The sequence below is a fragment of the Manis pentadactyla genome, chromosome 2 (assembly GCF_030020395.1).
Source record: "Manis pentadactyla isolate mManPen7 chromosome 2, mManPen7.hap1, whole genome shotgun sequence".
NCBI classification, from domain to species: domain Eukaryota; kingdom Metazoa; phylum Chordata; class Mammalia; order Pholidota; family Manidae; genus Manis; species Manis pentadactyla.
The window spans coordinates 231,966,433-232,038,521 of NC_080020.1; the positions used below are offsets into that span (position 1 = coordinate 231,966,433).

The window sequence follows — 72,089 nt, forward strand, 5'->3', positions numbered from 1 at the left end:
TCTTTCAGGTAATGTGTGTACTGGATTAAGATTTCTGATAAAATATGATCAAAGCACGTATAAAGCAGAGGTCCGCCGTGCTGCATTGCTATGACTGTGTCACAACCACCCCAAAACTTGGTGGCTTGCAGGAAGTCGTTTCTTTCTCGCCCTCGCTCACTGCCCTCTGGGCTGGGTCTGCTGCAGGGCCGCACACCTGCTCCCTGCACTCAGCGCGGGCTCCAGGCCGGAGCTGCCCTCAGCTCCCTGGGCTTCCCTGCCCCAAGGGAGTGTCTCCAGCCTGGGGGCCTCGGGCAAACGGTCCACGGCTCCCTGGTCTCGTGCCCCGAGGTACAGAAGGGCCCATAGTTAAAATCAGGAAAGAGATAACTATGCTGGCCTTTCTTCAGTACCTGCCTCTCATGGTCCTCTTCCACCATCTCCCTAAGCTCTCTCTTCACATATCCTGCTTTTTTATTATCTAAACACATTAATAATATATAATCTAAGGGGAATTTGATGAGAGCCAATAAAGAACCGAGGCAGGTAAAAACACATCCCAGAAGGACATGTATTCGCCTCTTGCCATCCACCAGGTAGGGGGCCTTGGGCAGTCCACGGAACTGCGTGGAGTTTCAGACTCATCCAAGGGAAGTCAAAGGGCCTCATCACGGCAACAGTGCTGAGGATCAGATAACACTCCCAAAGCTCTTGCAGAACGCCTCGCACCACCGGGGAGCACGCTATGAACACCACACAGGTTGGAAGCCCTCCTGCAGCACACCCAGGCCAAAGAGGGTTTTGCATCCCTGTAGGGGACGGGTCAGTACGACGGCTCAGGGCAGTTCAACGTGACACAACTGTCTGCCCTTGGCATTCATAAGAAAACATACACACTCAAAGTAAGGCAATGTCACAGTGATTGTGGACCGGAATTTCCAATTTCAGAGCAAAATGGTCTTCTTCCATCTGCCTAGAGAACACACTTCTCCCAGCCCTAATCTCAAAGGGTGAAAATTAATGTGCAGCTTGCAAAACACTTGAAGAGAGAAAAAGAACCAGTCCACCAGTGCACATGGTGCCCCAGGTAGCGCTTGCCAGAAGCCCCGGGAGCAGGGTGTGCGAGCCCTGAGCCACAGCCCGTGGGCTGGTTCTCTCCAGGGACAGGGGGCCACAGGGAGTCAGCGAATAACACAAATTAGCAAGTAAGAAAAAAAACCATAATTTAGAGAATTAGGGACACTGAATCGTGGCATGTGCAGTGTTCATTTATTTTGACAAGTATAATTTAATTTTACTTATTTGGGGTAATATTTCATAGTATCCTAATGAATGTACGCTTGTCTCCTTTGCAAAAGTAATGAAATGCCAGGGACAGGAGGCCTCAGCACTGCGCTCTCTCCTTCCATTGCTCCTGACGGGCGCGGTGGGACCCCGAGGGGTGTGCATTCCAAGGCTGGGGTACGCATGGCGACCCTGAGGAGGATTCACAGAGGGGGCGGCAGGGGGACCGCGGGGGGTCGCGGTGAGCATATGCACACTCAGAGAGAGGCGAGAGGCGGCGGGCCTTCTGGTGCCAATGGGTTCTTCCCTTCCACTTTTTACAAAGAGGCATCTTATATGCCAAGGAGCAGTGCTTCATCCAGATTCTCCCATTTCTGCCAATGACTCCCTTCCTCAAGACAAGAAGACGTGGGCACTTACCAGCCTCATCTCCACTCCCTGGCCCCTCCCCAGCGCCCTGTCCAGTCTCTCCCTCCTGACTCCTCACCTGCCTGCACCACCGGGGTGTGACCCCTCGCCCTCTCTGCCCAGCTCCGCTCCCTGCATCTCCTTCCACCCCCTGCCAACGCTCTGGTGGCCACGCTAGTGCACGGCTCAGGGTGCCCCCTGGTCCCTCGCCGCTGCTGGCGTCAGCCACAGCAGGAGGCCTCAGGTCCTGGGCCCAACTCACAGCCCTCCACAAGGCCCTTCCTGCTTCTTTCTAAGCATGTTTTCTCAAATATAAACCGGATTTCCAGCCTAGAGGGGCCACTGGGAAAAATCCACTGAACCGTAGTCTCCCCATGTACAGATCAAAGCAAATGAGCCAGATTAGCCCTCGACTCCCGGTACCTCCAGGCTATACCCCCTTCACTCTGCTTAGTCTCCAGCCCCCGCCATTACCCACCTGAAGCTCCCCTGCGGCCTCAGAACTGCCCAGCCCGGGGCTGGGGCTCCTCCCCATCTGACCGACCCGTCCCCCCGTCTTCCCACCGCAGTCCCTCCTGCTCACTAGCCGGCCTCGTCTCTTTCCTGGATCCCCTTACCTCCCAAACAACTCACTCCCAATCTACCTCCCTGGTTTCCTTCTTCCTATTTTCTTCAAATGTTATCATTCCCCAGGATTTTCAGTCATTACATTTTATTTTTTTTTTGCTACTTTTATACTCACGGTTTATACACCTGGCTTACAACTGCTCTGGAAAGTTTCTGACTTATGAACCTGCATCCCAGCCTCGATCTTGTTCTGGAGCTCTAGGGGCTCACAGTCCTCTGCAAGGCCCACGTTTCCTCTTGGAGGTCTCATGACGGCTGACTGAATGGACCACATTTTCTACCTCAAAGTAAACTTGACCCACACTGAGATCGCGACGGCACCCTGCAACAGCATCTTCCATCTACACTCCCTGACTCAGCGAACAGCATCGTCTTCACTCCACGGAGGCAAACCAGACCCCAGACCTCCACTCCAGCTACTGACGGGCGCCTTTAGTAACCCGAGCATCGGCCAGCACTGTTACCCCAGACCTTCATTGTGTCTTCTCTGGAACAGTTCATTAATTTGTCCCACCCACTCTTCTCCCCCATCAAATCCGTCCTTGAATGCAGTCATCAAGGCATGATTTCAAGCTCAGGTCCCCCGGGGGCTTCCCGGCTGACACCCTCTCAGTGTCTGCTCAAGCCCTGTAGCAGGAGAATGGGGGGCCTTTCATGATGGGCTAGACTCTGCTCCCCCTCCTATGTCAGTTCCCCTCATTCTTGGAACTGATCTTCACACAGTTTAAAAGCCGCCTTCCCTAACTGGGCCCCTCCATCCACAGCAAGAGTCTCCCATCCTCGGAGCCCATGGGCCTCCATGCAGGCCTCTCTCCCAGTCCTCAACATACCGGCCTCTACCTGTCCACTTGCCTTTCCCACCAGACTGTGTATTTTGCAGGCAAAAATCTTTACTTTGGATCATGGCAGCCCCAGCATTTGCCCCAGTGTGTGGCACATAGTAGGTACTCAGTGTTTGCTGCATGAATAAACAAGTGGATTAAGCATTTTGCACCCCGCTGCTAGAATACCAAGCTAAAGGAATTTGCTCTTTCATCATGTATGATCTAGTTCCTGGTCTCAGGCTCTAGGCTGAGGCCTCTAGTGTCTCTAACCAGGCAGCACCTGGCATGATGAGGGAAAATGCAGAAGCAGAAGAATAAGAATGAAAACCCCAGCCAGTTCCTGAGTGGTCTTGTCTGCCCCCCTTTGGGATTCGCTGTCCCACCATTTAACACTTGAACTTTCAGCTGCTGAGATTTGGAGCAAGGGAGCTTCATTAGTCAACAAGACATGACAACATTCTGTTACAGTGAGATTACATACACCTACGGGGTGTTAGGAGACACAGAGTAAGACCCAGCAACTTCAAAGGCTGCAAATGGTGTTATCTTCCAACAGCACATGGGAGAATGTTCTAAGAGATAAAATTCGCAAGACAAATGGTGTCCTAATTGAAATGCAATGCAAGAAAGGAGCCCACAGAATGCTAAATACATTTCTGTCCCAATGTTCCTGTGTGAGTATGTGGTGAACTGGATCAACAAAGAATTGTGAGTATTTCTAAATAGCAGAAAGAAAGTACATTTCTGGAGCAGCAGACTCCAGGGACCACAGAAATCTATAGACATTACACCACTGTGTCATAATTTCTATTCTAACTTATTATTTATTCCTTACCGTTAATGCAAAATGCATATGTCTTTATTTGTTAAAGGAAGAAAAGGAAGTGGATTTCTTTCCATATAATTGTATTTCTAATTATGATGGCACTCACAATGTAACTGAAAAACTGAAACTCCGTGGATTCTGGATCAGGTTCCCATGGCCTTGAGAGCTCACAGCTCATCCTTGTTAGACCCACGCACGCAGATCCATTCTGTCTTTCATGTAGGTTGATTTTCACATCACTGCGTTCCTTCAGGTAGGTCCCTGTGGGCAGCCTCCCCTCTGACCGGCTGTGCTAACTGGATGTGACATGGTTTCCTTATGCTGGTGCACGGAGCACTCTGAGGTCTTTCCTGCCATGGTCCTGGAGACCAGGCCAAGCTAAGCCCCTTCAGATTGCAGCTTTCCCCTTGTCCATTGTCTCGTCCACTGCCATGGGCTCGTATGCCATGGGCTCGTATGCCACGTCCAGGCTCTGGGGAGAGAGCAAGGGATAAGGCATTCCAGAAAGAGGGCTGACAGTGACCCCACCCAGACGTAGATGTCCAGTGTAAGAGGGGCGGGTATTTACAGACAAAGCAAGCTTAGCAGAAAAAGGGAAGGAGACAGAGGAGGGGGCTTGTGTTATTTTATTCAAGATGACCAGGGAAGATTTCCCGGAGGAAGTGATATTAAAGAAAAGGCGCAATAAATCAAGCCCTACAGATAGCTGAGCAATGAGCTGTTATAGCCCACCTACCTTGGTTCACCTGCACCCCTCACCCTCCTGGCCCTGCCCATGCTTCCCCTCCCTCACCCCCTCCCTGGACGACGGGAGAGCCTCAGCACATCTCCCTCTCAGGCTCCTTCTTTTTCTCTCTGCCTGCCTCTCTCCACCCTCATGGACCTACCTGCAGAAAATTCTGTGATCAAATCTAAGCCTTGATATACAGAAGGGGGGATTTAAAATATGACAATCTCTTCTCTCTCTATGAGTCTTGACTTTCAAAGCCAAGTCTGATGAGATCAAGAAAATCAACATTAAAAATTTAGAATCCCTAAAACACCTTGCCACCTGCTCTCTCCTGCTCTGGGGCTATAATCTGTATGGCTCAGCCTTTGGAGTAACTGCTGGAAAGAAGCATAATTTCAGGGGAGAAATAAAAACACCTCAGTTCTACATAGCGCTCTACAGAGACTCAGCCGGGCATGTTACACTTATCTTTGTCCTTAAAAGGTGTTTCTCGTCTGACAGCACTCAGGGTCCCTCTTCTCTTGGCTCGCGTGGACTCCCCGAGCCACCAGTCGGCATTGCCATCTGCCCCATGAGGACACTGCGGCCGGGGGCGCCGGAATTACCTCTCCTGGCGCTGAATGAATAGGCCAATGTAACTAGCTTCTGTGCTCTGCCAACAGGCAGGGGCGGCTCCCTTGGCCGTTTGACATGTCTCCCTGTCTCGGGTAGTCAAGGCTTCCTGCATGGGTCTCTCTGCCTCCCTGGGCATTGCTGAGGAGGCTCCTATCAGACAACGGTTTGTTGTAGATGCTCTGTCTTTTCTCTGTTTTTTTCTAAGATCACATCCTCCATTTTGGTAGCATTCAATTTCACTGTGATCAAAGTTCAGGAATGGATTTATTTGCATCTCTCCTTCTTCTGACTCACTGAGACTCCTGACTCTGCAGACACAGGGCTTCCGTGAGCCATAAAGCAGCTGTGCTCATCATGTCCACATTTACTGTCTGTCCTTCGCTTTTTTCTCTCCTCTTGCATTCTCTTGCTGGAGGCAGGGTATCTCTAACAAGAAGGCAGGTGGTACCTCAGGGTCTCTAGAGCTCAGGCCCGCTATGCTTCTCAGGGTCTCCGAGGTGATCCTTTCCCACTAAAGTTTGATAAACTTTATGCAATATCATGTGAGATGTGCACTTATGACTTACATCTTAATTAGTGATTGTAAGTAAGAATGGCCAAAACCTCTCGGGACATCATCTATGACTATTACACCTTATTTTGGTCAGGATGCAGAAAACAAATGTGAAACCAGTATTATGTAAGTGACACAGCATGTCAGAGTGAAGCCTGTCCTCTGTGTAGGCGTTCAAGTGGACTGTCCCCAGGGCAGGTCATGGGAGCCAGCTCTCTTCCGGTGCGCCGCCCACCTCCTGCACTATCTGGGTTTTTACATTATCAGGGAGCCTGGAGCACTTCATGGGAAAGCCGAGATGTGGAAGTGTGTCGGTGAAGCAAAGGGCCAGAGAAGAACAGGAGTAAGGTGAGTACGTGGTCTCCCTGGCAGGCCATTTGGCTCAGCGCACAGAGGAAAAGTCTGAGCTGGGCTCCATCCCAGTGCCTGAGGCATCAGTCACACAGAGGCTCCCAGACCCTCCCGATTTCAGCGCCACCTAGTTTACCTGGAACTTGCTGCAGTGGCGCCTGGCAAAGGGCAGGACGCCCGGAGTGGGAGGCAGAAGTGAGAATGTGATGAGCCTTTTACTTTGATTCACCAGATCTGATTGCACATTCTATTCAGTACATGCCACATGGCATTTACCACAGAGCACACATCACATAGCATATACCATGTGGCATGTAGTGCTGATAACATTTACAGAGGTCTTGAAAATGTATTTTGCAACCAAAGTAAAAGAAAGTTATTCCAAGTTGCAAATCCAGAGCACAGCCTCTGGGACTGGCACGGGTTTTGAAGGGGGTCGGGTGACCAGGGGCGTGCACAGGTGTGCAGGGAGGCTAAAAGCACAGGTGTAATGAGCTAAGAAGCTCATTCTTCAACTGCTGGGAAACAAAGCTGGATGTGTGAAAAGTAATTCTGGAGGCAGGTGGGAGACAGGTTGGAGGGTGAAGAGCGACCCAAATACGGAAAGCAGGTTAGGTGCTTTTGCTTTGTGGGCAAGAATGATGGGGGTCTGAAGCCGGGCAGTGACAGCCGTCAGAGGGAAGAGAAGACACCAGAACCCTTGCAGCAGCAGAAGAAACAGAGTTTAGTAAATAAATTAAGGGGGGGGGTGTGTGTGTATGTGGGTGAAGGGACTAGATTTCTAGTTTGGGCTGATTATGGGAACGCCACTGATTAGGGACAGACAACATGGAGAAGCATCAAGTGGTGAAGGCAAGGCCAGGAGAGAGGAGCATAGACACATCCCCTGCTGGGTGGAGGGGAGGTCAAGGGGCCTTGGTTATTCTCAGGCAGAACTGACCTGCAGACTTTGAAACCGTGTGTCTGGGATTCCACAGAGAGATGTGAGTGGGATATAAAGGTGTCAAAATAATGAGCATTAAATTGGAAATTAAAGTCTTGGGTGTCAGTGGGAATACTGAGAAAAATGGTAGAGCCCTCGGGGAAGGCCGGCAAAGGGACTGTGGGAATGGGTGAGTCTTAGGAAATGGAGAAATCGTGAGCACAACTGAGAAGCTTCACTGGGATGGAGGAAACTGGAGACACTGAGGCGTAAACCTCGGGGTGTGCTGTGGGCGCACCAGCCCCACTGGGCCTTTGGAAAGGGGGGGCATGGGTCCAGGGTCCGGCATGCTCAAGCTCCTGCGTGGTGGCCTAGTCCAGCCCCATGGGGCCCCCAGAACACAGGGCCGCAAGTCAGCAGATGTTGCCCTTTTCTTGATGTGCAGGGACATTTTGCTTGGACCCTCGTAGAGCCTGTGTGTGTGTGTGTGTCTGTGTGTGTGTGTGTGTCTGTGTGTGTGTGTGTGTGTGTCTGTGTGTGTGTGTCTCTGTGTGTGTGTGTGTGTCTGTGTCTGTGTGTGTGTGTGTCTGTGTGTGTGTGTGTGTCTGTGTGTGTGTGTCTCTGTGTGTGTGTGTGTCTGTGTGTGTGTGTGTGTCTGTGTCTGTGTCTGTGTGTCTGTGTGTGTGTGTGTGTCTGTGTGTGTGTGTCTCTGTGTGTGTGTGTGTCTGTGTGTGTGTGTGTCTGTGTGTGTGTGTGTCTGTGTGTGTGTGTGTGTCTGTGTGTGTGTGTGTGTGTCTGTGTGTGTGTGTGTCTGTGTGTGTGTGTGTATGTGTCTGTGTGTGTGTGTCTGTGTGCATGTGTCTGTGTCTGTGTAAGGCATGAGACTGAATCCTTGATGTCAAACTACTTCCCCATGGAACTGAGCCACTTCTCGCAGGACATAAACGTTGAGACCGTTTCAGGCCTCTACTCTTCTCCATGATTTCACAAGATGTTTGTTAAGTGTAATTTAGAAACCAGATCTTTCTTGTAGGATCTTTCTCCTTTTTTCTTCGCCACCAAATTAGATCCCACTCTAGGAGATTGTGAGCACCCTTTGTTATCTGAAAAGGTGAACTAATAATATCCAGTTCCTAGTCTCTAACATGGTTAATAAATGATGGTAATGGCAATGTACTTGAAATGATAAAAATCATCAAGCTTATTCAATGGGCACATTTCCCCGGACACCTTCAGTTGAGCCATAATTTTGTTTTTAAGGCTGTAATTTTCAAAGTGGAATTGCATTTAACTCTCCATTTTTCTTTAGGCAGCAGAGATAAATCAGGGTCTAGGAACCTTTTATCTGAATAATTAAAAGGATATAATAAAAATGCTTTCTCAGCCCCATAGACTGAGTGAGCTTTGAGCTGATAATGGAGGAACCAAACAATTGCAGGATAAGGGCATCCACGGAGGTCCTAAGCCTGCAGGGGGAACGCACAGTAAGGGTGATGTCAAGGGCGATGCAAGGAGACAGACAGTGTGGGGGGTGTCCAGGGGGCTGGGCCGTGGGGGGCCTGCACACAGACAGGAGCAGGTGTCTAATGGGCCAGCCCAGCAGGGAGCCAACTCCCAGGTACAGGAAAACCACTTCCCACCATTCCATTTATAGCTTCTCAGATCAGTCATTTTTCAAGAGAGGCCGCAGGACAAGGATCTCTGACTTGTACTTCCTTTGTATCCAGCACAAATCAGCAATGACCTTAGCTTCCCTATTCATAACACAGGGCAGTGGTCCTCCCACAGGCCACCACGGTGTAGTGGCTTGGGCCACTGCAGCCTGTCGCTGTCTCTGGGGTGGGTTGAGCTGCCTCTGGGTTGGGCTGGGTGTGCACCAACCTCTTTTGGTTCGGGAGACAGCAGACACAGTGGAGGCGGGCCCAGCACATCAGGGCCCCTCCCTGGGCATGCAGCCGTGTCTTGGGGTTGGGAGGTAGGCGGAGCCTTGAGCTAACACAATTCTGGCAATGGCAAGATTTCCAGGAGGGCAGACAGGCAGCATTCCGGGCAGGCCAGGGGCTTGTGCCATGTGAACAGGACCAATCTGCAGAATGGGCCCAGCACCAAACGGCCTACAATCACCACCAGTGACACCAAACAGAACCTGGCCGTTCAGAGAATGTCTCGGGCCCTGAGTGTTTGCTACATGCCATTGCAGCAAATCAAATTCTTCTGATAGAGGAAAGATTTTGTGTCCCAGATTTCAGGCAGATGCTGTTTGGGAGTGAAATGGAGATTAGGTCCATTAAGAGGATGCTGGTCTTCATGCTTTGTGTGGAAAGCTGGGAGCACACACTGTATCCTTGGAGTGGACCCTGCTGATGACCTTCCTTTGATAGATGGAGTTGTCCAGCTCACACGCTTTTTAATGTGGTTTTCATAGAATCTTTCAGAGCAAGGAAGAAAGAGAAGGAGTGAGTGAGTCTGTGTCTGCCTCCCTTGAAAAATCACCATGGGCCACAGCAAGCCTGGCAATGACAGTGTGAAGTCCCTCTGCTGCTCGCCGTGTCGGATGGCAGATGGGAGGCATGTGCATTTCTGCAGGATGACCTGAAGAAGAGGGCCTTAATTAAAGGACGTGCTCACAGCCTCCAAAAGGTGGTGAATTGGCCCCATGTAGGCCAGCTTTTCCCTTCCCAGAATCTTTTTAAATCTTTTCACAGCGGGTCATTGTCCTCCCTGCAGCCCGGAGCAATGGGGCTCGGGTTATTATTTGCCTGGCAATCAAACAGCCAGGCAGACAGCACCGTCGGGCCAACAGGCCCTTCTGTGGCCTACTCTGCAACTGAAATGGCTCCCGGGGATGGGGCCTCAGCTGCTGCCTGCCGGGCTGTCTCTAATTGTCACTGGGACTCAGCCTTCTGGACAGCTCAGTCCGAGAATGGCACCTCCTGCTTTTCCTCCCTGGCTCGCTGTGACCACACGTCCTCTGTTCCCCCCGGGATCCCGGTCTGTGTCCCTGGAGGCGGAGGAGCTGTCTCCTCTGCTCTGGGGTCTCTCGGGCTTTGACCAGGAAAAGCGCAGCCCTCGCTTCTCCGCCCCAGTCTGGGCATCCTCATTGGCTCTGATGCAACGTGGTGCTGGAGCGACCCCAGGGCCTGTCCTCTCATGTTAGGGGTGTGGAACTTGAGGGGCCAGAGGGGGAGTGAGTCTAAGGCAAAAACAGACCTTGAGTGGAGGATTACTGATTTCCAAGCACAAAATGAGAATCTCCTGCCGCTTCTGGGAGGAGGGTCCTCCTGACCTCCTTACGCCTGACCAGGAGGGCATAGACCTGGGAGCCCGAGGGACAGTGGCAGGTCTGCCCGCAAGGGCCACGTGCTGAAGAGTGGCCACCCTGCACCTGAGAACCAGGCCAGTGCCTGCTCTCAATGGCCTCCAGACAGTGAGTGAGGGGAGGGAGGCTCTTCTCCAGCAGAGAAGAGGAGAGGCGAGCAGCGGGCGGGCAGGACCTGGTTGGAAGGGAGGCGGGTGTGCGGATGTCCCGGGGATCCCTCCTTAATGTCGACTCCACACCCCACTGCCTGTTTAGGGTGATCCAGGACACAACCGCCTGTTTACAGCTGAAATCCAGGGAGGTGGCATAATTTGTCTGACATAGTATGTAACTAATTAGTGGCAAAGCTAAGACCCTGTTATATGATCTCCGTATTCAGAGCTTTGCAAATGTTTCAAATAAACACAGATCTGGCATTTTATGACCTTTTTATCTTTAATCCCAGGACTGTACTTGCTTTAAATCAATGTACGTCACTATACACATACAAGACCAGTAATGATTCCTATTTATTTACTGAGCTCCTATGGGGTACCACGTGTCATTCCTCCATACACACATTCTCTGCTGAGACCCAGCAGGGTGGGCATTATCACCTCCATCCTGCAGATAAAGAAATTCTCACCAATAAGCTGGAGTAGCAGAGGAGATGGCAGAGACCATGCCTCAGCAGGCAGGGAGAGTGGGACGGGCACCCCGAGCTGCCTGGCTTCAAAGCCTGTGGTGATCACTTCCCTAGTATCAAAGAGCTCAGGGAATGATGAGGTTTATTTTAACAGGAGAAGCCCCACAGAATCATCTCAATAGATTTTCCTTCCTTAATCTAAGGAAGGAAAGAAGGGGTGGAAATGTATAACATGCGAAAACAAAAACCACACTGCTGGACGTTAGTAAGCCAAGCCCCCTCCTGAAAATGGCCCAGCCCTTCTGTCCCCTGACCAGGGCCCTGGGGCTGGAGCCCCACTGCGGTCGGTGCTGTATTCCAGGGGTCAGGGAAGGGGGCTCTGTCCTGGGCTCCGTCCCACACTGTCACGGGTCAGACTCATGCAACGTACACAGCACAGACACACACGCATCACACTGACACTCATGCGTGCACAGACGTACACCATGGACTTCACTGAGTTTAACCATCTGCTGAGTCTGACACAGACGAGCTAGAGGGCGGGCAACTGTAATCTGATTCGCAGTGAAAATAAATCATCTTTGTGTCCTGCCTCTCTTAACTGTCTCTCTCTTCACTATTCTATTCTACTCAGCACTTCCTATTTACACATGTTAACAGAGTAGAGGAAAACGTTTGTTACCCAGGGTTGTATTATCTGAAACATCCAATATCATTGCATGGGAGCATTTTGACTCATGACTACCCTTGAATACACACAATGTGATCAGTCCTTTGCAGACCCAGGCTGCCGGGCACATTTTGTATGTGCACAACACACAGGACGGCCAGTCTGCTGCTTTGTCCCCAGGAATAAATATCAAACATTCCCGTGGTAATGTGATAGGAGATAAGGCCTTTAGTGTTGTAATTGTACAAGGGAGTGTAACTTTGCATCTCTTAATAATCAGTACTTCTTTGAGAAGCAGTGACAATGTTGTATATTTTTCGCTGGTATTTGGACATATACTGGACACCAGCTGTAAGCTTGCTTTTTCACCATATGGTCCTGCCATTGCACGTATAGGTATGGTTTGGGCTTTAAGTTCTTTTTTGAGGATTTTGACACTCAGGAGAATGTGAAAATATTCCATGTCATCCAGAGTCAACCCCTTTGGAAATAGAAAAGTTTCCACAGATTCAGTTTTCTTCCTTTCTATCGAATGTCCTTTGGGAGGTAAAGCTGCAGGGATGGAGGTCGGCTGCTTCTGTCCAGGAATCTTTCAAACCCTGTTCTTCCAAGGGATTGTCCGGAACACCCTGGGGCCCCCGCAGTACAGACATGCATGGCTGGCTGATGGCCGCACTTCAGTAGAGGGGCTTACAGAACACTCCTGGGTCCTGCAGGACAGCCAATCCGAATGCTGGGCCTGGCGCAGCTCAGAGCAGCCCAGGGACTGTGCTTGTCCAGGCATAAGAAGACCCACTGCTTGTGCACGACAGCTTGGGGGAAAAGAAGGTGAGAGAAAAAGGAGGCCCAGAAGGTATTATAATAGCAGGATTTCCTACTAATGTCCCTCCTCCAGACATGAGTGTGGTACCCATTGCCAGTAACCCTTGATTCCAGGAAAATAAAAACCTAGCAGTCAGCAAACATTGAGAAGAAAAAGAAAATCAGGTGCACAAGCAACAGCCGGGATGTGCTGCCCGAAGGGCGTCTGCCAGAGGAGCCCCAGGTGCACACACTGCTTGGAGGACTGCAGGGCAGCCTTGCTCTGCTGGGAAAACCCCAGCCATCTCTGGGGGAGCTGGATCGATTGGAGGCCACCTTTTGTGAAAGTGATGCTATCACTGAGGTTGTAATTTATGCAAAGAAATTCTGCAGGCAGGACGACTGAATTACAGCATACAACGCCGGGCGTCTACAGCCAGCTCCCCCTCTGGGTTTCTCACTTTTATCTACACTGAGATCAGGTCTGTGAAAATTTGGTGCACATGGCTTTCGATCAGAAAAACAGAACATTTCCACATGTTTCCGTATATTTTTGAAGCAGAGACAGAAACCGCTTCACATCTGAGTCTAGGAGGCAAAGGCAACATGATTGCTTTAAAGAAGCAGCCAGAAAGGGTTTTTCCTGAGCCATTCAACCAACTTTGCTTAAAATAAAAGCCCTGGGAATCTGCCCCACAGACATGAGAGACATCTCCCTGCAGAGTGACATGTGCTGAGAGGAGACACAGAGGTCAGCATGTGATCCTCCTGGACAACACCTGGTCTGTGACCATCACAGGACGTAGCCCCCTGGGACCCTTGCACGCAGGCCCCCATTTCAGTGCATCTCTGTGCTGCCCGAGATGGAGGTAGGTGGAGGGACCCAGGGCTCCCAACTTACCAGAGGCGGTGCCCACAGCCCTGCCCTGTTGACAGGTTAGTCCCCAGCCCCCCAGCTGGGGGCGTGGAACAAACATGCTAATGCCATCTGCTTGACAAACAGGCTGGAGCTCCTGGGTGCAGCCTGACTGTGCGGGGTGGCAACCAGCATGGGCAACTGAAAGTTGTTTAAATGGACACACTACCCATGTGGGCTGATTCCCAGGCTAGGTGCCTTTGTCTCCCTCTCTCCCCAAATAGCTGGCATTCAGGACCACACTGATGCCAGCATCTGGGCACAGTGCAGGCTGGGTTGGGCATGCTGCCCAGTGTGAGCAGGGCCTCCAGTCCCGCCCAGCACAGCCCCTGTCTGCACACCTGCCCCTGCCTCCCTAACAAAGGGGCTTGCTTCCATCCAGTGCTGGCTGCACGGGGAGGCTGCAAACTGGAAGGACTCTGAAAATGGTGAGCAAGGGTTCAGGCCGGTTCTGGCCTTCCTGGGGAACCTGGCGAGGAACAGCCCGAGACTGATTCTGCAAATCTCACTCACCATCTGAGCATTGGGTGGAGCCTGCTATCCATCATGTCAGGGAGGAGGCGGCAGGGCACGGGGCTGTGTGTGTGTGTGTGTGTGTGTGTGTGTGTGTGTGTGTGTTTAAAGAATATTAATTCACACTCAAATCCTAGGGAGCATTTACCAGCAATAAAGCTTTTATCCCCAACTAAGACAGACTGGGAAGCAATAAAAAGCTTATGTGGCTGGGTCTGCTCTTGTCTCACACACACAGGAGCACACACACACACAGGTATACACACATACACCCCTCGGTACTAAAACTAACCTATGGCCCAAGGAAAAGCTAAACTCAAGAAATGTAATTTCTGATTCAAATTAAAGTTCAAACCAGGACTGTGCCTTTTCCTTGGAAAGCGCCCCTCAGAACGTCCTTCAGGGCGCAGGCCGCAGGCACACACGTCGCTCTGCCTGGGCTTGGAGGCGAAGGTCTAAAACGGCTCCGCAGAGGTGGAGTGGCCCTGGCGCAGCGTTTCAGCAGGCCTGGGGCATGTGTGAGAGGACACCTGGGGCTGCTGCAGGCCCCTCTCCACCCGCACCTGCGCCTGTGAGCCCAGCAAGCCCGGGGGGTGAGATGCGCTTTCATTCCTGGCCTGTCCTCCCGCTTGACTGTCACCAGCACTCGGGGCAAAGCCCCCACTGGGCCAGGGCAAAGGGCGGTGTGGGCAGGGGGCTGGCTAGCCCCGCACACCGCGACAGCTGCCAGGTGGATGGCCTACTTCTCTTCCTCAGGCTTCCCCAGCTCCTCTTCTCCTCCCCAAGACTCGGGCAGCGTGGGCACAGCGAGCTGCCCGCTCCCCTCCTGCCCTGACTAAGTTCTGTCAGAGAAAGAAAGAATTCTTAGGACATCGATAGCCACAAGTAAGGACAGTGATAAAATGATTAAAAATGAAAAAGTCCTGTTATAAGATGGTGTATGCAGTATGATTCCCTTATAAACATAAATATGTACCTACAAGGTAAATATCCATAGAAAATACAGGAAGAATATAAACCAACGTAAAAGAGGTAGTTCCCTCTTGATGGTGTGATGATTATTAGTTCCATTTGGTTTTCCACACTTTCCTATTTTTTTCCTAAATGAAGTACAAAGAAAGTGTTTCCTAACAAAGACTTATACTATGGCTTCTACAATCATAAAAGTATTAACTTAAAGAAGGCAGATAATCTGGACACTTGTCTGTCTATTAAGAAGCGACCATAAAAATTAGCAAACACATCATTTAAAGTTCTACTCAAGTAACACTATTTGTCAGTGGGTTTTCGGTCTTCAAAGCTTATTAATTCTGATTTTTAACTTAATCCCTTTTCTGGATAAGAAATCCCCTGTGGTTTATCACAGGCTGCCAGTCGGTTCTGATCACTGGCACTCCTGTGCCTTCCCCTAATAGGACCCCAGATATTTAGCTGGACGTGTGGCCCATCAGAATAGGACTACATTTCCCAGGCTCCCTTGCAGTGGGTGTGGCCACATAGGTGGGCTCTGGGTCATAGGATGTGAGTGGAAGTTGCATACAAGATGTCACAAGAGGCATGTCAAGAGGACTTGTCCCTTTCTCTGAAATTCAAGCATGGCACTATGCCCTTGAAAACACATCTCCCACTGCCACACTGGCAGTGCTGGAGCTGCCATGCTCGCCCTGACTCCATCCCCTCCATCCCCAAGTCAGGCCTCCGAGGGGGCTTTGGGTCTCATCGCCAGCCGCTTTCTGGGTCCTGGAATGAGGTGGGCAAATCCAATCTCTTACGAATCCTTAGGTGCTCCACTCTCTAATACTTCTTTGGTTTCTTGAAATTAACTAAGAATTCCTTAGCTTTCAGCCTACTACTTGCCAATATTCTCTGTTGTGTCAGTCTGCCATAAAATACCCATCCGTGCTTCCTCTGGGCCATCCCTCCCAATTACAGAACCCCTATAAGCTGCGTGGGGTGACAGGTGTACTTTCCAAAGCCCTAGGTCTTGTCTCTGAGTGGCTTTTCCCATTCAATATCCAGGCAGGAGTACTGATTTCTGTGGTTGCCTTAGCCTCGAGTCCCCCCTCCAAAGACACCCTCTGGGGTGTGCCCAGACCAACACAATGAGCGGGGAGCTGGGTGTACAGACCAGCTTCCGGTAACAGGTGGTCTCTCGGCCCCACTGGCTCTGAGACCAGCCGGGGGATGTCCGTGCTTGTTTCTCTGGAGGCCCTTCTCTCCCATGCCTGGCCCCTGCCTGCCATGGCCAAAACAGTGAGAACCTCCTGTCTTGCTTCATGGTCCTCCCCTGCCCTCCCTCTGAGATCTCCTCCGGTTGGGATTATACACAGAGAACTTGAATCCACTCATGCTGAGTGTAGGGTTGAGGACAGCCCCCCCCAGCTTTGCTCCGAGGCCCATACATGTCCTCCTACACAGCCTCAATGTCACGCCTCTGCTCTCAGAACAACACAGAACCCCCACCCCTTGGGTATTTAGGTAGGTGACCTGCGCTGTTTTCCCAGTGCATGCCCCAAGTCTGCTTTAAATTATTCTGGCATTCTTGGCATCACGGTCATTGAAGATGGGGTCTCTTTCAGGATGCAAACACCCTAAAGGCAGAGCCCTCTGATGGCCCATCAGCTGATACTTTTCCTGGCCTCAGATATTGACCATCAATTCAACTCTTGTAAGATTCCAGTTAAACTCAGATATCTCTATCCTTAGTCCAGGAGTCTCAGCCTTAGAAAACATTTTACGGCTTCTGCGCAACAAAGGAAACAATCAACAGAGTGAAAGGCAATCTACGGGATGGGAAGACACACTTGTAAGCCACATGTCTGATAATATCCTTATCCTTTTGGTTGATATTCAAAATATATAAGATATTACTGCAAATCAATAGCAAAAACATACAAAAAATAATTTAAAAATGGGCAAAAGATGTGAATAGACATTTCTCAAAAGACATACAAATGGCTGAAAATACATGAAAGGTGTCCAATATCACTAATCATCAAGGAAATGCAAATCAAATCCACAGTGAGGTGAATCTGAAACCTTCATGAGCTGCTGGTGGGAATGTTAGTTGGTGTAGCCATTATGAAAAGCAGTGTGGAGGTTCCTCAAAAACTAAAAACACAAATAGCATATGACGCAGCAATCCCAGTTCTGGATATTCATCTGAAGAAAATGAAATACTGTCGTGAAGAGAGTCCTGCACTCCCATGTTCCTTGCAGCATTGTTCACAATAGCCAGGACATGAACACCACCTACTTATCCATCAACAGATGAATGCACAAAGAAGTTGTGGTTATATATTGCATATGGTTATGTATTAAGTGTGCATATGTATATATATTATTATTCAGCCTTTAAAAAGAAGGAAATCCTGTCATTTATAACAATTTGGATGAATTGGGAGGACATTGTGTTAAGTGACATAAGCCAGATTCAGAAAACCTAATACTGTATGATCTCACTCATGTGAGGAACCTGAGATCATGAAACTCATAGAAGCAAAGAGCAAAATGGTAGTTGCCAATAGCTGGGGACCAGGGGGAGAAATGGGGAGATGTTGGTCAAAGGATACAAACTTTCAATTATAATATGAGTAAGTTGTGGGGATTTAATATAAAGTCTGGTGACTGTAGTTAATTATAATGTATTGTATACTTGAAATTTCCCCAAAAGGTAAATGTTCATGTTTCTCAATTGAAAAGGTACCTATGTGATGGGCTGGATATGTTAATTAGCTTGATTGTGGTGCTTAGTTCACAATGTAGGTGTATATCAAATCATCAAGTTGTACACCCTAAATACATACACATTTTTTTGCCACTTATATCTCTGTAAAGCTGGGGGGAAAACTTTGACTTTAGTGGACAGGTCATTTTTGTAACTTGCAGTGGGCTCACGACCTGGAACCTCTTTGCACCGTACTGCAGGTAAGACAGGTAATCCCTGTCCCTGGCATTCTGCAAGGCAGACTTGCGTGCCATTCTCCCTCCGGAAGACAGCTTCTGTTATCCTAGAAATCCACACACTGGAGATGGGGGCTGTAGCATCACCTTCCACCTCCTTCCCTCTTTGGGAAAATTCATCTCACCAGCAGTCTTTAAATTAGAATTTGGGACCACAATGGAAGAACCATTGTATGCTGTTATTTCTCCAAATTAAATTAAATCTGATGCAAATTTCTCTTCAACCTGCTGGTCATAAATTAATCTCAGTCATGTTTTGAGTCATTCTTCCTGGACTTGCACAAAATTCTAGAAGGTTCTATATATTCCAAACAGTCAAAGAAGTGTTCTCTGCTCTTGGCGCCCAAGTATCCCACAGATAAGGTATTGTCCATCCTACACCCTCCCGTTTTGAGGCGGGCTGTGTCTGAGCTGAATCTCTCGCTTTCCCCAAGGTCACTGCTCAGTGTTCAGTGGTCACGCAGTCTCCAGCATCTCTGTGTGTGGGGCCAGGGACTAACAGAGCAGCAGAGACACAACATCGACAAGAAGTGATCCCACTCCTGGCCCCGTGACACCCCAGGTCCTCACCTGTTCTGGTGGTTCTCTTCTCACTGACTACGCCGCACCTCGGTGACTTCCTCCTCTGGCTGAGCCAGCTTGACTCCCCAGGAAACCCAGGCTTCCAAAAACCAGACCTTGCATCAGGACACTTGTGTGTTTGGTGCTAGGACACGGAAATGTTGGTGATCCCAGAGGCAAGAGAGCTCACTGCCTTGGCTATATCCTCAGGAATGGGGAAGGAAACATGGCCACAAAAGGGGAAAAAACACCAAGGATATCCTAATAACACGCCGTGCAAAATTACAGTATTAACATTGTTTCTATTTTTAGTCAGTAGTATCTTGGTGAAGGTCCAGGACAGGAGCAGCCAGCAGGCGTTTCCCCTCCTCCCTGACTGCTAACGATGTGCGCGTGCTGCAAGGAGCTGCCAGTGAGTGCAGGGGGCCAGCGGTGGTGGGGGGGCCCTGGAAGGCCTCGTCACCTCTTGTCTAGTGGGCCACTTGTGAGCTGCCCAACGGTTTTTGTTGGCATTTTGGCTTCTCAGAAGCAAGCTCTTTTCTTCCTCCCAGAGACTCACGGTGGGTAAAGTTTCTGGATAAACAGGGCGTGACGTTATGGAGGCTGCTGGCCACTGGGGGAGATAGATAGCGCCCTGTCTCTGCTGAATGTCTATTGTCTATTATATCCAGACATCAACAAAGTTTAGGACAGAGATCCCAGCACTTAATGTCCATTCTTGACATCTGATCATCTTACAACACGAATGAGGATCATGCCCACTATTATATCTAAGATTTCTCTTCCATTGCACTTGCCATTTTCTGCACAAAGAAATGTTGACATAGCCTCACATTTAGATAAAGGCCAGCAGGCACCCTGAGGACATTATGAGATGCAATGAGGGTGATAAAGCTGTGCTAACGCAATTTTGGGTGGTCTGGCAACTGGAGGGACTCTGGTGGAGGCCTAGAAATCATTTTCTTCTGAGACGAGACCTCCTAAGCAGAAACCAGAGAAATGCATCAGACACAAATGAGGCAGCAGGGCTGTCTTCATAAATTGCAGCCTGTGGGCCTTTTAATGTGTCAGCGTAACCTGGCTGTTAACCATATTTAATTGCTATCTACAGTAAGTTCCGTAGATCATTACCGTATCAGTCATTTCTCAAAGATCCTCATTAGCACAGGACCAGAGAACACAATAAATGGCGTGAGAGCAGCCGATGGACAGGAAAGCTGCTGAGGGGAGTTTGCACACTTCAGCCAGCCCAGGGAGACCTTCTGGGCTTCCACCAGCACCGTGATGAGATCCACAGCACACACTTGGTCTCTTGCACTGCAGAATGTTGGACCCAGAATGAGGTGCTATTTCCCTCCTGGGGTCTCCTCTCCAGCAATGCACACTGATCCCTTGTGGACTCAGCTAGGTCCCCCAGGCCTGGCTGGAGTGGAAGGGACTGGGGGCGGCCGCAGTCCATAGCTAAACACCCTGGAAGTCACAGCTCATGATGGACACTCACATCGACAATCTCTCCATTCAGCAGGTGCATGTATAGTACATGCCTACACAGCACAGGAACTATGCAAGTCCACTGAGGTTGAAGGTCAAGTGAGACCTGTCCCCGTTCCTAGGATGTAACACTGGGGAAGAAGGCTGGCAGAGACCAGGAGACCTAGTACAACCCACTCACTCTATGCCAGGGGCTCTATTGCTCATTTTGTGATTATCCTTTTTTTTAAGTCTTATTGTGGAAATTTGAGCTATGTTCCTTTTTTCCCTTTAAAAATGTGTTTTGAATGACCAACGGTACATTTTCATTTCTCCCTTTTCAGAAGCTCCTCAGATGGAACTTGAGTCCGTCGATCCTTGTGATGGGAGTTTCCACAGGTGCATGAGCCTGTCTTCCTCAGAAACTGTCCTTCTCTGGGGTCCCAGAAACACCCCCCAGTTGTACAGGCACCTCTCCCTGGGAAATGATCTTCTCCCTGGGCTGGGGACCTAGATGGTGCAATCAATTCCCTCTCAAAATTTCCAAACAGCATAGACAGTGTGACCTGAAGCCCCACACGCCAGGCACGCTTGGGCGCCAGAGTGGGCAGAGGCTTTCATGCTGCGCCTCCTGGTCCAACAGGCTGGGCACTGCTCATCTGTACACAGAGATGATGCCCCAGGCCCGCTCCTGGCTCTGCAGAGCTGGTCCCGTCCAGCGCTCCCTGCTCACAGCATCTGCTGCTCCCTGAATGTCCCCAGGCAGCGGCTTGCTTCTCGTCCCCTAAGATGTATTTCTGGTTCCAATAGCCCATAAGGTTCTTGGTCTCAACCCCTGCTGGGTGCTCCATCTTTCAGTTTCGCCTTCTTCTCTGGTACCTGGAAATGTGTCCTCCTTATGTGCTTTTAGGAAACCGATGGCATTTTCAAAAAGGTGCTTCTGTTACTCAGCATTCCTTCGGGGCGGAGAGTGGGTCTGGGTGTTAAGCGTGGGTTTGGATTTGCTTCTCACCAGGTCCATCTTCTTCACATGAGCTCACCTCACTTTACCACAGGAACCTGGGCCTTGGAGAGAAGGGACAGTGACAGCTTCAGGGCCAGCTTAGAATTAAGTTGAATCATTTTATTCCTGATACTAAGGCAGAGTGGATGCACAGCAGCCTTCACCGTACAGACAGAATGGTGGGAAAAGTACACTGGTGTCAGGGCCCACCAGTTGGTGCCCAGTTCTGGCCCTCTCTGTGCGCCTGCACTCTGTGGATGAAGGAGAGGTGGGAGGTTTATGTGAGTAGGTACACAACGGCCACAGCACAGCACTGGGTGCTGGAATGGCCACAGCGAATGGTTGCTTCTCTTGCCCTGCAGGAATGAGGGCTGGAATGGTAGGGGTGGGTGGCCCTGGACCTGAGCAGGTTGAAATCCTGGGCTGAGCTGTCACTTCCAGAAGCAGAAGACAGAAGCCTGTAAGTTTTTAGATGGAGCCAGAATATAGAACATGCCCTCGGGTGCTCCCCCCATCTGGCCTCCCCAAGCAGACTGAGCAGAACTCACTTAGACTTTGGAAAACCCACTTCACAGAGCTCACCCAGTGAGGAGCCACTGCAACACACACTGTGGTGAGACCCACCGGGCTTTCTACACCCACTGTGCCACAGATCACGGCACCCTGGCCAAGGTGCTGACCTGCCAGCATCTCGTGCCAGCACCTCAGGAGGGGCGTGGTGGCGCTGGGCCTCAGAGGACGCTGTGAGCTCCTGGCACAAAGTGGCATGTGAGTGTGAGGCCCTCTGCAGAACTGTGTTAAGCCAACAGTAGGTCCTTCCAAGTAAAACAGAGATGAGGTGAATCGAGTCTCTAGGGTTTTTTTCTGGCCTCTTTTTTTATTTCTAGTGGACTGCACCTTCCCCAGATGAGCTTCAGCAACGTAACCTCAATGACCAGCACAGAGAACATGCTCACAGGGTTTACGGCAGGCCAGCAGCAAGGCTCTGCTGTCGCCCTTCCCTCCCGAGGCGGTCCAGCGTCCTGGGAGCCAGACGGCACCATAGTTAGAGCACATTCCTCGGGCCAGAAAATCCCTGCCAGATCCCAGCTCCCAGCCTATCAGCTTCACCACCCAGGCCAAGCCACTCTGATGCTCATCTCTATTCCTCTGACAGTGACGTGTGCTAGGAGGTGATGCACAGCAGGCAACTGCATGAGTCTTCGGCACACAGAAAATGCTCAAAGACATGTACCTGCTAACACTACTATTGCTATAAAATAATATTAATATAAACAACAACGATATTGTGTGAAAGTCATAATAATATGTATCGAAGAAGAGTAGGAATATCCTACGACTTTCTCATAAGCCATTTGTATGACCAGAAAACACAGAATCCAACACAGCTTCTGGCTTCCTCCAGAGATTCAGAAAACACTGCTCAGAGGCCAACTAACCTGAAGGACTGAACTCAGGTCCGCTGCTCTGAGGTCGAGGAATGTCCACGATGATCAGACCATGGCCCAGGATGATTGCAGTATGTGGGCTGCCTCTTCATTCAGCCCCCAGAGAATATTTTTATGATTGCTTCAGTCTCACCTGTTAGCAGTGGTCCATGTGAGTTTGAAGCCCAAATAGCAGGAAAAGACCTGGGAGTGGAGGCTACATCTCCAAGCAAAACACATCTGACTGGAGAGGGGGTTGAGGGGCTGACCTACAGATGAACATCGAGTGTGGGTTAGTTGTGGCCGTTGTAACACAGAGCCAGGACAGCCCTGGAGGACCACATCACTTCAGACCCCCCTACAGAGCCATTATTGCAACAAATTTCTTATGTCTGGGCTTTGCCCCAGGCCTCCTGAGTCAGAATTCTAGGCTAGAACCCAGTTCTGTGTGTTTGGCGTGAAGGATCCTGATTTGGGCTTCAAGCTGATGCGCAGCTGTGCACACACGCCCTTGGGTGTGAGAAACTGAGGTTGGCTGGATAACATCACTGCCTGGGCACACAGCTCATCAGTGGCAGAGCCGCACCAGACCCTGAGCACTTTGACCCCCAGTCTTAAGCAGTTTGCCCAACACTAGATGCTTGAGACACCAACGAGGGACCCAGGGGTGAGTCCAGGGAGCTTGTGATCTCACCACAATGGGTCTGGGGAAGCGGAGGGGGCCAAGGAGGAAAACCTGGGGGCACTGTCCCTCCTTGCGAGCTGGTTGAGAGAGGACAGTAGGGAAGTGTGGTGGCCGCTGGGATGCTAGGACTCGCTCAGGAGGGCTAGCAGGGCTGGCATGCTGGCGACCTCCTTTCCCCTTTCCTGACCGTGTAACTGTGGCTCCAGCACGGACACTTCCTGGGTTCCTAATCTCACAGGCCACTAAGGACAGAAAGGGACCTTCCCAAATTCAAATGCCATAATTCCACATTGAGAGACAGGCTAGGGTGGGGAGGCAACTTGCTCAAGTTCAGTCAGTGCCTGGGGTGCAGAGCTGGGACCAGAACTCAAGTCTGGGGTCCCAGCTCTGTGCCCCACCATCCCATATCCCCATGTGGCCCAGGCACCAGGAGGGTGGATGGTCTCTGCCTCCTGAGGCTGGCAGCCTCCTGTTCCTCGAGGCAGAGCTCCCCGCAGTTCATGCAGAGATGCAGCCCGTGGCCCCCCACAAGATGTCCTGAGTCAAAGCCCCCATGGGTGAAGCTGGGGAATCAGCTCCGCAGGGCATGGCTGTGTGCCTTAAAGTCTGAGAAACCCTGAGATTAGACCTCAAAGCTTTGGGATAGAAAGTGCAGTGCAGCAGGAAAGCTGATGTGAATATGACATCTGTTCTTTCCCAGAAGAATTATCCTCCAAGCACCCCCTATAAAGCAGCCACTGTCCCCTGAATTGGGAGCTGCAGCTGACAGGACAGCCAGATCCTGCTCAGAGGGAGGGATCCAGACAAAGATGGAGCCCCAGAAACCCGGGCAGACATTAGGGATTCCTGGTGCCTGGGGTGGTGGGGAGTGCCACGGTGAGAAGGGGGCAGAGTCGGAGGGGATGGCTCATCACAGTGACACGAGACAGTGTCTGGTTACTTACAGGAAAGCTCGGCTAGGACTTGTCTGAATGCTTCTGTCCCAAAGGTGGACACCTGGCTGGACCTGATCCCCTCAGCTTTGATGGCTAACTCTTCATTCATATGACCCCTCGGGGTACAAATTCAATCTCAAAAAATCATTAAATAAATAAAATTTATGGAAAGATTTAAAAAATCAGTGGCTGCTAGGAGTTTGGGGGAGGGAGGGATGAACAGATGGAGCACAGAGGGTTTTTCAGGCTGTGAAACTATTGTGTATGACATTATAGTGATGGACACGTGTCATTATCTGCTTGTCCAAACCCATGGGGTGCACAACGCCCAGAGTGAACCCCAAGGTGAACCAGGCCTTGGGTGGTTGCGGTGGGTCAGTGCAGGCTCACTGGTTGTCACAAATGTCCCCTCTGGCAGGACGTGTTGACAGAGGGGGAGCTGTGCATGTGGGGGGCAAGGGGGAATGTCAGTACGTTCCTTTCAATTTTTCTGCAAACTTAAAACTACTCTAAAATAATAAAGTCTTAAAAAAAAACAAACAAGAATCACTAAACATGACTGAACCATTTGCATTTTAAATGTGTCACCTGTACACCTGTGGAATTATCAGGAATCAGGTTTTGAGACATAAAGGGCCCCAGGTTGCTCAGGAGCTGAGAGCAGGGGCTTGGGCCCAGCTGGTCAATGAATCTGGAGACTTGGGGAAAATCCTCCTTTCTCTGAGCACTCATTGTGTCTAGTGGGCAGGGCTGGGGACGGTGAGGATCCCCGCTTCGACCTGTGATGTTCTAGGGCAAGCCCACAATGCTGGGGAGAAAAGAAATCAGAATCTCACAGAGAGCAGGAGCAGAACAGCACAGAGTTTCTACAAAACCAGAAAAACGTGCTTTCTGAACTTAACAGCAAAGTGCATGCAGCAGTGTGGGGTCCCATAGTCTGCATATGTGAAGTTCATAAATTAATGTCACAGGAGCCAGGGAAACACCTGTTCTGGAAGAACCCAGCAGAGGGGATTCAGACATTTGAGAAGAGGCTCTGCAGACCCAGTAGACGGCCCAGGAGCACATGGTGGTATTTAGAGGGAAAAGCTTCTGGCTCGATTGTGTTTCCCAAAATGTGCACATCTGGATCTGGGCCTCTCGGGTTGGGGTACAGACTCCACTGGAACAAAAGCCATCTCCAGGAAGCTACCTGGGAAAAATCAGGATGAGGCCAGCCGCCCTTCCCTCCGTGTGGGCTCCGCGGCTGTGTGCCACACTGCCCTTCCCAGCCCACTGCCACCGAGGCACATGCCCCAGCACGAGGCGCCACCTGGCCCTGGCGTGTGCCCGAATGGCCAGCCTCCACAGGACCCCTGCTCAGCCCGGTGGTGGGCTCATTTGAAGAACATTTGCTTAATTCGAGATCAAAGCAATACTTTCTTCTCCTTCTTCAGAAGAAAATAAAAGGATATGTTGGAGAGATGAAGGATACAGTTAAGTTCACGCACAGGCTGTTTAGTAACTGAATCTCTGCCTCCTACTTAAAATGACTTTACAGCCACGGGATGGTGGCCTTCTTATCCCTGGTCTGCAGTTCCTGGAAGGGAGCTATAAAAGGGCCCTGCTGATGGCCCAAGAGTGGCGGGGACGAGGGTGCTGAGAGCTGCCTGAGCACTTGACGGCCAAGAGATAAAGGCTATGTGTCTAAAGCCCGAGCTTGGGCTCTGCAGCCTCAAAGAGCCGGGGGTCCCCCTGTGCTCCAGGGCAGTGCTTGGACTCCATGACCCCAAAGGCAACTTGCGCAGCTCTCAAGTTGAAACCTCAGTGCTTGGAGGTTACGCAGGCATCTTCCCAGGTCACCAGCAAACACCTTCACAGCCTCATGAGAGACGGTCACCATGAAAGGCGGTGGGCTGCAGGGAAAAGGGAAGCAGGGGTCTCCAGGGCAAAGTCCATACTGGTTAAAACTATATGGGAGTTAATAGGAGGGAAGCAATAAAAATTTCACACTGCTGGGTATGAGACCAAAAATGGAAGATGGTACAAGGCCCAGTGGCCACTGGGTGGGACGCACATAGGGTGCATGTGGGTTTGAAACTCCTTCTCAAGTGGCCCCCTTCAGTCTGGGGCCTGGGAGAGGCACACTTCCTCTCCCTCGCTTCTGCTTGTTAGAAGAGAAGGAAAGAGGAAAAAAGGGACCCGTTAGCAGCTGATGGCTCATGCTGAGCACTGTTCTGGGTACTTACCCAGGTCCGTCGTTAGTACCCACAACACCTTCCAACAGGTGCACAGTATTGCATTTTACCAACGAGCTGTTTGGTAAAATGCAAATGATGACATTCTCCCAGAGACTCTGTGTGACTTGGTCCAGGGTAAGCCGCAAAACCCAGATTTAAGCAAGTTCAGCCGAAAGCCTTTTCCTCCCTCCCCCACAGCACCCTGTGGATGTCCGAGCTTCTCCTTTGCTCTTGCTGTGCACCAGAGTGCCATAGACCGTGGCCCGTTGGCCAGCTCAGAGGGGAGTGGGTAGGGGCCGAGTTACCTGGGCCTGCCAGGAGGTGGGTCAATGTTCCAGCCATCACAGGCTCCATTCAGGCTCTGCCCAGACATGCGGGAGGGGCTCCCACCTCTGACGGTTTGAACCTCATTCACTCGAATGAACCCACTCTCTCACACTCTTTTTTTAATTAGTAGAATTTAGGTTTTAGATGTATAGAGAAATAGAGCAGATATCATGGAAAGTTCCCATATACCCTTTCTCTACCCCCTCCATGTTTTCCCTGCTTTCGTATCATCATTAGTGTGGTACATTTATTGCAATTGATGAAGCAATATGGCTGTGTTATTATGAACTAAAGCACAGCGTTATGCATCCTGCGGGTTTGGACAAGTGTGTGATGACAGGTGCATCATTACGGCATCACACCGAGTCGTTTCTCAGCCTTAAAGATCTGTGCTCCCCCTGCTCATCCCTCCTCCCTTTGGGCTCCTGGCAACCACTGACCTTTTCACTGTCTCCATAATTTTGTCTTTTCCAGAATGTCGCAGAATTGGAAGCGTGTAGCCTTTTCAGCTGGGCTTTGCCACTTGGTAACATGATTGAAGTGCCCTCCACTCCTTTTTGTGAAAAGCTCACCGATTTTGCAGCTTTCCCTTGTCACTGAGGGAAGGAACAGCTCCCCTTTCTCCCTGGACCTCAGGTATTTAGCACACTCTGTGATACCCAGAAGACACGCCTGGTCCAGAAAGTATTTGGGTAAATGTCCTTGTCCCTTTGAAATATCTAACTCCTGTCACTCTCAGCCATTGTCATGAAGCCTAAGAAAGTACCGTCCTCAAGAAGGCACTTCACAGAGAGTTTTTAAAAAAACTAACTAAATAATAAAGGACAGGCAGAAAGGTTGGAGACATGGAGACCGGTGGGAAGGCACGGCCAGAAGTATGTGCACTGCAGACCCACAGAAGGGTCTGCTTGTGCCAGGCCCACGGATCATCAAAGCACGTCCCCACCACGGTCCTGATGGATGGTTCCACTTTCCCAGGGGGGAGGTGGAGGCACAAAGGCCGGCGCAAGGAGGGGGCAGGTGGTGGCATTCAGAACTTTCTGCAGCTCCAGGTCAACCTGGGCTGCTGCCCTCCCTCCTTTGTGAAGCTCCCAGGGCACAAGAGGGAGGGGTGGGCCTTGCATGCCTGCCCACAGAGGGTCCCTCCTTGCAGTGGGCTGCCCACAGCTCCTCCGTGGGATGAGGCCACACTGACAGGTGCACACCCTTACAGGAGGGGCCAGGGGAAAGGGAGCAGGTACTCCAAACAGGATGTCATGTGGCAAATACGGATGGAGCATGCGCATTCTGGGGAGTGTCAGATACCCATGGCTGTCACCGTCTTGGTGACCCTGCATGAGTGTCTATGCACGATTTAAATCAGAAAGGTGCCCTGGGTGCCTGTGGAGTGGCGTGCATGTGCCAAGACCATGTAAGCAGCCAGCTCCGTCAGCGAACCACACCCGTGTTCCCTCTAGTCTCAGTCCAGTTTGGCTGTTGGCCACTGTCCTCATTAGAGGTCAGTAACACAGCACACTATGATAAGTTGAAACTTTTAGGAAGATGAACGTTACTGGTTGTCTCTGTAGATATTCCATTTAATTTTGGGGTTACTTTTTGTGTTTTGTTTTTTTGAACATTCTAAAACTCTTCCTGTCTGTTAAGTATTCTGTCACTGCTTAGTATCTTAGAGACAATTCGCGAAAATACAGACCCTAAAGAGTGTTCACCGGATGCCACAGTCACCTCCCTGCCCCTCACCCGCCCCTCCGCGGCTGCCTAAGGCCAAACTGCACCCCTCCTGCCGGTTTCCAGCCCTGGGTGGCTCCCCCACGGCCAGCTGCCCGGGGCCCCTGCACGGAGGCTGCTCCTTCCTTCGGGAAAGGGGGACCGCTGCTCCTCCCTCGGCCCCTTTCCTGCCCCAGCTCTCCTGGGCACAACAGAGCCCCCCTCTCTCTGCCCTCTGCTTGACCGTCTCAGGGGCCTGCATTGCAGTCGTGGGTGCACGTCAGCAGAGCCCCAGAATGCAAACTCTCCAGGAGATCGCCGTGCCTCGATCAGCGCCGCATGCCCACGGCTGCCAGCGGGACGCCGAGCGCGCCGGGCGGCGGGGGGGCCTTGCCTTCAGGGGGCCCCTGGGCCACCGAGGCCGCGGAGAGGCCGGAGCACGGAGAGGGTGCGCCCACGACTGCCGCTAGAGGGCGCGCCCGTCCCTGGAGGACCTGGGGGCCCGGCCCGACCGGATTCGCCCGGAAAGGCAAGGAAGAGCCGCGGACCCGGAGGGGGGACGAAAGCCGCAGTTCTGGAGGTCCTGGGGACTCCCTAGAGCCCGCAGCTCCGCTCCCGCACCGCTCACACGCTGGAGAGTGACAGCTGTCAGCCTGCCCGGCGGAGGGGACACAGGAGCGCGGGAGCCGGTGCGGACCCGGCCGGAACCGCGGGGCGGGCCGGCCGGGTGGTCGGAGCTCCCTCCCGCAGGGGCCAGGGGCGCTCGTCGGAGCCCGGGCTGCAAGGACCGCACGGTGTGTGGCTCTGTGCCTTGGGTAAGTCACCTCCCAACACCAGGCCCCTCATTTGTTAATAGGGAAAACAAAAGTGCCCGCCTTCTAAGGCTCTTGTGAAATTCGGAAGATCCGTGTGAAGTGCAGAGCAGCTGGGGAGCTCAGTAAACATTCAGTGGCCGCTGGCTGCTATTACTGCTGCTGACCAGTACTCCTGTCCGCTGCAACAGCACCACCATTACTGATACTTCCGGCCACCAAATGTGAAGCACTTGGCATCTGAGCTGTGCCTCTTCCTCATCATCCGCTGAGCAGCGCCCTGCATCCCCTCCATGCTCAGACTCGCCTCCATGCTTCGTTTCAGAAGAAGGAAGATCAAGTCTCCCCTCTTCCCCTAAATGATCCTCCTTACCAAGAATGCTCCCTTGCAGGCACCTGCCCCCCACCCACCCCTCAGGACAACAAGGGCAGGGCGAGGAACGACAAGGGCTGGGTTGGGTGGAGAGAAACACAGAGACAAGGTCACTTGATCCTAACAAGGTTAACTGTGCTCAGAGCAGAAAACAAATTCTCCGATTCAGAAAGACAGATGCACCCCCATGTTTATCGCAGCACTATTTACAATAGCCAAGATATGGAAGCAACCTAAGTGTCCATCAGTAGATGAATGGATAAAGTAGAGGTTGTATATATACACAATGGAATACTATTCAGCCATAAGAAAGAAACAAATCCTTCCATTTGCAACAACATGGACGGAGCTGGAGGATATTATGCTCAGTGAAATAAGCCAGGTGGAGAAAGACAAGTACCAAATGATTTCCCTCATTTGTGGGGTATAACAATGAAGCAAAACTGAAGGAACAAAATAGCAGCAGACTCAGTGACTCCAAGAAGGGCCTAGTGGTCACCAAAGGGGACGAGTGGGGGAGGGTGGGTGGGGAGAGAGGGAGAAGGGGACTGAGGGGTATTATGTTTAGTACACATGGTGTGGGGGATCACGGGGAGAACAGTGTAGCACAGAGAAGGCACATAGTGAATCTGTGGCATCTTGCTGCACTGATGGACAGTGACTGCATTAGGGTATGGGGGGGCTCGATAACATGGGTAAATGTAGTAGCCACATTGTTTTTTCATGTGAAACCTTCATGAGAGTGTATATCAATCATACCTTAATAAAAAATTTTTTTAAAAATGTGCTCAGAGCTACGTGGGGATTTAGATTTGCAGCAAACTTTTCAGCTGCATTACCTAGTTGGATCTTCCCAGCTCTGATATATTTATTAATAGTATCATGACCATTTGTACAGATTCCTCTTGGGTTTGTCAAACCAGAAATGGCCTTAAATGTGATTGTGGGAATTCAGGCCTGTCTTTGGTGACACTGCTGGGAAGAGGCAAGGCCAGAAGGGACCCCCTGTCTCATGGCTTCCTGCCCTTGCATGCCTGAGGGTGGTGGAATCCAGGCAAATGGGAATGGTCAGAGGAGGCTGCCTTCTTCCCCTCTGTGTCCATGGTGATTGGAACAAGAGGAGCAAATGGGGGGGAGATGTCAGGTGCATCCACAAAGGAAGTCCTGGCAGACCGGAATCTACCAAGGACCAAGGACCAAGAATAGTCCCTGGACAGGAACGACCTCGCCCAGGAGCGGCCTGCGAGAAGGCCCCAGGTGTGTGTTTGAAAACATTCTAATTTCTTTCTTTCTGAGGCCAATGGCAACGGCCCATGGTTATTTCAGAAGAAAGGACTTGTTTGTTAATTAGCTGGAAACACAGTGACGCCACAGGCTGACGGCACCTGTCCATAGGAGGACCTCAAACCAGAGGCTGAGCAAGAGGGACTCTTTGTTCTTGAGGGAAAGAGAAAGGCCACTAAGTTGAGTGACCACGGGAACATTTCCTACATGCAAAATATTGTGTTTGGTGTCTGGGGAGAGATTGGGTCCTGCTAACAACACAAGCGCTGAGTCAGCAGGGCTCCTGCTGAATCTGGGCTATGTCACGGGCCAAGTCTGCAGTCTTAACCTCAGGTGCCTGCTGCCAGACTGTCTGTGTATTGAGAATAAGAAGCATCCCAGGCCCAGAACTGTGTGACAATTCAAGACATTGTATGTACCAGTGCACTGATGCAATGCTTTGCACGTCCTAAATGTTCAGAATGTGGCTACGATGATTTCATTTAATCCTCAGCCTAAATTCCTGGACAGGTAAACATATGAATATTACAGAAGGGAAGCCAAAGCCCAGAGAAACTGAGTCATCTACATGAGGACATGTGCCATTTGTGTCACACGATCATTAGGTAATAAGGACCCATGTCTTTCATGATTCCAACTTGTCTATTGTAAAAAAGCCTGTTTAATATTTAAGAAAACATCATATTTGGTAAAGATATTCCACAAAGGACCAAAGCAAGCTAGGTGAACCCTTGATTTTTAGCTACAATTTTTATGTTTTTCAATATTGTAATTTCTTGATCCTCTAATTAAGCAAACGAGTTCATTACAAGCAACACGAAGGTGTTAATTCAATTCCCGTCTGTGATTTCTTTTCAAGCTTGTTTACCAGGGAAGCCAAGTGTTAAGGAAAGAAAATTCCCACAGCAAGCAAGAGGAGACCAGGGTGGGGGAGTCTTCGGAGTAGTATTTCTCCAAACTGGAATCCAAATTCTCCAGGCCCCTGAGGTTTAATTACCACGTGCAGCCTGCTGTTTCGGGGCGGCAGCCTGCCAGACTCCCCCCACCGGCTGCTGCAGGAGTTGGCAGGCTCTGCCCCACCAGGGACGAAGAGCGGGCAAAGCTCAGAGTCTGCCTTCAATGTGGAGCACGAAATGGGACTTTTCACCTTTTCCAGCAAATTCTGTGTGTTCCAAAGCTTTAGCTTTCTCCCCACCCCCGCCAGGCCTAGCAAGGAGAGGAACTGGGTTCATATTTTAGCCCAGAGTGTGAGCCAGAAACCCCTCTGGAACCTAGCAACTGGGTTTTGTTTTGTGACCAGCCAGTGCCACAAAAGGGGGACCCACCCCTCCCAAGCATTCAATTAACCCCATGTGAGGCAGGCGGGGGATTACGAAGTTGGCTCCGGCCCCATTCAGAAGGTGCCGAGGGGGGCTTTTTCAGAGGATTCCTCCTAACAAAGGTTGCCAAACTAAGTAGCCTCTTGTTGTTGCTTAGCTCTGGCTATTGTTACCTCCAAAGCGACCTTTTCCCCTTAATTGGGGCTTTAGAATTCCACCTCTATTGTGTTTGTATATAAGAAACACTGTGCTGAGGGGCCAAGTAAATTTATGAAGATAAGAATTTCTGCATTAGGTGATTCCAAGGCTATTTAACTGCGTGTTTGTGTCCACTGACGGAAATCACTCTCATAAACAGAATCATCATGAAATCATTACAATAATTCATTTCCATAAATTGAGCTGCTATTATGTGTCAGGCCCTGTAATCAATGCTTCGTGGGCCTTGTTTCTGATGTCACAATTAACGGTGGGTCCCAGAGCAGAATGCAAGAGTCCCAGCAGAGGGGAAGGGAAACCACGTCTCACCACTGGCCAGGCTGCTGGGCCACGAGATGTCACGGATGACAACACTTTGCGGCTCTGCAGAGACTCGAGTACGTCTGCTGTGGATCGCCAGTGCGATTGTACGCCCCAAACAGACAAGGGATTAAAACGTGTGGCTGCTTGTGTATATGGTCAAAAATTAAAATGCCCCCAGAAGGTAGGGCAGAAATATTAAAGTGTGCATTTGGGCTAGTGTAGGACATCAGAGAGCGGAGAGGCCTTAGGAAAACCAGGGATGACACTCCTTTCAAGACACTTCCTTCAGATCATTCCTTTACTTTCTAATCACTAAGCCAACCCCAGAAAATAGTCCTGCATTCTGGGCTTGGATTTTGGGTGGGCTTCTTGTAGAAGACATTCACACTCTGCTGATGGTACCGAGCAGATGTGGGAAGGTGGGGCTTGCAAACCGCCTCTGGCCCAGACACCAGTCACATGTGGTGCGCGCAGGGCTTTCCAAACCAGGAATCTGCATGTGGCTCTGGGTCGGCCTTCTGTGGAATTCTAGAATATGGGCATTCAGTGGTTTGCTTTGGCCTGGAAATGGGCTCTGTGTTGCACTGTACCTGGCCTGCCTCACTACTTTGTGCTGGCTGCCTTGCCTGGCTGGCTACTTGATTTTGTCACCTCTGTGCCCAAGGGGCCAAGTTTCCTAGGGACCACTTTCCTTTGCTGAGGTCTAGGGTTACAAAAGCCCTCACCTTGGTCCCCTGCCACAGTAATAATGAACACACCTAATTTGCAACTGAGGGCGGCAGCATCTTTAATTCAGTGAGTAGGCACTGTGAACTGGGGGCATCCAAAAATCCATTTTACAAATTTTATGCCCCCAAAAAAGCCATCCAGCTATGGGGGGAAGGGGGGTCAAAGAAAATTCTGCCTCATGCTCTCCTGTGGGCACTGATGACCATGGACATTTTATACCTAAAATACCACATGAGTAACTCATAGACCTACACAGAGACTGCCTTTTGCCATTTATTTAAATGAAAATGAGAAAAATAGAAAATAGTTTGTTTTTTAAGAACTTGTCCAATGATCCAGAAAAGTTTCATCAAAAGAGCCTGGGTGGACCTATGTCAGTGGAATCAAGCCCTTGTCTAGGATGGGGGGCTATGCACTCCTTGCCCTTCCCGACATCAAGGGGTTTAATATATATTAGCAGATTAATCAAATATATGAGCCATTAAACCAAATCTGGAGATTTTACACCATTTTATATAGTGGACCATTCGTGTTGCAGCAGAAAATCTTCAAATAGTTGGAATTTAGCTGTTTGGTGGTCTCATCTATTTGTAAAAAATGGCCACAAGATAAGAAAATAAATAACAGTAAGTTACAAAATTTTTTAAAAAATCAAAACTTCTTTGCATCAGTTGAAGAAGCTACACAACCCATTATGAGCGCTGTGCCCTTAGCCCTCAACCCTCCCTGGAATCCAGGCATCCTCAAGTTACATGTGCTTAAACCAGCTACCTTCTTCATAGTCCTAGTTCTGTCCAGATGAGAAGGTGAATTTCCGCACTGAGAGCGCAGTGCTACTGCGGGGAAAGGGGCAATGGGGGAAGGAACAAGAACTGACCGCTGACAGAAAAAATAGATAAAGATCAGGCCTTGAGAATCTTTACGAAGTAACAGGAAAACTCAAAAGATATGGTAGCCCAGGGCTGTTCAAAATAGCAGAAGCCCTCTCTACAGACCCCTGAAAATATCATTGTACCACGTGGCAGTTTATGAGCTCTGCTCTCCTTAAGAAGGAAGAATTCATATAGTCAGTTTTAAAGGATTTCTATACCAAATGGTCAAAACTTTAAGAAATAAATGCCCGCCTTCTGGGTAATTTGCATTCCCACACTGACTCATGATATCCTGATAGTCTCAGATAGCTGACAGTGTTCGAGTTTTAATTGTTAAATCACTTTCCTCTATAAAACTATGCAAACTGTGTTAAGAATAGGCACGACATGGAAGCCAGCCATCCCTGCCTTACAGCCCTGGAGCACATCTTAAGGATGCAGTGATCACTACCCAGTGTCCACCCTTTCTCCACAGTGAGGATGGACTTAATTTATACACAGTATCTGCTTTAATCCTCTCTTCTCCCAGGGATCCCCCTGTTAATTCTAATAAAGTCTATCCAGGAGCAAAATGTGAGTCCAAAGTGAATCAGGGTAAAGGCACCCACACACTTCCCATGTGCATGCGTGTGGTGATGTGTAATGAATGGGTGTGGGTGTGGCCCAGGGACACTTGAGTCCCAGAATAGGCAGTGTCTGGTCTGGCTGGTAGTGGCTGGCTGGCTGCTTTTGCACACCCTGAAGCTGTCTGCTGGAGCGTGGGCCCAGTGACCAACATTGGGTGGGCACGGTGAAGGCCACCTAGGTGCCAGAAAAAGCCATCTGGAGGTCCCCTAGAGTCCCCAGGCTTTCCTTCCCGAATGTTAGACACCTCGTCCCTGAGAGACCAGGTCTCGGAAACCACGCGGTTGCTGCATTGCTGGCGAGGGGATGGCTGGGAGCTGTAGCCACGCAGAGGGGAGCCCGAGCCCAGATTCAGGTGCCCAGGGCAGTCCCCGAGGGGTAGAGGACAGCACACTGTGCACTGGGGCCCAGACAGGAGTGAGGCCACTGCAGGGCGGCCTGTCAGTGGGCAGAGATGTGCAAACAACCCTGGGGAGACCTGCCTTGTGTGTGGAGCTGTCCAGAGCCCCTTCTTGGGAACTTTAAGTCACAGAATGGCAGGCACGAGTCTGGAAGTGCAGGGCCAGACTGTGGGGTTTGTTTCCTGTGATTCAATCCGAGGAGCAGAGGCCTCCACAGGGCTTCACCCCAGCCTCCTGCTCACCGCCCGAACTCAGCGCTGGCTGTGGGTGAGACCTCAGGCCGGGCTCCTGGGCCCAGTGCAGGAGGGACCTTCTGCTGTCCCTGGGCCAGTCCCCTCCATGACAGACTCACAATGCCAACTGTCCTCGGAGGTGCTCTGCTGGCTCAGGCTCCTGTCAGAGAGACTGTGGACAGCCGCGTGTGGTGCTCCGTGCGCCTCTGCCGGGCTGACTGCAGGGCCAGGCCCACGGGACATGGGCTCCTCACCCTTTGATGCATGTGAGGAGGACATTCTATGCTGCGGTGACACGCGGGTCTGCCCTGGCTGCACAGCGGAGTCCTGTGGAAACTGGAAGGTTCCCCGGCAGGGCCCGGGACAGGAGCGCGGGGGTAGACTGGAGCTTCTCTGACTTCAGTGTGCACGCAGGTCACTCAGGAGTCTTACTGGGATGTAGATTCTGATTCCATAAATCTGGGGTGGGACCTGAGTTCTGTGTTTCCAATAAGCTCCGGGATGATGCCCAACTGCTGTGCAAGGGCTATGCATCCAGTAGCAGGATGACAGACCACCAGGAAGCTTCCAGCACGAGTTCCTGGTACAGAAGCCAGTGGCTCCGCAGAGGAGCAGGTGTTAGAGAACAGGTCCGTGGGAGCTGGAGAGCCAGGGGAGGCTTCCTGGAGGAGGTGCTCCCTGGGGCCGGGCGCTGGGAAGAGGAAGGGGGAGCTGCATGGGGAAGACCAGGGAGGAAAAAGAAAGGCACTCAAGGCCTTTCCAGACCCTCACCGTCTCCTTTTGCATGTACTGGGGCCCTTCACAGACATTTATATTTTATTTCTAATTCCTACTGTTCTGCTACCTTGATACGTACTGTTCTGTTCAGATGTTTACTTGTGTGGGTCATACAGTATGAGATGCTGTTTTCTCCTCTTACAGCCTGATGGACTTCTGCGGGTCCCTCAGAGCCCATGCTACGTGATGCACCGTCCCAGTGCTGCCCCCTGACCGCCACCCAGGCCGCACTGATGGCTTCCTGATCCTGAGCTCCTGCAGCCCTCCCCTCCCCGCCAGGCTCTGGAAGATTCCTCACTGTGCAGCATCAGTACATTTCAGGGCTTCCAAATTCCCATCAGATGTGATTCAGATGTGATTCAGGAAAGAGATGTTAAAATTGCCAGATTTTAGGGTATTCTTGAAATCATAGGTAATTCCCTATTTTTTCTGTATCACTATATTCATCTGGTCTTTCTATAATTGATGAAAATATTAAACACTGAATCTATTTCTGTGATTGGGTGGTATTTGAAGAGATATTTCATTAAATATATATTATAATGAATACATGACTTACTATTACAAGACCATATAATGTGACAATAATGTTTCAATAACAAGTAAAAATTATTCATCCTTGATATGAAAACATTAAAACAAAGGTGTATTAATTTCTAATTAAAACAGAGGGACATTTGGCAGAATAAATGCCAAATAAAACTCACTTTAAAAATGAAAAATACTATCATGAATATTTAATATTTGAAATTCTTTTCTTAAAATGAAATTTGAAAGCAAGCAAAGTACCAGGTGCTATGCTGGGTTATCTTGATTTTAGTCACATGACAAATATTTCAAACAGAAAAATTTATTTCACCTCATGTTAAAGCTGTTTGAATTTTCATGAGTTCATCTGAAAGCATCTTCAAGTTAGACATGAGCACAGAATCTGAAGATGAACATACTGTGTCTGCTTGTCCTAATTTTGGTTTCGCTGTTGAAATCAATATTGCCTTTGCATATTTCAATTTTAATGCGTTTCTGATTTTCATAATGGAAAATTCCACAAAGACATTCAATTGGTTCTTTGAATTTCTTGTTTTAAAATATTTACAAAGAACCTTGGCCTTTAGTGGATGCCAAGCACAGAAATGCCTGCCACAGAGAGTGCTGGGTTCAGCTCTGATTCCCCCACTGCGGCATGATGCATGACACACAGCAACTTCCTGTAAAAATAATGCACTATGCTTTGTGTGGTGTGTGCAAATGTTTGTTCGGTCCACTAGGATGTGTCCTTAAACCTGAGACTATATAATTGTGCAAAAGCCAGAGCACGAACCTAAGGAGCTACATAATTCAGAGGAAGCAGGGGTTCCCTCGTGGCCTGCAGCGTGGAGACAGATAGCAGCTCCCCCTGGGACTGCAAGGGCAGGAGGCCCAGGGCCTGGAGGACAGGTGACCCTGGGACGCAGACCTGGGGCTCCAGAAGAGAGACCACAGGCAGGGAGCAGGGACAGTAATTCAGGCCAAAGCCTGCCAACCTCAGCGTTGGAGTTTTAGAGCCCCAAACCTTCTTGCTGCTAACACATGACCAGGGCCCCAAGGTTCCCCGCCCAGGCCAGCTCCAGCGCCTGCTCCTTGCCGGGAAGGATTGCAGAAAATGACTGCCTGCTCTCTCATAACCCGCATAAGACCGGCAGCTCATCCCCATGGCCCGCTGAGCCCTTGATACCGAGTGCTTGCTCACAGGTCCTGAGTGGCGGGGTCGGGCAGGGAGGTCGGGGCAGCTAGGCTGTCAGTGACTCCTGTGGACTTCAAATTGCCTGCCTCACAGCCTGCTCTGCTCTGGTCCAGTGCACTGCCATGCCCAGCTTGGCCCTCGGCAGCAAGCCTCTGACTGGCTCACTGCTACCCCCACCCACCACAAAATCCATTCTTCCCAGAAGCCAGCACCACCTTTCCAAATACCAATCAGATCATCACATCATTGTCCAGCTTAAAATTTCCCAGCAGTATCCTAGCACACTTTCAATAAAACACTTAATTCCTTACCTGGCCCAGCATCTCCCTGACCTCTGTCAGGTCCACAATCCCCTCCTTCACCTAACCTTGGCCACACGGGCTGGCCTTCCTTCTGCTCCTCAGGCAACCCTACATGGTCTACCCCAGGACCTTTGCACTAAGCCCCTCCCTCAGCCCCTGGGCTGCTCTCCCTCCTGAGGTGTCCTCGTACTCACAGCTCTGCTGAACACTCAACCTAAGTAACCTCTCCTGACACTTAGTCCCAAATCCACAACCACTCCGTCTCAGTCCCCAGCTAGTATGCATTGCTAACTGAGAGTTTTCATTTCTCTTTGTCTCTTCATCTAATTATTTGTCCAGCCTCCCCAGAATGTACAAACTCCCTGAGAATATAGCCCTTATTTTTTCCCATCTTGTCCTCAAAACTCAGAGCAATACCTGACTCAGAGGAGATGTGCAATAAATATTTGTTCAATGAATGAAAACGTGGAGCAGAAACAACACCTGTAACCGCACCCCCCCACACACACACTGCCTTCTAAGCAACATGGGTTTTCAAATTTTTCTCTACCTTTACAAAGTTTAGAAAAAATCATTTTCCTACCCCCTCTTGAAACTACCTGCTACCTGCTGTGCTGCTCAGGTGCGTGAAGGACACTCTCTGTCAGTAAGAGGGGCATTTTACCCAGCTGAGTCATGTCTCTCTTTAATAGTTATCCACCCTGAAGTCACCAAAAAAAATTAAAACTACCTGAACACTTGAGCATCTCCTGCCAATATAGGAAAGTAAAAACCCTGAATAAATAAGAAGGTAGGAACAGATAGAAGGTCCTGGACTCTAATCTTAGCACTGCTACCAATCTCAGAAAATGATTTCCCTTCTCCGGATCTCAATTTCTTTACCTACTAAAAAAGGGGCCTTGACCCTAAGGAAAGGCGAAAAGATTTGAGATGACTGTGTACGTTCCTTGCCAGGAAGCTCCTATTTCCATTAAAGTATATTGCAAAGAAAATGTGAATGACAAGGGAAAATGGTTACAGAAAAATCAGAACTCCAAAACATAAATATGTTGCAAATCATGTAGAAAACTTTAAAATTATTTGGGGACAATATTGAGCAATTAGAGGTATTTCCTTTATTCTCTAAATTGTGATCAGTAAGTGTATACTATTTTCTCAGCCTGTCTCCTCAAAAGTTAGCAAATCTAAAATGAGGGATGGTAACCAGGGAATTGTTATGTTCCCTTCGTGCCTGGCAGCCTGTGATGGCAGCCCCGGAGCCCTGGTGGATGGATGCTGGTTATAAGTGCCCCTCAGTGTAGGGGGTTGAGGGAAGGGGAGGCCCCAGAGGGGCCCCTCAAATACTGTGGGGCCTTGATGCCAGGGCTGCATTTAGGAACGGGCTTGGGGGCCAAATGGGGCCCAACAAGGGCACTGGATTTGGCCTGAACTCGGGGAGAGATGTCTTCTTTTGTCGTTGAGCTGACTAATTGTCTGAGGTACCATTTTTTCCACCACATGGGGCATGTTTGCTTGTGAATAAAATCAGCTCAGAAAAAAGCCTACCTGAGAGATAGATAACAAAGAAACAAGAAACACCTCCGGATTCCTGGTGAGTTCATGAACCCCTGTATCCAGCTGGAACAGAAGCAAAACCATTTTTTGATCCTCCTGGTTACTGACCCAATCCATTTCCTTTCCTGTCTAAACCAGTCTGAGGTGTATTTGTCACAACACAAAGATTACAACTCGTCCACACAGCTTGTCATCCCTGCATCTAAGTCTGTCTTTCTAGTGAGCCCTGTGCAGAGGGAGGCCAAGCCCGCCTGGACACCGCCATGGGACCGCAGCGTCCCGTTCAGGGCCCTTTCCTTGAGCCTCGAGGGGAGAGCTGCACTCGTGGCTGGGTCCCACAGGGAGAGGCTCCCGGGGGCCACACTGGGGGCCTCTGACTTTGATTTTGGGACAGAGTGGGAGCCCCACAGACCACTCAGCGCCCGTTATGCAAATGTGATGCACGTGCTGCCTGCCAGGTGAGCGCAAAGCAGCCCTGGCATGAGTGTACTTGGAAGATGCAGACTGTTTCCATGGAGGGCCTGACCCCCGCAGCCACCCCACAGTTCTGTCTTGGCTTCAGTCTGCAGCTCAATTCTCTGGCCTCTGCCTTGTCCAGCCTAACACAGTCCCGGCTAGGCACGGGGCCCGAGGGCGGCTCAGGTGCCTTCAAGCTCTCTTTCTGTGGTGCACCCAGTGCCCCCGCCACACCATGCCCTCAGAGATGCCGCCTTGGAGAGTCCCCCAGTCCTAGGTCTGGGCCCTGGGGTCCTGCACTAGTTCCCAGGTTTTGCTGTTCTCAGGAGCGTCCAGTCTCGGGGAGGGCCATGAGGCTCTCGGAAGCCCGCAGAGCCTCCCCCAGGGCACGGACGCTCTTTCTCTTCACCTGCAGCTACACAAGGTCTCCCTCCTGTGTGCCAGAATGCCGGGTGTGCCCCGATGCTGAGGCCATAGCCCCTGGCCTTGGGTGGCAGGGATCAGCGAGGGCGCTGGCTCTCACCACAGGCGCCCCGTTAATCGCAGCAACCCCAGGTGCTTCAGGGCAAGAGAAATGTCTCAGTGAGCCCCCGGGTGTCTTTGGAAGAAGTCACAGCTAAGCTTAGTCTAGAACAATGAATACAGGTCACACTGTTGTTGAAGGGGGTGTTACAGGCTGGCATCCAGCTAAAGAGATACGTGAGGATGAGAACATCTGAGAACCAGCAGGAAAATACAAGCAGTGGGCATATGCCCAGTGAGCATGCTGCCGGAAGCCTCTGGACACAAAGCCAGGGCAGGAAAATGGAGAGGCCAGAGCCAGCCTGATGGGTCACGGGCAGAATCCAGGACATATCTCAGGGCAGAAAGGAGGCGTCACAGGGATTTAATCAGCAAAGCAAGTCTTATTTGCTTTCCCAAGAATTCAGCTAGAGGTGCAATTTGGATGAATCTGCTGGCTACTGAAACCAGGATACTCGCCTGATGACAAGTACTTTCAATGCCAGACCCCACCCGGTGGATCAGACGTCCTGGAGGCTGACCCCAGTGAGGGGGAGGCTCAAGGTGGTCATCCCCATTCAGCCACTGCCATGGGATTTCATCCAGACTGTTCCCCAAAAGCCCTCCTTCCAAAGCCCCAGGCTTACTCCCGTCTACTCTCTGTCCCTCCAACCTATCTTGGGATCCCACTTGACCCAAAGCTCAGGCCACCTGGGCCGTGACACAGAGTGCAGTGTCCCACTTGCCTAACAGATGTTTGGACCCAAACCAGTATAATCACCACAGGACAAAATTTTGCTCTGTTCTTTTTTTTTAAATGCTCTGAAAGGATAGCTGGCTTCCCTGAGGCTATAACCTAGACTTCACGGTCTTTCTACATTTGCACCCATGTTTTATTGCCATTTTTTTGTTCTGAAGCACTGTGAGTTGATGGGCAATTTGCAGACGTGCTGAGGACCAGGTCCTGGGGCAAGGGCTCACAAACGAAGGTAAATAGGGCATGATTCTGTCTCCCAAGGAGCTCAAACCTGTCGCAGCAAATATTTTTTCAATGAAAAACCAAAATGCCAAGAGGTTACATGGTTTTTCCCAACACCATACTCCTTCCCAGTAACCCTAAGACAGGCTCTTAGCTGGAACTCAGCTCTCCAGAACCCATGCAATATTCTGTCCCCACCATCCCAGCATTAATTTGGAGGCAGTGAGAAATCACCTCTGGGGACCTGCTAATCAGACTTTGGTCTGCTGCCAACAGAGCAGAGAGTCCGAGCTAGATTTCCGCATCAGCTAGATTCTCTTGGAAACTGTCTCCTTGACTTTTAGAGGTGGCTTTCTGACCAAAGCGCATGATCCTTCCTGCTCATGCAGTTTAAAAAGGAATTAGGAAAATGGCAACAGGCATTCAGCAATCAATCTGTCTGATAGCAGCGCCCAGCCCGGCAGACTGCTTTTTCCCCATACCCCCGACAGAGACGGGATTGCCAGCCTGCAGCTGACCCCGGGGCCTCCTCTCACCTGAGCAGGGTCTGAGCCCAGGTCCCCTTTGTCACTGCATCAGCGGGCTTCCAGCCGGGAGAGTGCCCTGCTTCTGCGTGGCTTGTCTAGGAAGCACCAGCGCAGCACCTCGTTTCCTCTCGTGAGGCAGTCATGACAGCATCCTCGGGGCTGCAGAACGAAACCTGGATTTGGGGGACCTCTTCAGGGTTGCCTGGGTGCTTGGCACTGCCTGGCACAACCAGCCACGTCTGAGCTCCAGCCAGACTGCTGACCTGGCGCCGGCGCTGCGTGATGGGGCGGCTCACACAGGGAGGCTTTAACTGTCTCGTCCCCACGCTCAGAGCCCACAAGCCTGAGACGCTGGCTCCTGCGATGCCATTGCTCTGACGCCCCCAGCTGCTCTCTGCCAGGGCTCCAGCCACTCAGGGGTTCGCACGTCAACCCTGCAAAAGATGTCAGCCAAGAATTCATCCTTTTTAGCCAACTGATGATTAATCCCAAGGCTTCTAAGTTTTCCTCTTTTACTAGTGAAGCCAATGAAAATGTTTTCAGCATTAACATATTTGTGAAGATTCTACTGTTTTCCCATATATACATATTGAGCAGTTATTTTATGCTTTACCAAAAAAAAATCCAGCAACCACCCTTCATTTCTCTATAGCTTGTTGCTCATTTCATTTATATGACTTTAAACTCCATGTACAAAGGGTACTGCCGACTGGGGGTGGGAGGTTTACATTTTTAAGATGTAACCACAATAGAAATTAGTAATGCACAATAAAATATACATTACATTGGTGGAGGAATGGGAAAGATGCAGAAGATGGGCGTGGGCACAGCCACAGAGGATCAGGCAGACCCAGGCTATGTTCCAGGCCAAACACCACTTGACCGTACAGATCTGTGCACCAAATTTGTTTTTCGGTCTCCACTACCCTCCCAGGCTGGTTGATGAGCCAAGACAATAAAAGCTATCTACCTGCAGTTTTGAGAGGCCATGTACTCATTAGACGGGGTCTAATCAGTCCCTAAAATCACTGAACACTCTCAGGCTTCGACTCACAGACTCGGGCAGACCTTGGAAAGGATGGACGCCTCCGCGCCCACATCTGCAAGATGGGAAAGCCCAGCCTGCCACCTGGGCTGACACCCTTGTTTCTTAGGCTGTGCATTCAGGGCCAAATAGCTCCTGGGGGCAAAATCAACTTCGTTTGGAAACTACTCAAGTCTGATCACTGAACCTGAGTTAATATTTGAAAAAAAAAACAAAAAACAGTTGTTGAACAAATATCAAACTACAATAGAATGTATCCAGTAGAACATAAGGTGTAGCCACTGGACAATCAATATCTATCAATTTAATCCTCTATATAAGTACAAGCTACAAATTCATTCATTGATTGATTTAATTAGTCAATTGAATGAAAGACTGAATATGTACTATGCTTTAATTTCCCTGCCTTGAATGTAAAGTTGTAACAGAAATAAATGTCTGCCTTCTTCAAGGTTAGCTGACAAAAAGTCTTTCAAAAGCACCTACATATACAAACACACATATATTCCCAGCTAACAAAGCTATCATCAATCCAAGCGCTGATTAATTTCTTTTACAAGTAACTGCTGCCCTTGCTCTGTGTTGGACGCTGCCATGCCGAGTGCATAGATTATGAGCTATGTAAGACACAATTCCTGCTCTCAGCTTAAGAAGACAGGAAAAATCTAGTAAACAAGCCATTGTACTAAAGCATTATTTATTCATGCAATAAACTTAGGCAGAGTGCTACATGCTGATAATATGTTACTGAGCAAAACTGATACCATCTCAGGAAACTAACACTCTAGAAAAGATAAGACACAAAATGAGAATTAAGAAGAATATTATAGTGGAAGTAAGGAATACCTTGCGGGGGCCAGGGTGGGTGGGTGTCACTGTCTTTGATGGGGAGAATATTTGAGATATTTTAAAACATGCTCATAAGTACACCCTGCTTATAAAACATGAAGTTCAATGCACCTCCTTATGAATGTGGGTTGGCTTTAGTGTCTCACTTCCAATAGAATGGGGCAAAAGTGATGCCATGTGACTCATGAACTGGGGTATTAATGATAACTCAGCTCTGCTTGCCCCTCTGGCCGTGTCCTGCCCTGGGAGCCCAGCTGCCATGCTGTAAGGGAGCTCAGGCTTCATGGCTCGGTGCCAGCTGACAGTGCCCAGCTTAGGCTGTAGCCAATGGCCACATTAGTCATCGGACTTATGAGTGGGTGAGGTTTCAATGATCCCAGCCCCAAGTTGCCCCATCTGTGGCCTACTGGAGCAGATTTTTCAGTGAAATAAACGTTGTCATTGTTTTAAGCCACTAAGCTTTGGGGTGGTTTTGTTACACAGTCTTTGAAACCTTAACAATATCATATGCCCACACAGTTGTAGAGGGAGCACAATGTCTTCTTTGAGCAGTTCAGGCAAGACTTTGTCAAGGAGAGTAAGTTCCATCTTGAAACATGAATGCATGCTCCAGTAAGCATTAGCCAGGCAGAGAAGGAAAAGGCATGGACCACAATTTTATGCACAGGGCGGAGTGTAAGCACAGAAAAGAAGGTATGAACTAGTGTGTCTATTCCCTGGACAGTGAGCATTTGGCCTGGCCTGCCCGCAGAGGACGGGGCTGGAGTAGAAGAAACATAAAAACAAAGCTGCATTCAGATACAAAAGCCTCTAAAACATGTTGTGTTCTTATAGAAAAGCACATGCAACAGAAAAATTACCGTTTTAGCAATTTTATAATGTGCACTTCAGTGGTATTTAGCACATCCACAGTGCTGTGCAACCATCACCACTATCTGGCTCCAAAACGTTTTTCATCCCCCCACATCCTTTGTGTCTGTTGAGCAGTAACCCATCCCCCACCATCCCCCACCTCCTTCCACACTGCCCCTGGCAATCACTAGTCTGTTTTCTGTCTCTGATTTGCCTATTCTGGACACTTCATTTAAATGAAATCATACAATAGACGGCCTTCTATGCCTGGCTTCTTGTGCATGGCATGTTTTGCAAAGTTGTAGCAGTATCAGTCCTTCATTAGCTTTTATGGCTGAATAATATTCCACTGTATGGGTATCGATAGTCATTTTTGCTGTTTCTACATTTTGGCTATCATGAACAGTGCCACTGTGAGGATTCGCATACAGTTTTGTTTGAACACCTGTTTTCAATTCTTCTGACTATATACCTAGCAATGGAATCGCCGTGTCATATGATAGTCTATATTTAACCTATTGAGGGTCTGCCAAAGTCTTTCCCACAGCAGCTGCGGTGTTTCACATTCCCACCAGCAGTGCACGAGGGCCCTGCTTTCCCCACACCTTCATCCACACTAGCTGCTCCCTGTCGTTGTGACCATTATTATTATTATCGGTGCCCCCCTCATGGCTGTGAAGGGGTAGCTTGTTGTCGCTTTGATCTGCATTTCCCCGGTGACCACTGACGCTGAAGCATCTTTTGATATGCTTGCTAGTTAGTCATCCGCATATATTGTGCGGAGACACTTCTAATGGAGGTCCCTTGCGACCTGCCTTGTGGTCAGCTTTACCCAGTAAGCAGTGGAGAGCCAACCGTGGAAGCATCATGATCAGATTTACATGTCAGAGAAATGGTAGCAGTTCCAAGACGGACAAATACTTGTGGGGAAATGAGACTAGAAAGGAAGGGAGCCAGTCGGAAGACCGTGCATCCATCCAGGGAAAGATGCAAGGAGGAGCACGCCGAGTCACTAGGCTGCTGAAGTTTTATGTGCTTTCCTATTTCTCCTAGGTTCGTGTATTTCTACAACTGTGCTGGTGACCTTTTTTACCCAGTAGTTTCAAAGACTATTGGGAGGAATTCCAGAAGCCTGAATGAAAAGGGATGTTCCACTTTTTAGGTTCCTACCTATGGGGGGTTCCCATAAACAGTCAGAGCTGAGGCTCATCTTTCAGTTTTTTGATCAAGTAATATGTGAAATTACACACTTTGGGTGAACAAAAATGTCATGGTTAAAATCAAATGTCATGGAGCCCGTTTGGAGAAACATAACGTCCTCTGCATAGATTATATGAAGCAGTGATAGAGGTGGGCTCTCACATTGCCTGTTTACATTACTTACTCTTTACTAAGTGTATAAATGCACCAGGAGAAATCAATCTGCCATTCTTCAGGAAAACAGAATTTGATCCTTGGCCTCTGCTGAAGACAGCAAGTGGCAGCGCATTCCTGCTTGTTACCCTTTCAAACACCCTAATCTCTGAGGCTCCTATACTAACTTAAAACATGTCTATACTCATCATTTTACAAAATAGAATTATTTATTTATTCTTGTCCTTAGTAATAATTTTATACAGGAATTTTTAAGCATTAAAACCATTGAGAAGCCTACCATCTAGAAAGGCCCACTGCAAACACTTTGGTATATTTATTTCAAGATAAAGGCAGAGTCGGAAGTACATAGGAATTCAGATCTGCAGATTTGTAAGTGCAGAGATACAGCTATAAGCCCATGCAGTTTTTGTCTCCATCTTTATTTTCTTTTTCCATCTTCACTGGCACGCTGGTGGGGTGATCACTACCACCACACTAAGGAACTCTGAGTAGCGCCCACATGGACCCTTCCTGGGTTCTCTTTCCAAATGCCCAGGTCACATCAGAGGGCATGGGATATATGAAGCATCTTGGCCAGAAGCATGCATGAAGAACACTTTCCCTGAATGATAAAAAAGAAAGAAATTTGGTGAGAAGAGGAGAGGTCTACGGGTTCTGCACCTCGCTCCCTGACAGAACAAAGAGCACATGCTACGTCCGCAGGGCAAAGCGGCCCAGAGATGCCTCCCACCTGAACCTCAGGAGCTCTGGTCCTGCACAGACTGCAAAAGGCACAGGTCCCGGGGCTGTAAGGGTCCTGGGGCTGGAGGTTCTCACATCTCAGCAGCAGCTCTATGAGTCAGAGCTCCAGAACTCTGCTCTGCGTCACCCCCAAGACCTCAGCAAGACCCCAAAGTGTGGATAACCTGGTCAAGAGGAGCAAGCCTGCGAAGGGGGAGGGCTGTGTCCTGTGCCCCCTGGGGAAGTGAACTTCAACCAGATAATAAGAAATGTCATAGACAATAAGGAAATTGACATTCATGTACCTCCAGATTTGTGGCCTGAGATGCATGTATGAAATTACATACTATTTATGCATATCCAGCTTTGGGTCCCTATTTCATTTTAACTTCCAGTATAACAAATGGTACTTCAAATTCAATTTCAAAGGTTTTATAATATTCCATCATATAGAACATTATATGTTGAATAGTGTCTTCTTCTTTTTAGATATTATAGAAGAAAACACCACCTGGATCTAATAACTGATATGTGTAAAGGCCAACAGCAGTGCCTGATCAGGCCAGATTTGGCCAAGGTGCCCTCTCCTAGCGGGACAGCTAAGCAGAGACACTGTCTGTGAAGCAGGTACAGATGAGAAGGCGTGGGCACCCAAACACACGGTGTGGGTGAAATCGCCCAGCTGGTCTGCATGGATTCCCAGCTTCTGCGGGGACGTAAAGTGTAAGCTCCTGGAGGCCAGGAGTGGCCCTAAATACCAACTTCCCTCAGTGCTGAGCTCAGCCCTGGGGCCACTGGATGCTCAGCGAAGCATTTGGCAACCAGGCAGGAATTCAGAGCCTCGCAGGCCTGTCTCCTTCTGCAGCACCAGACCATAGTCTCAAAGCCACACACTGTCAGGGAAGCCCACACCCCCTTTGCTCCCTCCCCTTCTGCCAGTCCACGTAGGACTTGCTTTTCTCTTCCTGCAGCTTATCCACAGTGGCACCAGATCCAAAACAATCCAAAATCAGGGCTTTTGTCATTAAAATAACATAAAACACAGTGGTCACAGCACGATGGTCATCAACTTCCATCAGATTTGACAAGCCTTTTCTTCTTCCAGGTCAGATGTTATTATATCCATCTTGGGAGTAGATATTTTTAGGGAAACCCTATTGATATGTGATCCAGTATCATTCAAACAAAACCACATATGCAGCTCCAAGCTCCAAGTGTCAATCCCAGCTCGACTATAAACTGATCGTGTGTAGCCCCTGGCATATGGCATAAGCAGTGCAAACCCCAGTTTCCTCATCTAGGAAATGAAAAATAGTGATACCACCACACAGGACTATTAAAAGGGTCCATGGTAAATCATTGACAAAGCCCCTGGAGCGGTATAGAGCAGAGAAGAGATGTCTGGGCAAGCAAGAGTGCCCCACACCATACTGTGTCCCCTAATCTGAGTCTGTGCCCCCTAAAGAATGGAAAATAACTAGCTTCTGTCTTATGAATATTATTTCAGCTCACCCTCACCAGTCCTCTCAAGAATGATACACTAACCTGAATGAAGTGAAACAGCCCCTGTGAACGAGCTTGCAGAGCACTGATCATTATGCACCGCCAATTAGCAAGGATTGTCAGTGGGGTGCGGGGAGCCCGCAGGCAGGAGCCGAGCTTCGGACTCCATTTGTCCCAACTGCCATCAGGTCTCACTCAAATCCATTATTAGCACAAGGCCTCAGGAAACCTCAATAAAGGCAGCAGAAATAGTTCACTCTGCTAACTACGCTTCATAGATATAAATGCTTTCTGTGCTGATGACGCAATCTCAGTGAAGACAGGATAAGCTGATCAAGCATTTTCAAGAAACAAGGGCTTTCCCAGTGCTAGGCATGGGTCCCGTCCCCATTTTCCAGGGATATGCCTGGGAGTGGGCTGCAGGAAAAGCCCAGAGTGCCCTCGGGGTATCCCCTCCATGTGATGTCAGAGGCAGGGGCTCCCGGGGCCAGATGCACCTTCTACTAAGAGAGCAAACCAAGGGGACTTGGGTGCAAGGCAGGCCTCTTGCTGCCGCAGCTCAGAAGTTGAGCTCTGCCCTTGAAATGACCTGCTCTGGCTCCAGCCTCCCTCATTTTTCATTCCGTCATCGCCGGCCTTCCACGGCCCAGCACCGGCATGCACGCTTGTCCATCAGCTCAGGGTGGCCTTTCAAAGGACGCAGAATGAGCTTTTTCCTCCAGGTTCCCAGGCAGCTTCGGGAGAGGTGAACAATGCCCATGCGCAGGTAATGAAGAAGCAATGTGGCAAAGCAAGGAATTCCTAGAATTTGGGGCAAGGTTCCAACCAGCTGATTTCAATTTTCAGTGAGACTTTTTCTTTCTGGCTTCCCCCAGTCTGAAGTCAGATGCAGATAAAAAACACCGGACACAGATCATCTGGCTGGCAGGGCACAGAATGTGCCAACAAAGGCTGCCCGGTAACATTTTAGCAAAAGCCTGTGAGATTATTTATTACTATATGTATATGACAGATGAGTAAACCAAGATTCAAAAAGTGTAAGCAGATTGCCTGGCTAATAAATACAAGAACTAGGATTCAAACCCAGGATAACTAGCTTAGCCCCCGTGTCATAAGCCTGGAAGTTCACGGACATGTAGAGTTGGCTACTGCATATTCTGTGTATAACCTATTTAAAAAAAGAATTGCTTTTGGGTGTTTGCTTTTTAATTAGTTCATAACCGTTGACCTAATGTGCTGTCTCATTTCCTGCTCTGAACTAGAAATGAAAAGAAATTGAAGCAACCCATTGTTATTCATTTTTATTATCCTATCATAGTCCAAGCAAATTTTCAGTTACCCAAATCATTGCTTTTTTTTTTTAACTGCACAAGCCCCTGTCAAAATGACGTGGGTTATAGGCATATATGTACAGCACCACATGTCGTAAAATTATTGCCATCCTTTGCCGTTTTAAAGAATCGGTCTCAAAATGATGTTGCTTCTTTATCATTTTAAAGATATTATTTCCAGTCCTTTGCGCTTAAATGTTCCTGGTGTGCCACGAAGGTTTTGAATTCCAGCTCTGTTGAAAGCGCACCTAGTCCTTGCAGAGCACCAGGAGTGGGGCTCCGGGCGGGGTGATCCGCCCCCACGCTGGCCGCCGGGCTACCGCCCACCCTCGCTCCAGCCCAGATTTCGGGGGCTGGACATTAGCCTTGTAGCCTGGGTCCCCCTCCGCCTGCACGGAGACCCCATCGGGGAGAGGCAGCGAGGGTGGTCGGCGTGCGCCCACAGCCACAGGCCCCTCCCCTTCACAGCGCCCAGAATTACCTACCCTGCCGCCCCAGGGTCCACCTGAAGCCGGGCATGGTGAGCATGTCTCGGGGCCCGGCTCTCAAGGTGGGGTAACAAGACCACAGTCAGGCCCTGCTTCGTTCTCCCTCTCTGAAAATTCACAAGGTCCCAGTCACGACCGTCCACGGTTCCAGAGCTGTTATGCTTTGACTCTGTGCCAGCCCTGGCGACGCCTAAGCCCCAGGGCCCCAGGGCTCAGAGGGGCTGGAGAAGGGGGTGGCCCCACTCCTTGCACCCGGGCCCCGCAGGGGCAGCGGCGTGCACGGCAGAGCCTGCGGGGGCCGAGAGCTCGGAAGCCTCCTGGCAAGTGAGGCGGAGGGAGATTTAAAGACCAAGAGGGGGCGCCCTGGGCCTCCGCACCGGGATGGTGGGCCGTGCGGGCTGCTAGTTGCCGTGGCCGGGGGCCCTGGGCACCCCTATCCCTGGTACGGAGGGAAAGTGCACCTGAGGAAATTAGACGGGAGAAGGGACCACGGTGCGTCCCACCTCTGGGCACCTGAGGCGGGATGCAGCTCGCTGCGCGCGGGGCGCGGGACCAGGACCGGGGGACGGGGCCTGGGCGTCCTTAGCCTCTCAAGGGGCCGGGAGGTAGTTGTGTCCCCCAGGTAGAACTGCGACTGCGATCTTCCGTGGAAGTGGGACTTTACAGGTGTAATCGGGTTAAGATGAAGCCCTTAGGGGGCCCTCACCCGACGCCATCTGAGCACACAGACACACGGGGGGACCCGGTGGGGACAGAGGTGGGGACTGGAGCATGTGCAGTGCGAAGCAGGGGCCCCCAAGCGTCCTGGCAGCCAGCACAGCTTGGGGGGAGGCAGGGCGGGGTTCCCCCTCCACTGGTCCCTGGGGCTGCAGTCAGGGGGTACCGCAGCTCAGTGGCTTGCTGTGTCCCGGAGCTGGCGGATGCAATCCTGAGATCCAGGTGTGGGAGGGGCCCTGCTCTCTCTGAAGTCCGGAGGGGGGATGCGCCCCAGGCCTGTCTCTCAGCCGCCATAGCTGTGGGCATTTTTCGGTTCTCCCTGACTTGCAGACACATCCTCTAATCCCAGCCTTCACCCTCACACGGCGTCCTCCTCACATGGGGCCCATCTGTGTCCAATTTTCACCTTTTATAAAGACACCAGTCATACCGGAGGAGGGCCACCTTAGTCACCTTAACTAATTACATCCTCAATGACCATATTTTAAGTAAGGTTACATTCTGAGGTCCCAGGAGGTAGGACTTCAACGTAGAATTTGGGGGGCTGCAGTTCAGGGCATACCATTTCTCTACAGGTTTCTAGGGGAGCATAACCCTACTGCCACCATGGTTTTGTACTTCTAAAACTGTGAGAAAACAAGGTTCTGTTGTTTTGAGTCACCCAGATTGTACAACTTTGTTATGGCAGCCCTAGGAACTAGCACAGGTGCTCAGAAATAAAGGGAAGATGAAATAGTAATTTGAATAGGAGGTGTCTTTTGAGGGAAGGTCTATTCTAAGGTGGGAAAGCAGGGTGACAGAGGGTAGAACTGGTGGCTGGGAGGCAGGAGCCTGCAGTACTGGGGAAAGAGACTAGTAATGAGCCGCAGGCCAAGGTGGGATGGTGTCAAGGGTGGCACGCATCGTGTTTGGTCCATGAGTTCTTGCAGCCATCTGCTGGGCTGCATGCAGGAGGAAAAGCAGGGGCCAGGTGGAAAGGATGCATGCATGCAGGCGTGGGCACCGGGCACAGACCTCATGGGGGCACTGGCATCCTGGGGAAGCTCAGCCGGTAGTGGAACAGTGATACCTGCCCAGGAGCCCAGAGGCAGTGGGTTTCTAGTTTCTTCTCTTTTTCCTCCCCCAGGCAGCCCAATCTGGATGAGTCACAAATGTAGATGCCAGACTAAAAGCAGCACCCAGTGGTGAGTGAACCAAGGGAGGCTACCATATCAGTTGTAAATTATTTTATCAGTGCATGGGGTCCCTTAGGACTGGCAGGTCTCTTTCCATCTGTTTTAGAGAGAGTTTCAGTCTGTTTGCAGAGCACACCCGGAAGGGGGCTCTTTACTCCTTCCCTGTCTCTCCCTCCCCGGGAGCCTGGTCCCCGTCTGCCCAGCTCAGTCTTGCCCCTTCCAACCCTCGCAGCCCTCGGGCAGCCCCCCAGAGGCCAGAGTCCTGCACCCACACTGCATCCTCACCAGCACCTCCCGCTCTGCCGGCCTCTCCTGTCCAGGAACCGTCTAGGGAGTCAATTGCTCAGTCATATTCAGGTCTGGTGCGGTTTTTCTCTTGTTTAATTATTTTGGCCACACTGCATGTGCTTTGACTCATATTACAAATAAAGTTCTGGTGACCAATGGTTCAAATGTTTTACATACCTTAATTAGCTTTTGAAATATATCAAGCCAAGTCAAGTGTGTAGAAGACATTGTTTCAGTATGCATTTCAGTTAAAATCACTATGTGGTTTCAGTTTCAGGGGATGGTTTTGCAAATTAATGTGGTTCAATTCAGTTTTGGGTTCATGGTTCAGGTCAGGTCATGACCCGTAAAGCATTCCTAGATAAGGTAGATGATATTAATTTCTTATAATAATAATGCTGAAGACAGACATGAAAATAACCCTTTGTCTGCAACTGCAAAGCCCTTGCAAAAGTAAAACTGAAAGATCTCCGAGTGATTTTCTTAAACCAGCACATGGAGGAAGCCTGTGTGGACCTGAGCTGTGGTGCGCGTGCACCACTTCTGAAAGGAGGCCTCTGGTCATGCTGACCGTTTGCAAGTGACACTGTTGGCCCTTCCTTTCAGAGAAGCCTGGAATGTTATATCCAAATAACCCATACTGACCCATCCACTCGATGAAAAAGGACAATTCAGGTGTGAGTGGGCATGCTGCCACAGAGCAGGCCCTCAAAAATGGAAACTCTCTCTTGCAGTTTTACTGAAACACACTTGGATCAACAACAGGATTTTTTGTGTTTACTGTAGCGTTTGCTTACCAACATACAGAATTCTTCATACAACCGCAGGCCCGTGCGGCCAAGTGCAGTGTCCATCCCCACAGTGACCTCAGACCCAGGGGTCCCCCCACTGGCTGTGCCATGTGCTGGGGTCACAGCTGAGCAGCCAGAGCTACTCAAAGAGATGGCCATTCTGTGCCTGCAGCACTCAAAGGGAGTCCATGGGCCCAGGAAGAGTCCTCAGACTCCCCTCCATGTTTCCCTAAACCACCAAGCCAATCTGATGCCTCTCCCAAAAACCTACTTCTCTCCACAGGGGCACCTTGGGAAGCCACTCTCCCTCCCAGGCAGCCCCCCTCTAACCATCCTAGCACCCCCAACCTTCGCTCAAAAGAAAGGCAGAATTAAAAAAAAAAACATTCCTGTTGTTGGGAGTTGGTGTATGAGCCTATAATGAGATGGCAAACCTTCTAACGCAGGAGAAATAAGGGTGCTCCCCATGCTAACGTAGATTCATGCAGGCAGCACCCACAGGAACCACAGGAACGGTCAGTGTGGGAATCTCAGCCCCTGCCCTGGCCACAAATTCCTCCTGCAGGACTGAGTTGGGTCATGCAGTCTGACCGGCACTTGCTCGCTTCTGAACACAGCTGTTTGCAATCCACCCAGCCCTGCCCCACAGCCTGGAAAATCCCTGTAATTTTAAACAGGCTTGCCTCCAAGCCATCCCTCTCCCTGACCCCCGTGGCAAGGTGGAGACCTGGCTCAGCCCACCGCTCACCGGCTCTTATCTCTGCAGGCAGTGCCACCAGGAAAAGCTGAGGATTGGGTGGGGGCCCTCTGCTCCAACCTCTGGGTTCTGAGTACCAGGGCAGGGTGGGGTATGTGCCTTGGGAGCTTTCCAGGCTAAATCAATCCCCTCCCTTTCAGTTTAGAGATAAAACCCTAATGCCGTTCCAGCACTCAGCACCCAGGAATGTTCCCTACAGCTGACAGGCACTGGGGTCCATCTAGAACGTGTGAAATGGCTGGCTGGCAGATTCACCCCTGTCGCTGAGCAAATGCCAAGTCCTAGAAAGGCATGAATGACTTAGCCACAGTCCCAACCTGTATCCCTCACCCTGACTTCCTCGCACCCTAGCGCAGCAGATCTGGTATGTGGGTTACAATAGTCCCTTGTATTTATGCAGTGATCTTTAGTTTACAAAGCACCTTCCAGTCCATCACCGCGTGCGGCCCTTGGGACAGCCCTGCAGAGAGGCAGTGACCCTCTTCCTAGTGCCTGCCCACTCCGCTCCCGGAACCCTTCCCGCGGACCTCCTCTGAGACACTCCCTGCTTTCAATGTGTTACAGTGGACATAACAACAAGGGCTTTGGGACCGGACAGACCTGGGTGTGAAAGCTGGCTCTGCTCCCCCTCTAAAGGCAGGGCTAGGAAGCTGACGACCTCACCTGCTCATGGTGAGGATTCAATGATGGAATGTCCCCCGAAAGCACCAGCCCGGAGCCTGGAGCGTGCTCGGTTCTTGAAAAGCACTGGACCCTCTCCTCCCCAAGGAGAATTCAGGTGACTTGAACACTGTCCTCACACTTCATTTTTATATCCCCAGAGCTTAGCACAGGATTTGGTACATGGCACATGGTTCAAAATGGGACAGAACGTAAGTGGTACTTAAGCGAACAAATCCTATTTTACAGTCAAGTAAGCGGGAGCCCGCAGTGGTTGGGAGCTCTGTTCAGGGTGGCGCTGGACACCGGGCGCCCCTTCTCCTGTCCTTCCCGCTGATCATGCTCCCAAAGGTCTTTTCATTGGTTAATTAAACTTCTCCAAATGCAGTCTGCTTTTTCCAGTTCTTTAATGTGTTTTATTAATACGATTAAGGCTCATTGATTTGACTAGCGATTTCCACTAATGTAATACTTTATATTTGTGTCTGATTTAAGGAGCTCCATGGACTGACTCTAGAGGAATGTTTGGCTCAACACCACGTTGTGGGAAGAAATTGGGATTAACATTTAGATAGATAAATATATTAATGTGACCTGAACCATTTAGAAGTGAAAATCACTTTAGAAAACTAAATTCAAATTTTCAATGCACAGGCAAGATTTGTTACTAAACTAAATGTTGGGTTCTGCCTTATTTCCTCTTCATTTTACCTCCCTTCCTGCGGTGATCTCGCCAATGCCTGTCATTCCAGTAACTGTTTACATGCACTCTAATCATATTTTATCTCCAACCCAGGCATCTCTCACGAATTTGGGATCCATAGATACAATTGTGTCCTTGGCATTTGCACATGGATCATTCAAAGGCACCTGAAGCTCAACAGGTCTCAAAACAAATTCTTGGTCTTCTCCACAAGGATTTTTTTTTCTCTTTCATTGTCTTAAGTCTTATCACATGGCAACAGTGTAAACAAGCAAGAGTCCTACAAACATGGATTAATCTTCACACCTATGACTTCCATTAGAAAGTATTCCTAATGCATTTCAGCCCTTTTATTTTCCTTATATCTTAAACATATCCTTCAGAGTTTCATTATTTCAGTTTTTGTTACTTTTAAAATGGTTTTTATTGTTGTTTAAAACATTATTTTGTCTTAACTTTTGAAAGCTATTTTGACTTCATATACTATCTGAGGTTGACATTCATTTTCTCCTGGTGTTTTGATGTTATTCCACTGTGTTCAGGCTTCCATTATTTCTACTGAGAAGTTCCCTGAATATCCATTCCACTGAAGTTAATTGTCTTTTTATTTCTGGTTGCTTTTAGGATTTTCTTCTTGTCTTAAGCATTCTATATTTTAATATATTCTGTCTAGGTTTGTATTTCTCTTTGTATTTTTGAGGGGATTCAGCATCCTTCTCAAACCTGTAGAATGTTGCATTCAATCATGTATGAAAAACTCATCCATTTTCTGGTTAAAGATTGTGTCGCTTTTATCTTCTTTCTCATCTCCTTCAGAAGCCCCAGCTGGATGCATAAGAGATATTTTATCCTTGCTCTCTCTATGCAATATTTTCATATTTTCAATATCTCTGTTTTTCTGTGTTACATTTTGATAATTTCTGTCCTTTTCCCCCCACAAGTGCAGTCTTTTTTGACTGTTCAGACACCTTTCTATCATTGCCTGGCTTTTTCCTAGTGACCTCTACTTTTCCAGGAAATTAAAGAAGCTCTTTGGCACAGAATGGCCCGGAAACTAGTTGGCAGAAGCTGCAGGGCCTCAGCTGTGATGTGCAGAGTCCAGCAGTTGATACGCAGAACAGGCACTGAGCAATGAAGATTTTTTGAGAATTGTCTCAAAAGTGCAAGGGGATATATACTAGAATCGATTTAAAAACTGTTTCTGTTTGGCTGTTTCCAGGTAAAGAGATGGTGATTGAGGTTTTCAAATTCAAATTTGATCATGGCCGCCTTCAATGTCTGCTTTGTCATTTGGGATGAAAAGCAGAGCCTTCAACCTGGCCCCCCGAGTCTTGAGTAGCTCCTGCACCAGCATGCTTCCCTCACCCCCTTGTCTCCACCACTGGCCTTCTTTTTGTTTTTTAATGTTGCATTCTTCTTTGGGGCATAGTTGTTTCATCCTCCAGAAACTCATGTCCTCCTTTCCCTAGTTTGTCCTTCTATTCTTCAGATGTTGGATGAAATATCACCTCCTCCAAGAAGCCTTCCCTGACTGCCTAATCTGAGTTTGGTTCCTTTATTATGTGCTTCATAGGATCATGTTCTTGTCCTTCCAACTTCTTATATCCACCCTATGCACATACTTTTCACTGCAGTTATTTGAGTATCATTTGCTTCCCTTCTCTAACCTGTAAACTCCATGGAAAAAAAGATTAGGTTTATTTTTCGCACGTATGTTCCTGGCTCATAGTAGGTACTCAGTATTTACTAGATAGAAATTTGTGAACTAGAAGAATGTGTCGATCCTTATGACTCAGAGGGCTGTCCCCTACCAGGTCACCCATCTGGGTAGAGGGTAGAGTATAATCAGGTTAGTAGTGTTGCTAGGTGAAGTCAGGGATTTCTAATAAAATAATAGTCTCAGAGCCAAAAGAGAATTTAGACATCATCAAACCAAAACCCCCTCTCTTCACAAACCTACTGGGGCACGCATTCCACTTGATAAATGGCTTTCCAGGCTTTGCTTGGGCTCATTCTGTGTAAGAGCTCTACATTAATAGGTAATAGGATTATATCACCAGAAAGAGTCCTTTAAGAGCTGTGTAAGGACAAATAAAGGGCAGGATCACCCAGAAGAAATATATCCATGTTTTATAATAAGCTATTTTCAATCGAATGAACAAGTAAAACTGTTTGTAAGACATTAGAGAAATAAACCAGTCTACCTGGTGTTTCGGTGCTAACCTCCACTTTCTCCCTCCCCGAGAATCAATCTATCCTTGACCCAGGGTCAGCTGCACAAATATCTTGGGTTCCCCATTTGCTTCAGACACTTCCATCACACCAGATGCATCCCAGATCTCCACTGTTTGTTGATACGTGGTGACTGACCCGATCATTTCTTGCTTTTGCTATAAATATTCCAACCGGCGAGATCTTTCAACACTTCTCATTTGCTTAAAATTCAGTACCTAAGATATAAAATCGTTTTGCTTTAATTACAAAGGGTTCTGCATGTGTATTTTTGCTACTTTTGCAGAACCCCTGTGTTTCATTAATTTCCATGTGTCTAGGATCTGGTACTGGGACACCATTGAGTTTCACTGAATCATTGCTATTTCTGGGTCTGATTTCTACAGTTAGACCCAGAAAGGAGTAAATCTGTGTCTCATGGGCACAGAGGGGCAGGAACAGAGCCCTTCCTTTGTCAGTTTCCTCCAGGGTTTGTGAATGTCCACGATGACCAGAGCAGGGGTCTGTAATCCTCACAAGCAATTCTGTCTAGCCTGGAAGGTACTCTTCTACTTTTCATATGCCCTGTTTTCTTTTTTTTTCCCCTTATTCTCTGCTATGTAAGTCCCTTGACTGTGTCCCCATGTTACAGATACATGCTTGTCCCCAGATCTTGAGTGAATTTGCTGTCTGTTCAATACCTACTCCATATGGGATAGATTAACACAAAAAGCTTTAGCCTTGTACAACACTCAGATACTTTCATGTAATGGCCATGAGGATGGGGGTGGGACATGAACACATAAGTGGGTGCATGCACCAAGAACAGAAATCCATTGAGTTCCTCCAGACCAGACGTCTACATTCTCGAGGGCTCTCAGCAGCCAATAAATTTGACTTGAACTTTTTTATTTCATGCATTCTGCTGTTAAAGCAAACCCTTCTTTCTAAGCTAAGTATAATTGCAAGATACTATTCTGAGTGCCAAAAATGTCAACTGTAAGTTGCAAACATGGACACATTTAAACAGAACCATATGTTAGATTGAAAGGAAAAATCAGGGACAAACCGATCGTTCCACCTTTTGTGAAGAGATAAATTGCAAGGAAGCAACCAGAATTATGGAAAAGAATTATAGGACCGATGATTATTATGCAGTATGTATTCAAACATTTTCATCAAGGCAAAATGCTATCGGTGCTCTATGAACACCATCGGCCCGTGAGAGCCTTATAGAAACCAAATGCTTTGAAGACAGAGCCTTGAGGCTAGCGAAGTTTCTTCAGCATCTAATTAACTTATTTAATTCTGCACGAAGGTCTTTGGATTAAGAGTTAGGAAAGGATGGTTTTGCTCATAGTCTGTCAATAATGACCCTTGTGACCTTGGATGGTGGCTTTCTATGTCACTTGGAATAATATCCGTAGTTTCGACCAGGTCACATGTAATCTGTCATTATCACCCCATCACCTGTAATCCTCCTGCCTGGGCTCGTTCAGTGCTCAGAAATACCACACGAGCTAGGTGGGTGGTTAATTCCAGTTCCACATACGAGGACACTGAGGTTCAGGAACTTTAAGTAACTTTGCCAAAGAGGTAGAGATAGGAAATTGGAGAGAAGGATTTTCATATTTATTTTTTTTTAAGCTTGTGATTTTCCATTGGGCCATAGGTTAATATTTTATTTATTCTAATATGCTCACTCTGCTTTCATTGGCTCGTTCTACCAAGAGAAGTTCGGATGGCATCTCCATACCTGAGATTGCAGCATTTTTATTAGCGAGGTACATGAACCACTTTCAGGTGTCATAGACCAACTTTAGGAAAAAATAGTTACACACACATATATGTGTATGCATGCTTTGAAAGCATAAAACTAGCTTATTAAATCCAAGATTTAATGGATGTTATTGCTTAAGAGGAGACTAACTTTATTTAACATGAAAGCTTAGCTGCTTTTAAGTAATATTAAGAAATAATTGTACTATGTATGGGTAATGAAAACATGGTTAAAAAAAGTGAAACTAATATCCAAATACTTGAAAATTTGTAAAACAATGAAGTGAATGGTCCCAAATAGTTCTTCCAGGTCTAATAGTTCAGAAATCAATGGTTTTCCTTATCCAGAAAGAAAGTATAATTTTTAAAACATAAGCCCAAATGTAGAATAACTGAATAATAGAAAGGCAGAAAACCACTAATATGTAATAAAGAAAATGCTAACATAATAAGGTTACCACTGAGCTTCAGAGGATTTCTAACAATTCACTTTCCAGAAAAGACTCATCTTGTAGCTGTGACGGTTTCTCTCCATTTGAGTGGAATTAGAGAGCATGGCATTCTCTGAGTCAGCCCCCTGATTGATGGTGTCTTCAAGTTCATCTAAAGGGTCCTCAGACCAGGCCCACTGCAATCACACCAGCATGAAACATAGTCACTTTGCAATCCAGGCCCAAAGTCTACAGACTGCTACTTTGAATAAACTTGACACTAGGAGATATGGGGTGGAGTAGTACACTAGGCATATATTTCATCGAGGATTAGCTGGTTCTTAGGCATGACTTTATGATGGAGAGAAGTGGAAGGAAGGTTATTGACAAATACACTACCTTTTCAGGGACAAGTGGCTTTCTAATCTCTTTTAAGTTACCCACATAAATAATGTTGACTCCATTTAATGAAGTGTGCAAGCTAATCTTAGTGCAGCTCCTAAAAATTCCGTGCTTTAGAGCATTTACATTCTCTATTAATAATCGAATGAAAACTTTCTCTTGACAGCAAATGAATAAAGCAGAACAGTGAGTTTGCAGAAAAATAATGGTTCAGCCACTCAGCATGTAGTAGAAAGTCCTTCCCCATCCCCAAGATTAATTTACTTCACTCAAATTTCTCCTCCCAACCCCCATCTATCTACCCTTTATGTACATGTACAAGACGAACTACGTAACTTGTAGAACCTTGTACAAAATGAAAATACAGGGCCCTTTTATAAAAATTATGAAGAATTCCAAGTTGAATCCGTCAGAATATGGGGCTGTTTGTGCACGTTGCAAGCTTGTGAAGCTGGCTCTGTTTATATATGTGTGTTTATTATCCCCGTTGCTCCTATAAAAAGCCATGAGCTCAAAAACCTTAACTCTATACGTTTGGGTAGCACTATATCCCACATGTGTGAATAAGAGTTTGAATCAAGACGTCTCATGAAAGAAGAGGCAGGTGAAAGGACTCATCACTCATAAAGCTTTTTCTTGAGTTCAAATTACAGTAGGGAACATAGTTTTATATCTGAAGGTTTACATTACATTTTTATTTTTTGCCAATGGTTTATGTAAATTGCTTCTGTTAATAGCAGTTAGTGCCTTTCTGTGAATTACTGGACAAAAAGGCCTTCCTACTGGCCAAAATGCACCTCTGATGAGTCAGTTTGCCTCGGAACAATCATAGGTAGCTTGGGACCTTCAAGCTGCTCAGGTAGATGGTAGGCGTAAGTGGAAACTGCCGTGGACAGTGGTTAGGAATACAAACCCACAGAGCCACGCGAGCAGCCTCGCTGCGTCCCGGGCGCTTCTGAGCTCTTGGCCCTGCCTGGTGATTTCAGCGTTCCAGGTCTCCCCTTCCCCAGCTCCGGCCAGCCCACAGCTGCACTGCCTGCTTGGTGTTCTGGCTTCTCCTCCTGGTTCCTTCTCAGAAGCCCTGTGCCCTGAAGTCGGCTCAGCTCTGGAGCGGGGTCCTGGTGCCTGACGCGGTTCTGCCCACCCTCCCGCAGGCTGGCGGCGCCTTCCCAGCTGTGAGCAGCTCTTCCCGGGGTAGTAGGCAGCCTCTCTTGAGTAAAGTGTGTTTGGTTCGTTTCAGCTAATTATCCGGTATGTTTATAAAGTCCTGAGTTAAAGAAGTGTCTCCAGGATGGTTAGGAGAGGAAGCTAGATGAATGAGCCAAGCTGATAACTGCAGTTATATTATTATCCTGAGCTCAGCTGAGCCTGGCCGAGGAGGAGCCACTTTCCAAAGCGATGTCCGCGTGGCATCAGCCAGCCTGGCCCTGCACCATAGATTAGGCATCGTCAGGAGGCCTTAAACATCACCTAGAACTCTAACTCCTTGACTTTATACAAGAGGAAATGGAGGATCAGGGAGATTATTTCTATTTTTTTAACATATATGCAAGGTAGAATTGCCCACGAAATATACTCATAAAAAACATAGCCTGGTTCACAGAATAAATTCGTACAGTCTTAGCCTGACCGCACAGCATTTCTATAATTTCCTCTTAACCTAACTTTGAAGCATTCCTTCACCATATTGGGCTAATTCTAGTCCTTAATCACATTACCTCCTTGTCAAACGCAGTCGTTTCATTTGGTGACATTTCATCTCCTCTGCTTCCTCCCAGGTCTGATCAGGCCGTTTCGTACTTGCCATGCGCATGTCTGGGAATTCTTCTGCATTGTTATTTAAGTCAGTCGTTACTTTTTTAGGCTTTTGCTAATAAGTCTTGTCTAAACTTACTTCTACATTGACTGTGATTTCTATAATGTGCTGCCCATTAGACAGGGTCTGGGCCATACAAAGAGGAATATGGTGTGTTCTTTGCCTTCAAGGAACTTAAAAAAGTCTACAAAATTGACCTAATCCAATGAACCATGAAGACAGAATAGAGTCCAATGACTGGCACATGCTTAGGGGGGCACAGAGAAGGTGTGTCTGACCAAGGCTCAGGGTGTCAGTGGAGCCCTCCTGCAGCATAGCCTCTAAGAATCCAGATTGGGCCCGAGTGGAGATTTCACAAGTCACTAGAAATTCTCTAGATTACACAGCTTGAGTTCAAGAATGGAGAGAACACCTAATATGGTAATATTTCAAAATTCATTCAAATTCCAAGTGATGATTCTAACACTTGCACAGTTCTTTGTGATGTAAGGACAATGAGATACCTATTTCTTCTTCCTGCACATGATTGTATTTCTTGCTTTCCACAACAAGAAAGAGACCTTTGGAAAAGCAGATGCTCACCAGTTAACAACTGAGCAAAGTAACTAGAAAGAAAATAAAAAGTTGTATTGCCAAAAAGAAACAAAAAATTCTGAGTGTGTTCCCCAAGTGAAGTTCACTGCATTTCATGCACACTCACTAGCATGCTTTCCTTTCAAAGAAAAGTAATACAGAATCAGAAAATATTCACATTATCTGGTTTCTTACAAACTATCTATGTCAATTTCTCCTCTTTTAAAAGCCTGTGAGGTCAAGGGAAGATCATGTGTCACAGAGAACAGAGAGCCCAGAATTAGAAGCAGTCTATTGTCCGGCATCCACCAGCACCCTTTATTCCTCTTCCTGGGATGACACTTTCAAGGTGAAATTCAAGAGCATTGTTACCTAGTGGTAAAAAGCACTACTGAAGCCAGGCAATGATAGACGTGCCAGAAATTTGTGGAAAGCCGGAAGCAGTGTGTGTAGGCTTTAGTTCCCAGGAACTCCATTTGAGGCAAGAAATGATCGATACAAGTCTACTATGGTCTCTCCTTCCATTTAAGGAAGGGAAAGGATTATTGTAAAAATCGCAATGAAACAAATGGTAAGGGTGGTGGTGGTGAACTCACTATGCATGGATTTACCAAGCAAGCAGAGTAAAAATGTGATGAATCTGGCCTATCAATCACATTCACGTGGGATCCATGAGTGAGTTTTTGCTCAGCACGGGTACAAGTGAGGGATTCAGCAAACATCTGAAGGCTAATGAAAGCACTCATGTTGTCTGGATGGCTAATTGGCTGGTGTTTTTCAATCCTGGCAGGGGTGGATTTTCTGAAACAAAGGAGAAGTACCATAATAATTCAGCTGGTAGCATTTTTATAAGGCTTTGGAAGGTACTCTCGGGGTACCTTGCTATTTCTACTCTTCTAAAATCCCTTAAAGGTTATCTTTTCATCAATAGAATATTCCTACTTCCTTTTTCAAAGGTCTCCAGTGCTCATAAAGGATTGAAATAATAGAAGTCTGGAAAAATATGCTTTAAAAACAATGTTGACGTTTCTTGGCAAACGACTGACACCTTCCTACATTTGGTTTCCCTCCAATGGTAACTGGTTAATGGTTTTTAACTCGGTTCATCTTTGAGGAAGTTGTCATGATAATGTAGCTCTATTGCCTTTTAATTATTTTAATCATTTAAACATTGCACTGATACATTCTCATTCCATGCAAGCTGAAGCTTATAAACACAGAGAGGGAAACCAATTTGAAGCTAACAGAGGAAGAGCTGTAAACTTGTTAATTGAACGAACCCTCATTGAGCATCTACCATGTGCCAGGCACTGTGCTTAAGGCTGGGGAGATGTAAAGAGGAATTAGCTATGGTTAATGCCCTCCAGAGGCTTAGAGACACATACAACTAACTATAAACCATTTGATAAGTGATCTAATAGTGCTATAAACAAAGTATTTTGAGAATGCAGAGAAGAGAGAAATTTATTCTGCCTAGCAGGGTTGGCAAAGCGGATCAGTTAATGTTTTGTCAATGGAAAATGGCCAAAACACAACCCAAACTGGCTTAACGAATAAGGGAATGTTGCTGACTAGGGACCCTAATACCCGGCCAGGGGTAGGACTGGGTCCAGAGACTAGGTCGCTTTCACCCACCCTTCCGTCCCCCCTTGGAAGGGCTGCTTCATTTTTGGATCATGTGTCGGGGCATGACAGCAGCCATGTCACCTCCGATGCTACAGTTCTTCCAAGTTCACACACAACAGGCAGAACACCTGCACATTTTACAAAGAACCAGCACAAGTCGCTTTGTGGCTTATGGACTCTGAACAAAATCAGGGCAATGCATTATTCTGATTGGGCCAATCATAGTCCCGTGTCTTCCCCACCTGGGGCCGGGACGTGAAATCAGCTCCATCCAGGCCTCATGGCTTAAGAGCCTTGATAAGGCAGCCCCCATGAAACATCAACACACTATCATTTTAGTAGAAGGAGGTTGAACAGGTATTGAGTAGCAAAAATAAATGATATATGAGCTGATCTAAAAGCAGGAGAATAGATAATGCAACGAGGTGTGTTACAGGGTGCAGAGAAACAGGAAGGCAGACACACGGTGTGAAGACAGGTGTTTAGGACGTAGGCAACATTTTGTGAAATTTGAGCACTGAGGCATCAAAGATGATCTAAATGTCATGCTGTGTGATTAATGGTTATTTATTCTCTCTCTACCTTCATTACTTCTAAGGGTTGATCTTCAGAGCATGCATGTTTCCCTTTAGAGAAAGGTGCACCTAATTTGATGATTCAGATCTGTGAGGCACATCCCAGCTAACACGTGCCCAGGAGAGCTGGAGAGGAAGGTGGGCAAATAGGAATATAGGTAGGAAGCCCTCCACCTGTCCTTATGTGCAAAGATATAGTTACCAAAGCATTTAAAAGACGTGCTGCATTCATCTTCTTCCTATCTGTCCATTCATCATGAAATAGTACTGAAGTATTAAAAGGTCAAAATTAGTGTACACTGAGAATTGTTGCACCAGACTGGGAAATTATTTCTTCCCCACATATGCTGTATTGTACTTCCAGACTCTATGACACAGAAATGACTTAAAATCCTGCCTGTGTAGCTCTCCCTGTGGTCAAGACCCACTGAATAAATCACCTTGGCTCACTTCATAATTTTAGGGGCTGGTCTCATTGGCCACAACAGAGCTCTTATCTTATTTCAAGGCAAACTGTGGTTTTGGGAATTTTGATATAAATCATGGTTAATAATAATGCAGTATTATGAAAATAAAGGTGTATATGGAGACAGATAGAAGTAGGCTTAGGTCTGACTCCAGAGGGAGGGGACATTACCTTGCCCTCCTGACCCCGGCACCCCCTTAGATCAAATAGGGCTGTCCCCTGAAGGTCACGTGCACCTCTGGCCCAGGATGGTGACATATCCTCACTCAGCTGCTGCAAAGGACAGATGTGCCAAGATGCGTGGCCCTTACATGTGCTGTGCATTCCTCCAAGGACGTCATTTTCCCTCCCCAGGACTTCGTGTTTCAACCCCGTTTGCCACTTGTCACTTATCGTGAGGACAGACCTCAGCAACACCACCTGCGGGTTCCCTGACTCCTCCGGTGGGCCCCTCCCTGTAGGAACACCATCGCCCTGCCCTCGCCTCCTCAGGGCACCCCTATTCTGGCCTAACTCCTGGACCTCTCTTAGATGGGCTTCCTCCCAACGCAGGGGGTGGGAACCACACGAAAGCTTGGCACTGTTACCTTCTCAGGGACCATCACAGGCAATCACAAATAGCTGATTAAAGAATGAATACATGAGTGAGCGAATTACGGGGACATCTAAGTCACACACTTGATGATTTTGGCTCTGGACAACAGCAGGCTGAGGAGCAGATATGTGATCAGTTCTAAGTTAACGTGACTAACATTGGTAAAAAAAATTCCGCATTATCCAAAGTGTATTCTGGGGTCATTGTGTCTTCCTCTATTGGTCAGCAATTCGGTTTATTGAGTGGGAGTTTTGGGAGAGAAAGGAGCATTGGCAAGCACAGTTCAAATCCAGCTCTGCCATCTGTGAGCCCCTTGATACCCACCTCTCTGAGCCTCTGTCCTAATTTACAGACGGAGAATAACAATAATTGCTCATATATGTATATATTTTTAAATTTTAACTTATTTAATTTACACTGACATATGTTGATGATGGACTATAAATAATAGTCAATATCAATAATATTAAGAACTATTAATGACCAATGCTATTTTAAAAGATTGAAAATGCATTAATTATAATATTCATTTATTATCATTATGTAATATATTAATATGTTCCTATAATAATTGACCATCATTAATAATTACTGTTAATAACAGCTTCATATATAAAATCCTGGAAGAAGTGTTATACGATTTAAATAAGAACATTTCTCAAAAGCTTTGTAAAGTGGAAAGTGGTATTTCAATATAAAGCATTATGACTGCAAGGCCGGTCTGTCCCTGCGGGCTCAGGCCAAGCCTGACCGGGGGAGCGCGGACCAGCCCTGGGAAGGGCACCTCTCCCGGCCTCTCCTCCCCTCTCCAGCCTCAGTGACCAGGGGATTCTGGCTGGCAAAGTGAGTCGGCTCTGCACGGTTCTGGCCCTCTGGACAGAGTGAGCTGCGGGCTGTGGCCCCCCAGAGACCGTGGGACAGCAGCACAGACACCCTTGTCACAGACTCGCTCCTCCCCTTGTGAACTTTTACGTAGCCTGAGGAAAATTCATTCCACATCTTCTGATTATTGCTCTTCCATCACTGCAACAAATTTTGCAAAACTAGTTTCCAGAAACCATTGCAAGTTCATTTGATAGGTCTTTAACTTTCTATTCTTGGAGCAGAGGGAAAAGGACCACTCTGGGCCGCCACCAGAGGCTCGCACGCATTCACACCCCCCACAGGTTTGAGATGAGCTTGACATTCAGAGTGGAGCGGTCGTGCTGACGGTAACCCAAAGCATCTTCTCTCCTTCAGGAAATGAATTTTCAATTTACCAGTAAGAAAATCCCAGTATTGGACTGTGCTAAACCTGACTCAACTTTTGCATTTGTTGTATAATTAATATTAATTGAATATGCATTGATTTTGTTCTTTGGACTAATGGAGTAATTTTAAAAGAAAAGCTTGTTTCAGTAATTAAGCAGATTAAAATAGACAACATTTATTTCTTGTTTAATCAGTCCAATAATTGAGTTCCACTAGTTAAATTCACTTCTACTCCCTATTTAATCAAAGTTAAATGCTATGTTTATCCTAAAACTAAATACTGTATGGATAGGGGGACATTTAACCCAGAGAATCACATTTCAAAAATTACCATGAGGACAAAGTTATTCTATCTTAAAGTTCATCTGGCACAGTCTTTCTTTGAAAGTGTTCTCTATACTAAGGTTGTTTCTGAAACCACACTAATGAGAACAACATTTCTACATCTCTGAGATGATACAAGAATATCAGATTGCAGGCCTTACAGTACCATGGGGCCAAACATGTAAATAGAAGGACCACAGAAACATAAACAATGGCACAATCATAGCTGCCTATTAGCAACTGTAAAACAGAGCTCATTATGGTGCTGTATATACAAACAGCAGCTTAGCTGGGACAGAAACCTGACTTGTGACAGTTTCACTCCTAAGGATCTAGGGGTTTTTTAAAACTTATAAACTAAGGGGATGGGAGAGATTCCTTGAGCTTCCAGAGGCAAAATTCTTTCATGCCCAGAGAAAGCTAAGGCCCCGAATATCCACACAATATTAAGGACAAAGTCTGAGGACTGACACTGCCTAGTTTCAAGACTTGCTACATAATTACAGTAATCAAGACAGTGGGGTGCTGGTGAAAGAACAGACATGGAGATCAACAGGATGGAATAGGGTGTCCAGGAACAGACCCACATAAATAGAGACACCTGATCTTTGACCAGGAAAAAAGGCAATAAAATGGAGCAAAGATAATCTTTCTACAAATGGTGCTGGAACAACCAGACATCACATGCAAAAACAGGGATTGAGGACCTTATATCCACTCCAAAAATTAACTAAAATTGATCACAGATCCAAATGTAAAATGTAAAACTATAAAGTTCCTAGGAGATAACAGGAGAAAACCTAGATGACCTTGGGTATGGGGATGATGTTTTAGATACAACACCAAAGGCATTATCTTTGGAAGAAACAATTGATAAGCTGAACTTCATTAAAATTAAAAGCTTTTGCTCTGCAAAAGACAATATCAAAAGAATTAGAAGATAAGCCACCAACTGGGAGAAAATATTTACCAAAGACACATCTGATAAAGGACTGTTATCTAAAATGCGCAGCAGTTAGAAAACGAACAACCCAATTAATAAATAGGCCAAAGACCTCAATGGTCACCTCACCAAAGATGATATACAGAGGGTAGGTAAGCATATGAAAAGATGCTCCACATCATATATCACTAGAGAAATGCAAATTAATGTGAGTTACTGTTGTATTAGAATGGCCAAAATCTGGAGCACTAACACTACCAAATGCTAGTGAGGATGTGGAGCAACAGAAGCCCTCAGCCACTGCTGGTGGGAGCATGGACTGGTACGGCCACTTGACAAGTCAGGCGGGCAATTCCTTACAAAACTAAATAAGCTCATCACATGATCCAGCAATCATGCTACTTGGTATTTACCCAAAGGAAATGAACACACCTGCCCACACAAAAATCTGTCTGTGGGTATTTATGGCAGCTTTATTTATAATTGTCAAAAAGTGTTAAAACTTGGAAGCAACCAAAATATAGTAGGTGAGTGAATAAATAAATGATGGTACATCCAGGCACGAAATATTATTCAGCACCGAAAAGCAATGAGCTATCTAGCCATGGAAAGACATTAAGGAACTTAAGTACATATTACCAAGTGAGAGAAGCCATCTGAAAAGGCTGCCTACTGTGTGACTGCAACGGTGTGACGTTCTTGAAAAGGCAAAAACATAGAAACAGCAGAAAGATCAGTGGTTGCCAGGGACAGGGGGAGGGATGAATAGTCAGAACACAGAGGAGTTTTAGGGTCATGAAAATACTTGTATGACACTTAATGGTGATACTTGTCATACATTTGCTCAAACCTATGCACCGCACAACACCAAGTGTGAGTCTAAGGTGAACTATGGCTTTGGGTGGTGATGACGTGTCAATGTCGTTCATCAGTTGTAACAAACGTTCCACTCAGGTGGGGGGCCTGATGGTGGGAGAGTCTGTGCATGTATGTGGGGACATGGTTACATGGGAAATCCCTGTGCCTTCCTCTTAATTTTTCTGGGAACCTAAAATTGCTTTAAAAAATAAAGTCTGTTGAAACAACAACAACAATGGAGTCACCAGGCTGTGAGGAAGCCGGAGGAGATGCCCCTGTGAAGAGGTGATGAAGTCCCTGGATGCAGCCGCCCACTCCCAGGAGTAGCCATGACCCTCTGCCTGCTCTGAGAGCCATCCTGGAAGCAGATCCCAACCCTTCCCTCCACCCGAGGGAGCCGACACAGCTGGCCCTGCATGGAGCAAGCAGGCTGCCCACACCGGCCCAGACTTAGCAGTGAAACACAGAAGTGATTGCTGTCGTTTAAGGTACTGAATTTGGGGGTGATTTTTATACAGGAATAGGTAAGGGGACAGGGAATCAAGGGCTAAGGACGTTCATTTCAAATCAGCCAATAATTCATCGTGGGGTTGTGGGAAATCATTCAGTTGCTTTGACCCTCAGCTAACTTTTGTGCTGAGCTGACTCCTTTATCCCGCACATCACTCACATAGCTTCCAAGCATTGTCGTTACAAATACAACCCTGCTGTTTAGAGATGCTCCTACCTAAAATATTTCCCTCTTCTCTGTGGATACATATGAAGCACAGGCTTAAATAAAGAAATACAGGAACAGATTTCTTATCCAGGAAACTCAGAGCTTTACATGGTAATAAACATCTTGCTTCCTGCTTAAAATGCCCCCTGGGGAACTCACGGAGATGGTACATGTGCGCTGTCAGCTCAGTTGTTCTTAAATTTGATCGGATGTGTACACTGATAGATTGGCATCCGATTCACCTTCCTGGGGGAACCTCCACTTCCTGCAGACCTAACACATGTGCGGAGTCCGGCCGAGTGCACCCACGCTATCTGAGGACACCTGAAGCCCTATCCCCAAGGTTGGGTCTCAGCCACTGAGTTTGTCCTGAGGGACGCAGCTCCGCTCCAGGAGCAGGAAGGGCTGCCTACTGGCTTACAGGGAAGCCGTGATGAGACGTGTAGGTGAGGGATTCATCCCTGATGGATTCAGGGAACAAAGGGCACCAAGAACTACCTTCTCAACAATACTCCCAGAGTTAACCCCCGTCCACCATCACCATGACACTTCCCAGGGGTCCACTTCCCCCACACCTCCATCCTTTGTGGCAGCGCCTTGCTGTTTCTTGCCGTGTCTCTGTGTCCCCGTGTCCTTTCACTGGCTTTCCTGGCTCTTGCTGGCTATGCTGTTTGCATCTCAAGCTTGTCCAGGACTTTTAAGATGAGATCCACTGCCACCTTCCCCATGATACCACCTCTGACCCTCTCAAATGGAAGGACTCTAGCTCTCCTGAACTTACCAACATCTTCTCCACAGATTTTCTGATACAAGGCAGGGCCACCAGTCTTTATAAGTGTTGAGAGCCACATTTTATATCTTCCTCTAGACGGCAAGCTCCTCAACAGCAGGAACATATGCAACTAGTGCATTTTGTGTTGAAGGATAGCATAAATTATTTTTTCTTTCCTACTCGTCCTACACCTACAAGATGCAGGATTGGATTCAATATAGTAAGACTATTAACAGCAATCACAGTGAGACTTAAATTTCATATAATCTTCATAAAAACCTTTGAGGAAAAAAACCTCTGTGTGTGGTTGCTAGGTTTTATGGTGGTATGGGTTGAACTGGGTTCCCTAAAAAGATGTGGGAGTCCTGACCCCCAGAACCTGTGAGTAGGACCATATTTGGAAATTGGGTTTTTGCAGATTTGGAGTTAAGATGAGGTCTTTAGGGCAGGGCTTAGTCCAGTGGGACTGTCCTTATACAAAGATGCAAGGAGAGAACCTTGTGAAGATGAAGGCAGATCCGGGTGAAGCACCTGGAGGTGGAGGACCACAGACCGCCATCAAACCTCAGAAGCCAGAGAGAGCCCGGGAACGCATTCTCCCTTGCAGAGGACATCTTGATTTTGACTCCAGCCTCCAGAACTGCGAGACATTAAATTTCTGTTGGTTAAACCACCCAGTTTGTGTGACTTTGTCATGGCAGCCCCAGGAAAGTAAGGCACGTGGTACCTATATTTTAACTTTATAAGAACCTGCCACACTGATAGTCAAAGTGGCTGCATCATCCTGCATTCCCGCAAGCAGTGAATGAGTGTTGCCGTTGTTTCTCATCCTTGAAAGTACTGGGTATTGTTAATCTTTTCAATGTTCTCCCTTCAGGCCATGGTCATGGTATCTCATAGTATTTTAAAATTTTATTTTGCCCATGACTGTTGATTGAGAACATCTGTCATGTGCTTATTTTCCGTCTTCATATCTTCTTTGCTGAAATATCTGTTCACATATTTTCTCCACTTTCATTATGTGATTGTTGATCTTATTATTGAGTTGTAAGTTATCAATTAGATACATGTTCTTTATCATGTCTGTATTTTACAAATGTTTACCCTCAGTCTGTGCCTTGTCTTTTTGCTGAATTATCAATGTCTTTTAAATAGGAGTCATTTTTCAGTTGTGATGATTTCCAGCTGATCACATTTCTTTTATAGTTCATTCATTTTGTGTAATATCAAAGAAACATTTACCTA

General features: G+C 48.2%; 2 long non-coding RNA genes across 2 annotated transcripts; both read right to left on the reverse strand.

The window, feature by feature from the left end:
• Positions 1–7,300: 7,300 nt before the first annotated feature.
• Positions 7,301–14,641, reverse strand: LOC118910564 (uncharacterized). The gene is made up of 3 exons (XR_005024037.2): positions 14,389–14,641; positions 11,064–11,261; positions 7,301–9,711 (listed from the first exon to the last, which is right to left on the reverse strand). It is a non-coding gene; the product is annotated as an uncharacterized LOC118910564 (long non-coding RNA).
• Positions 14,642–19,524: 4,883 nt separating this feature from the next.
• On the reverse strand, positions 19,525–42,624 carry LOC118910563 (uncharacterized). The gene is made up of 2 exons (XR_005024036.2): positions 42,258–42,624; positions 19,525–21,022 (listed from the first exon to the last, which is right to left on the reverse strand). It is a non-coding gene; the product is annotated as an uncharacterized LOC118910563 (long non-coding RNA).
• Between the last annotated feature and the right edge of the window lie 29,465 nt (positions 42,625–72,089).